General features: G+C 38.1%; 4 protein-coding genes across 6 annotated transcripts; 2 read left to right on the top strand and 2 right to left on the bottom strand.

Moving 5' to 3' along the window:
- Positions 1-826: 826 nt before the first annotated feature.
- On the bottom strand, positions 827-13,119 carry igfbp2a (insulin-like growth factor binding protein 2a). Its single transcript, XM_057337276.1, has 4 exons — positions 12,658-13,119; positions 3,885-4,054; positions 3,131-3,271; positions 827-1,635 (listed from the first exon to the last, which is right to left on the bottom strand). The coding sequence occupies exons 1-4, from the start codon at positions 13,019-13,021 to the stop codon at positions 1,477-1,479; spliced, it is 834 nt and encodes a 277-aa protein (XP_057193259.1). The 5' UTR covers positions 13,022-13,119; the 3' UTR covers positions 827-1,476.
- A 1,885-nt stretch (positions 13,120-15,004) lies between these two features.
- On the top strand, positions 15,005-39,587 carry stk11ip (serine/threonine kinase 11 interacting protein). The gene is made up of 26 exons (XM_057337271.1): positions 15,005-15,122; positions 19,422-19,489; positions 19,899-20,101; positions 20,185-20,259; positions 20,350-20,445; positions 20,535-20,642; positions 21,030-21,101; positions 21,219-21,348; positions 21,917-22,020; positions 22,128-22,217; positions 24,617-24,658; positions 24,983-25,153; positions 25,299-25,380; positions 25,510-25,938; positions 26,181-26,383; positions 26,480-26,590; positions 28,547-28,715; positions 29,547-29,716; positions 29,811-30,135; positions 31,151-31,248; positions 31,937-32,034; positions 34,396-34,574; positions 35,747-35,831; positions 36,035-36,120; positions 37,004-37,212; positions 38,790-39,587. Exons 2-26 carry the CDS (start codon positions 19,423-19,425, stop codon positions 38,916-38,918), a joined length of 3,531 nt encoding a protein of 1,176 aa, XP_057193254.1. The 5' UTR covers positions 15,005-15,122; position 19,422; the 3' UTR covers positions 38,919-39,587.
- A 1,735-nt stretch (positions 39,588-41,322) lies between these two features.
- Positions 41,323-49,132, top strand: LOC130556354 (gap junction gamma-1 protein-like). 3 transcript variants are annotated; one of them, XM_057337273.1, is made up of 4 exons: positions 41,323-41,493; positions 43,484-43,586; positions 44,865-46,053; positions 46,513-49,132. In XM_057337273.1, exons 3-4 carry the CDS (start codon positions 44,895-44,897, stop codon positions 46,524-46,526), a joined length of 1,173 nt encoding a protein of 390 aa, XP_057193256.1. In that variant the 5' UTR covers positions 41,323-41,493; positions 43,484-43,586; positions 44,865-44,894; the 3' UTR covers positions 46,527-49,132. The 3 variants fall into 3 exon arrangements, with proteins under 3 accessions (XP_057193256.1, XP_057193255.1, XP_057193257.1); XM_057337272.1 differs by lacking the exon at positions 43,484-43,586; XM_057337274.1 differs by lacking the exon at positions 43,484-43,586 and having other exon boundaries at positions 41,323-41,489.
- A 1,433-nt stretch (positions 49,133-50,565) lies between these two features.
- inha (inhibin subunit alpha) lies at positions 50,566-53,269 on the bottom strand. The gene is made up of 2 exons (XM_057338541.1): positions 52,975-53,269; positions 50,566-51,308 (listed from the first exon to the last, which is right to left on the bottom strand). Exons 1-2 carry the CDS (start codon positions 53,267-53,269, stop codon positions 50,566-50,568), a joined length of 1,038 nt encoding a protein of 345 aa, XP_057194524.1.
- Positions 53,270-69,609: the final 16,340 nt, after the last annotated feature.

A 69,609-nucleotide genomic window follows, 5' to 3' on the forward strand; every position in this document is an offset into this window, starting at 1 on the left:
GGAAACGCATCTGCTCGTGCGTGAGGTTTGTCTGAACAATGCCATGCCCTTCTCTCCACATAAAACACATGTGTCTGACATGACAGAGGTTAAAGCGTGTGAGCAGATCATCTACATGACAAGCCAGATTTTTATCTTTATGTACACAATAATAATCTTTTACATTGTAATCCATTTATTTTTATATTTGGCATGTTTGCGTGCTGCTGCGCTTCCCTCTGTGTAATAAGTAAAGTTAAAGCGCGTTGTATGTGGACCCGCCCAGAGGCACATTTTCTACTAATGACAAATAAAATGGCATTATTTGAGTTGGTCTATGGCGCAGTCTAATTTCAATTCCTCAAAATAGCAACGCGCCAACAATGCCCCTGAGCACACCTCTTTTTTAGACCAACACGCCCATGGGCGCACAAATGCATTTGCTATTTAAACAATGCGGTGCCGGACGGGAAAATGAGAACTGCATCGGGCGGAAACTAGCAAAAACACTTGCGCTGCGCCTTGCGCCGAGTCGCGCCAGGTGTACAATAGGGCCCCATGTCTCACTCTTCTGCAGGCAGGGGATGTACCGACCCGAACACAGAACTTACAGAGTGTGGTTGTAGTCGCTATGAGGCTGCTTGGGTAGTAAAGTGAGTAGAATCCGCCCAGTTAAGAGTTGTTCTATCACTGAAATAATTTTAGAGACATTATTTTAAGGTAAAAAAAACTACAAAGTGTTGCTTTAAGATTTCTAGTGTCTTGTTTCATACAGTATTACACTGTGGTGCTCACCTATTATAGTTGTTCTGATTTGTAGGTGTTACTTGCTCTTTAAAGAGGATCATTACTTTTTTACTGCAAATAAATCCAAAACCTTAATACTTGTTTATTGTAAGTATACATTTAAAACATGGTCCATAGGTAAGTAACAATGATTTATAGCTGAAACGTGAAGTGTGTATAAAAGTGCACAAAGTAAATCACAATATAACAGTTAGTGCATAGCTGTTACATGTATTGAGCAAATCTTCACTGTCCATGAGTTATATTTTCAGTTTCTTACTGTAACCACCAGATGTCAGTAGCTCCATGCAATTTGTACATCAGATGAATTTGTGTAAACACCCTGCTGTTTCTGATTGGTCCTAGTCCTTTGTGTATGCATTTGAATATCCCAAATGCATTCTCAGCAAATGAAATTAACAACATATGTTTGCCTACATAATTGCCAAAATAATTTTAAGACTACGATATACAGTTCGATTTACTTACACCCTCTAAATTATCTAAGGTAAGGCACTAGCTCACCAACTTGTCAGTACTTAAAGTGTAACAATGCTATTTTAAGTGTAGTTTCAAAGTATGGCTGATCTTCAAAAAGTATGAACACACAAGGTTAACGTGCTTAAAGAGTGTAAAACGCTGACTCCTCAGAGGTCATGGGTGAGGGTTGGTTGGGTTGAAGATCTAGAAAGGTGAAGGCTCAAGGCTTTGTTAGTTTTGAGGTTCCACAGGGGGATCCATCTCTAGGTCATCGAAGTACTGGTTGCAGTTGGGGTCGCCACGTATCAAAGGAGAAGTTGGAATTGGTCTTCCTGTGTGGGGATTCACGCACCAGCACTCACCACGATGTCCATTCACTGACATCTTACACTGGAAGACATGAACAAGACATATTTCTAAATGTCTAAATTTAATACTTTTAAGACTTAAAGGGATTTACTGGATTTGTTGGATTTTATTCTCAATTTATATATATACTGTATATATACAGCCGCGGAAAAAATTAAGAGATCATTCCAAATTTTAGTTTCAGATCAGCATTTCTAGAAGTATTGTGGCCATTCCAGTTCAGTGTCTGTTGAATTTAAACAAAATCAAACCACAGGAGTGACATATAGTCATGGTGCCACTGGGGCTAGAACAGCCTTAGCCAACGGGTTGGTTGCGTTGAGGTGTGATGCCACCGAGCTACCAGCAAAGTAAGTGTTGTTGAGGCTGCAGTCACTAATCTGGATGAGCTAATTGACACAGGAAGAGGGGTTTAGAGGACAGGTCCAGTGGAGGATGATCAAGAACTGGCCAGTGGTGCGGAAAGAAGAAGCCACTGGCTGTGGTTGAGGCGGATGGACACAGCATGGGCTGCCAAATTACCATGTAACAATGCGACACACACCCAGGTCCGATCAACCTGCGGTGGGCCTCCCTTGGCTGAGGGTGTCTTGTGGTAAAGGGCCGAAAAACCCAATGAGGCTGAGGTGCAACTCTGACGATTTGTCGCATTGTCGGGAAAGGGGATAATCAGCAGCACCTCACCAAAAGGCATCTTTCACCTAGGATAATGGATGTGATGAAAGTGGGACACACAACTCATGAGATGATTCTCTGATAATGGCAAGGAAAGGTAAGTATGCTATGTATTTCTATAATTATATATCCCCCAAACACAGAGGATGCCAACCCGACTAACCCAGTAAAACCTCGGATCTCCTTTCCTCTATTCATATTCTTGACTGCTCCCCCTGCATAGGGAAATGTCCTATTGGGCAATTCAACTGTGCTGAAATGGTGGGATAACACCTAGTCCTATTAAGCGAATCCAGCAAAAAATGGGAAAGACTTGAGAGCATGACAAGATAAAAATCAAGGTCATCACATAAAAAACGTTTATCTTTGGAACTTTTCCTAAATATGTACAAATATTACTGTTGTATTGCTTAAAAGTAAATATAAACTTGTTTTCTTTGCAGTATTTGAGGTCTGAAAAAATACAGAGCATCTTTTCTTTTCTTTTGACCTGTTTCTCCAGTTTTCATTTTCTGCAAATAAATTCAAATAGAAACAATCTTTTTATTTGAAATTTGGGAGAAATATTGTTAGTAGTTCACAGAATGAAACAAAATGGATTATTTTACCTAAACATACCTATAAATAGTACATTTTAAAATCAGAAAAACGGTCTCTTAATTTTTTCCACGGCTGTATATATAAAGTATAACATCATTATGACGAATTTGGCAGAAAGATAAAATTTAAATGTTAAAATGTAAACTTACCAAAAGTATTTTATATAAACTATCGAGAGAGACTAATATACCTAATATACCTCAAGCTTGTTACGTTATTTCTGATGTATCGAAAAGAATACCTGTTTCAAGTTGTACTGGCCTTTCTTGTCACAGTTGGGTATATGGATTGAATAAAGGTCTTCCAGAGGACCCCTGTTATCACTGAAGGGCATTTTTGAGATCCTTTCCAACACCTGGTCCAGCTCCTGCTGACACTGACTCTAAAATACATAAATAAATGTTCTTAAAGTTTTACTAAAAGCCTGTATAGCTGATACAATAACAATATAATTAATCATGAGACATTCATTATGCTATGAGACACACTAAACTGTTACACCTGATGCAGAAATGATTTCACAGGCAAATATGGAGTATGGAACACCATGTATGTTATATGGTTGCATTTAAAATCAAGTAAACAACTACAAATTGTATTTTTAGGTGAATTTTTTTTAGAATTGTAGCATTCAGCACTTTATTTAGTCAGGCACTTAGTTTAGTGTTCTTAGTAAAAGTTTTATTACGCAAATAATCGCTATGTATTAGTATGACCACTAGGGAGTGCTGTTTGACACAATTTGAAAGGTTACACTGTGACTGTACAAAAGGGGCAATAACAAAAGAACCTGTTATGAATGTTGTTAATGCATTCATGGAAATTATTGTTCAATTCATGCAGGATGCCTACTTCTATTGTTAACAACATTAAAAAAAACAATAAATGCAAATACAAATCTGTCTCTGCAACTCTTTGTGAGCTGGAATATGATGAAACCGAACCAAAAAGTGCAGAAGAATTTTATTGACTGAATTTAGATTTTCATCACCTACCAATTTTGCACGAAGCACTTTAGGGTCCTCCACTTTGTGGTACCTCATCTTGCTCTTCAGCTGCTGGTGGTGTTGTAGAACAGCACTCTCCTTCCATGGGCTATCTTTGGTGGGCTTCCTTACGGGAGGAATCTCAGTCAGACCAATGTCTAAAGGGTCCTGCACCTCACCTGATGATAAGACACAGACAAATATTAGTTTGTAGTCGACGCTTGTGAAAAGTAAATCAAACTAGTTACACCATTTGAGCTGTTATTTCTCTCTCCCTCTTATAGTGGAGCAATACAGACAAATAGAAAAGATCACAGGAGCTGTTGTTCCTCTCACAAGGAAGCCAGGCTGGTTTGTAGGGAATGAAAAAAGCACAAGAGGGGGCAAAGGAGAAAATGTTGCTCTAAGATCCTGTTTTGAAACACTTTCCCTTCGTTCTGCACCAATATAGACCACGTAGTTTAACATCCGTATAAACAAAAGACAACAATGCTTCTGATGCTAGTGCATCATGTACAGGAAGTGGTGAAAGGAAGCTATTGCAAATGTCAAATAGAATCCTATAAAATGTATTATCATATAGTACACTGTGACCAGTGCACCCTGTAGGGAAGCATTTTGTGAAGGATGCATTCTACTATGAAACCTGAGCAGTGTAATGTATTTACACTGTGGTACTTCAAGTCTCCCGTGTCTAATCTTTTTTCATCTGCATTACACAAAGAGGATGTGGTTTTTAATTATTTATAATCCTGTGGATTTTATTAGATTGGATTTGAGGGCACTAGGGTTCCCACTTCTCATGTATTTCAATAAACAGCATTTGCCGAAAAAATAAATAGTATTCAAGGAAACACTATTATAAATACTATTAAAAAATGTCTGTCAGACAAGTTTAAAAGCTTTGATTTTAAGTCATCATGTCATCTGTTTTAGCCATCTATTTAAAGGGATAGTTCACCCAAAAATGAAAATTATCACATTTACTCACCCTCTTGTCATTTCAAAGCTGTATGACTTTCTTTCTTATGTAAAACATAAAAGACAATATTTAGAAGAATGGTGGTAACCGAACAACGGCAGTACCCATTCACTTATACTGTTTGGACACAAAACCAATGCAAGTCAATGGGTAACATCAATGTTTATCAACATTCATGAAAATATCTTATTTTGTGTTCCGCAGGAAAAAGGTCATACAGGTTTTAAATGATGACCATATTTTCATTTTTTTAGGCGAACTATCCCTTTAAAAACCTCTGTTGACCAGTGTTGGGTAAGTTACCCTGAAAAAATAATTAATTACTAGTTACCAATTACATATTCAATAATGTAATAAGATTACTGTACAAATTACTCTCTACAAAAAGTATTTAATTACTTATTACTAATTACTTTCTATATCCTATATCAACCTTGATCAGTTAAGTGATTCAAGGATAGACATGAAATGACTCTTAATTCATTCAAATAAATCATATAAAACTACATAAAGTACTCTTATTAACTGACTATAAGTATTACAAATGTGAGAAAGATACATTAATGCATGCATTTTAAAGTTAGACTTTTAATTTTAATGTCAATTCCACTATTGTATACATTACACAGTATTTAGTTCAATTACATCCAAATTAACTGTAACTAAATTACAGAAAAAATAAGAGTAATCCCTTACTTATTTTTTAAGGGAAAAGTAGTTAAATTACAGTAACTAATTACTTAGTAACTAGTTACACCCAACACTGCTGTTGACATAAACGCTGGTATTGATGTATTTGTAATTTAGCATTGTTTGTTTTCTAGTTTCGATTCTTGGACTTTTACATCAACCTGCAAAGTTTACACTCCTAAACTGTTTCTGATTTGGTCCTAATCATTAAACGCAATAACCCCTCTAAAATCATAGCCAAGCTCTCAAAATATGCAGTACACGGCAACCACAAGCATGGCCGAACAGCAGGTTTGAACAAAAACAGTCTTCACTTCAGCAATGTTTTCAGGTCATCAGCACTTTTGAAGTTCTTCAAACCTCGCTGCTTAACCCTAAGTGGTGCCCTTTAGGGGTGGGGTGATCTCTTTGAAGCTAGTGTCTCAGCAGGTTCTGCATAAGTGGAATGAAATCAGGTGTGTGTGTGTGTGGAAGTCTATGGCGTTTTTACACGCCAGGGGTGAAACATTCCTGCTTCTCTTGCGAAACTTCAGACAAAGCCTGTCTTGGCATAAAGGAGGATAACCCCCACTAAGCAAAAGGGCACTGGTCCTGCACACTGTGGCCCTTCTTATCTAAACACTGCAGGGAGAGGAGTTAGGGCACTAGTCTACACCGCCTGTTGATCCGGCTGACTTTGCAAGAGGGATCAACGGCAGTTATGAGTCTGCTGGTGCCGTAGGCAAAATTTGAGATTAAATTATAAAATCTTATGAAAAGAAAAATAAATGCATCCAACTTTCAATAATACATAAACATCAATGAGCTTTTTTTTTTTTTAGCTTATTACGACAAAAGTTCACGTTTAAAATTTAAGCACCCTCTAGCGATTGTGATGAAAATGACCCCATATGCCGTTTTGTGCAGATAAAGACGCATTTATTTTTGCATTGCTAACCACTTGTCAACCACAAAAAAGAACACACGAGTAAAAGTACAGTCACATGTATTCATAAAATGAACAAAACAGTATAAACGTATTACAAACAAGTCGCGTTGCAAACCTTCTGAACTGAAGCCATACGATAACTTTATACATACGATAATACAAATCGATCGTTTGACCTCGGTACACTTGGAATATTTGTACTTTTTAAACATTTGAACTGTTTTGTATCTGTATCGTGTGTTTCACGTTATTTAATAAATGTGTTACGTTACTCGCTCAAAATGCCTGAACATGTGTGTAGGTGTAATGTAAATACTTATCACGACATTTTAAAATAAAAAATCACATGCTATTATTGCAAAATAATACCCCAAAATGCACATTTTATAATGACGGAAGGCGATAGTTTTGCCTGCAGCCGGGAGAGGCGCTAATTTAGTAAACGCTCGTGTTTGTCATATTTGAGGAAGGGACAAACGACATACGTACACAGTCGTATGGGTTGGAGGATATGTTGGGAATTGCCCAATTGATTTATTAAGTTTACATGAACAAACCTCCTCACAAGCATCGGTGCCCCATAGGCAGCCCACTGCTCTACTGTACACATGCGACTGCGTCATCATCACATTTGCTGTTGACACTACAATGACAGGCCTATTCACAGATACCAATGTGACTATATAGAGATTCACCCTCACACTGGTATCAGGACCACAAATGCTCTCTGAATGTCAGAAAAACCAAGGAGCTTGTGGTGGACTTCAGCGGACAGGAGAGAGCTTACTTTAGCCATCAATGGTACACCAATCTTTTGCATTGATTAGTGCAAAATGTGCTTTGACAGCAGTTTAGACATCAGTGTCATCTGACTGTGTCCTTGTGTTCGCAAAGCTACAACCTTATTAAGTTGTACCAGACTTTTTAGAAGTTCCCCAAGCACACACATGTAGTGGAAGGAACTGTTTTAATCTGTCCAAGTCCTTCAGGAAAAAATGAGGGTTTTCGCATCTACAAATGGCTATCCTTTGGCATAAAATGATCCACATGGAGAGCCAATCATCATTGTCAAGCCAAACCAATGAATGCACAATTAACATGATTCATTTTGGGAACTAGGAGACAGAGTGCTTTTATTAGGTTATTTCCATTACTTTTATATCTACCATGAGGATATAACAGCATGGATGCTCCAAATTCATGCTGGTTTGAATGGGTAAAGGAAGAACTCGCAGTCCTGAACAGTTTGTTGCCATAATGTCATGCCAGCAACCTTAATCACAACCACCTTATCTGGCATCATCCTGTGCAAACTCTCCACTGGAACCCTGGCATGGTAGTTTGCACTGATGGTGAATGGGAACTACACAGACCTTGTCTTAATAGAGAAGACAATGAACAAATGTTTCTGCTCTCCATCTGTTTAGGATCAAAAATACAATCTCTGTTCTACTGGCCACTGAAAGGACGGCGGTGGAAACAATACGATAGAGATCTTGTCTACTGGTTCAATGCTAATTCAGTATACTTTTTTAACATAGTTGTTAAAGTGATAGTTCACCCAAAAATGAAAATACTGTCATCATTTACTCAAACCTGTATGACTTTTTCGCTTCTACGGAACACATGAGAAGATATTCTGTATGCATCCATTGACTGTTGGTATCCATTGACTTGCATTGTTTTGGGTCCATACAATAGAAGTCAACGGGTAAAAGCAGTTTTTGATTACCAACATTCTTCAAAATATCTTCTGAACAAATAAGGGTTTATGACAAACTTTAACAAATCTGATTCTGTGAGGTTTTACAGTAGCATACAGCATATAATGGATCTGACCACATCTGCCCAAGCACTTGGCATGAGACAAAAACAAACATGTATTGAGTAGATGTTCACAAAGACTTCTTCTAATGTTTCATGTATTATGTACTGAACATAAGCAGCGATCTTGCTAACCATGTCATAACAACAAGAGATCAAGAGCACTTATTAGAGGCACATGGCTTTGATTTACAGCAAACAGACAAGACACCGCAAGGCTGACTAACAAGGTTCACCAAAGTAACATAATAAACGTTGTCTTCAAACCATGGGGACACTTACATTTTACCCTGATAGCTTGTATACGAAGTAACGTGTACAAAAAGGACCAAATCGGCAAATTCCAATGAGGTCCTTAGGATGAATGCCTGTAACACCCACCTCACACCATGTGCACTCGCCTCAATAACATTTCTCACATTGTTTGTGTTATCTCCAAGCTGCTGCAGGGAGCTGAAAAGTTTATTCTGGACCCTGACATGGTAAGATTCTTGGCATTCGAGTTGCCGAGTCGCCCTAAGGGGGTGGCAGCCGTACTCACTCTCGCCGAAAGCAGGGGGATTAGTTGGCTCTATTTTTGTCCAACGGGTACTGCTACCTCATCCCTGTAGGTACAGTCCGTAAGCCGTTGCTTTATTTACAGGCCCATCTGGGCTTTGTGAGGTCTACCTTTTTTGGATCACTATGAAAGGGGCGAGATAACAAGCATATCCCTATTGGTTTCCTTCTTGGTGAAGATCCTGTATAATAATTGGACAAACCATGCTTGTTATATCATGAAGCCTTTTATATTTAACTGAACACAGTAGATAGAGTTAGTCAAATTCAATGAAATGCACAAATCAGGTGAAGGAATAGAAGGATGTGACATGCACAATGTGAAAATTATGAATAAAGATTCATAGCTTGGACGCAGAGGCATAAAGAGTACCTGAAAACCATACTTGAGTAAAAGTACCTTGCAGTGAAAATACCTCCATTACAAGTTCCAAGTCACTCATTTCAAAACGACTTGAGTAAAAATCTTAGAGTATCTGATTTTAACAGTACTCGAGTATTTTACTCATACTGAATGTAGGCTCAAAGCAGCAAACGTAATTTATGGTTCTGCGTAGGACCTATGCCGTAGGTTATGGCGTAGGGTACGCACAGGGTACGTGGCTCTGCGTAGGCTACGCCGTAGGTTACGGCGTAGGTCCTACGCAGAAGTAAAAATCGCCCATAACAACACGTCAACTCAACGCGGACCCTACGCTGACCCTACGCGGACCGCAAGCGCTGTGATTGGTCGGTTTGGCAGCATCGTACTTCCTTCTACGCATTTCTGGCGTCTTCTTCTCTGGCGTCTTCTTCCGGCAAGTTCAGAGTCCACAAAAGAACAACATGGCGAGCATCGACATCTCTGGTTTCTAGCTTTTTGTTTAAGTGATTTAATTAAAAGTAACTGTTTTTCTACTTCGATCAGCTCCAACTCCGTTAAGATGCGATCAGCTTCCATCGCTTGCAAACACTAGCATACACACAAAACATCGGCGAAGAAGAGCAACCCGGGAAAACACAAAGAGCCAACTAGCGTTTCGGCAGTGTAATTGCAGTACGACGCATACTCTCAACGCAGAACCATACATGTTCACGACGGCGTCGTCTACGTACGTAGGCTATGCCGTAGGTTACGGCGTAGGTCCTACGCACGACTATAAGTTAAGCTTTAGTCCTCAACACTTGAAGACATGTCAGTGTAAAACAAGAAACAGTTGATCCGTGAGGAGAGCAATCGCACCAAATACCTCAAAATTGCAACAAATCAAGGTCGACACCATAGCCTACGTCTATTACAAACACCCAAGTCTCAGATAAGCTCAAGTGCTCATTAGCAAACCAATGTCCTTCAAAAGCTCTCTTCAGTAAAACGGATAAATAAAATAATGCAAAGTAAAATTACACAGCAAAATCGCCAGTTTTAAAAAAGGTCAAATTAACACTCACAGTGTATATATAATCCACACTCTCAAAGTGTGGATTATACAGTATATACACTGTGAGAGTTAATTTGACCTTTTTTAACACTGGCGATTTTGCTGTATACAAACGTGAAAGTCTTTTTGCACTGGTTTTGGCGTTATCGCCGGCTGCAGTCATGTCCTCTTCCCACATAAAACACCAGCGATGTCGACTACCTGATAATGCACCCGTATTCGCAGAAGAATATTAAATAAAGAAGCCATGTTGACAAGTTTCAGTAAGTAAGGGCAAAATGCACAAGATCTAGTTCCTTCAATGCCCTGTAAATGGCAACATTGATTCTTCTGTAGCAGAAATAAACTGCTGTGGAAAATGTTAGGTGCCATGCAAAATGTCATGTGTAATTGCATTAGCCATTACAAATGTAGTGGAGTAAAGAGTACATATACTTATTAAAAAATGTAGTCAAGTAGAATAAAAGTTGCTAATATCTTTAATACTCAGTACAACTACAAAGTAGCCAAAAAGAGAAAAGAAAGTACAGTAACTAATTACATTTACTACTTTACACCACTGCCTGGATGGAAATGCCATACTTTTTACACATCGTGTTTTAACAAGGCTGTATGTTTTTGTTTTAGATGCCTTGAATATGTTTTTACATATCAATTTCCTCGGTTCAAAAGCATTTCCTTGTTGTCGTTTCAATGTTTATTGATTCTGCAGTCTGCCACAGCCGTGAGTGAACAATTCACAGTCTGGACACAAGAACAACTGAAAATCAAATCTTCTTTTGTGTGTAATTGGAGAAATATTTTGTAAAAAGTGCAAAACACAGAACAGATGGCTCCTGAGAACGTACCAACCTAAACAACAGGTTATATGAGATCTTTCAACATCAGTGGCAACACTTTAGAAATTATGGCAAAAGAATAGAAGTTGGTGTGCTGTAAAAACATTGTGAAAATAGGATACAAAGAGCAGTGACAGACCACATCTGATAGCAATCACCCATTAGACTGATCAAATATCAAATCTGTAATAAGAAATTTCTTGACTTTTTTCCAGGAAACACAAAAGAAGTTTTTAAAGAAATAATTCACCTTCAGAATGAAAATTCTGTCATCATTTACTCACCCTGTTGTCATTTTAAACCTGTGCGAATTTACAAAAGAACAAACACAAAAGAAGATATTTTGAAAAATGTTGGTAACCCGTTGGTCCCCATTGACTTCTATTGTATGGACACAAAACCCATGCAAGTCAATGAGGACCGACTGTTTTCTGTTACCAACATCTTTTTAAAAATAACGAAAGTCACACAGGTTTGAAATGACAAGAGGGTGTGGACAGAATTTTCATTTTGAAGTTGAACTCTCCTATAAGAATGATAGTGGGTGTATTTTGTCCATGCACAATGAATGGGGACTAAGGTTTTTGGCCTAAAAATAATGTGAAGCACACTAATAAAATCACGACAATTCGGATAATACATGATAGATTCTTCTGAAGTATGTGTGGAAAATAGACTAAAAAGTTGTTATACTGAAAATCGTTCTTGTTAAAGAGCTGTTAACATGCATAAGAGTGAGACAATAATGAGACAATGTCAGTTTTTTCAAGAAAAAAATGATGTAGTGCATTAATTACAGTTCTTAAAAGGTTTCACTATACAATGTTAAATTATGCACTCCAGTGCTAAACCCAAAAATAACAATTCCTGTAATTACAAAAAGTGGGAACTCTTTTTCCAGAGCCCTCCACCCAACAGAAGCTCTCTTTGACACACACACACACAAACATAGGCTACACGATAAATTTACTGCAGGAAAGGGTCAAAGCACGAAGTCCATCGCGCTATCATTGTTATCATTCCATTCACCCACCAGTTTATTTTTTACCCAAACTCCTATTTTCTAAAATCTGAACTACCATGGGAGATGAAAAACTTCAGAAGACATTGGACTGCAGCACGTGCATATAATTAAAAGCTTAGAGGAATGTGGGAGAATGAGCAACTTGAATTATTTATCGATGAAGGCAACTAAATAAGAGGGTAATCGCACCATTGTTTGCATTATTTCTGCTTCTACTCTGCGTGATTAAAACATTTAAGCTTTAAAATGTTTAGCTCTTATGACATCTGTTCACATTCCATAATCACATCCATTTATTTCAGAATTGAGCGTGAAAAAACATAAAACACCTAATGGCCTAATTTCAGTATTTCACTGCAAAAGAAATATGCCAGTTTTGTTTAGGTATAGGCTATTAACAGCTAAAATAATCCATTGAAATTGGGCGAATTGTGCAAATGATTCATTCTGCAAATAATAAATTTCGTACATATCTATTCGGTTTACACATTATAAATGGTCAACCCTTAAATAACTTACCGCTGACTTCCCGTGGCTCGGCGCTTCCTGCGGGTTCATTGTCCACTTTACGTCCACATCTCCCGAGCCCTTGAATCAGCACCTCCAGCGGCAGATCCGAATCCGGCTTGGGATAACATCTCAAACCACTGGAGCATCTCGGTGTGTAGACGCCGCACAGCTCGCCCTCTTGGCGGGCGCACACCGGACAGCAGCCGCAGCCCGGCTCGCGCACGATCTCCGAGCACGTCTCCGTAAGCATTGGACAAGCCGCTTGGCGCTCCGCTGTGCAGCTCGCACAACGGAACACCATTTCTGAACGAGCGGCACCGGAAAAAGTCAATAGTGCCAGCAGCAAGCTGCAACTCACGTAGAACAGCATCATGACCACGAATCCGCAAATCGGAGTGGTTGTGCACGCAAACAGGTGAAGGCTAACTAGGGCTCTCTCTTATCAGCCCTCATATACCGCTGACATCATAGGCGATGACTGGCGCGCCGCTGTTTTGTCAAACAAAACCTCAAAGGAGCTGGAGTGCCAGTGCCTTGAGTTTGTCTTATGCACGGGGTCCTATCTCACACTTTTGGTCGACATGTTTTGTTTAATTAAAGAATGGTAGGATTTTAGATTTAGCTATTAAAGCAACCACAAAACACAATTTACAATAAATGTACTCTAAGTGGGTTTCACGTTAAAATGTAGCGCTCGACATATGTTACTTTTAACGGTGGCAACAACAGCATATGTGCAGGAGGCAGATGTGAACGACGTAATACTAGTGGTGCCTATGCCAAACATAGGCTATAGCAGGGTTTTTTTAATTGAATTTTAAGAATCGTCTAGTACTGGGTTCTATGAATGCGTTTTTAAAAGAGAACAAAGGTCTCTAAATGTGTAAACAAATGTACTGAGACGGATGATGTTTCGTTAATGTAAACGTTTGCTGGGTCAATGGTGAGGTAAACGTTTGTGCTGTCAATAAATTCCCCAAACTCTTCTACAAGTTACAGTATGCTTTTTATGGTTGGCGTCCCATTTTTTGCACAAAAGCTACAAACACCTCTGATTAAATTCTCCATTTTATAAATGTGTTTGAATTGCGGCTGGCAATAAAGTCATGCTTAAGAGAACTGAATTAAGCTGCAGGAGCACATGGAAAAATTGTGAGTGGATGAAGTTTAAGCTTAGGCTATTATAAAAGAGCCACACATTGTTTGCTACGCTGAGAGGAACACTGTTTAAAAACACATTGTTTTAGATGTGTATTATAAAGTGCATTAACCGCTACTGTAAACAGGGCAAAGAGTTTGTGGCAAGAGAAACTCTGGTGAAGAGGGAGAAAAACACACTCAACCCTTAAACAGGACTTCCTCCTGTGATAGGGTATACTTGCAATATATTTCAAATATACATGTAATCTATTTCGTTGCTTAATACAGAAAATGATGGTTTGTTGAATAAATTATTATATGAAGTAAAGTTTTAGTTAGAAAACGATTCAATTACTGTATCATTGTAACAATGATTACACAAAAGATAATGATGATTTAAAGTCCATACTAAATTATTGAAGTAATGCAGGCAGTTGTCAGTGAAACGTCCCCGACTACAGGCTGTAGGTAACAGTAACACATTACAGGCAATAAAAAAGAAGGCCTTTGCTGTGCTGTCGTAATCTTTCGTACAGCCCTTAATCTATATAAACTACAGGAGCCAAAAGCCACTAATGCTTACCGAAGAAAAAAAGCATAAATAACTGCTCCATGTGAGAAGATCTTTTTGTGGGTACCTTCTGATTTTATGCCATTTCTGCCAATACTGCCAATACTGATTTGGTAACGTTTTCCACACTGAGTAAATAAATAAATAAACATTGTGTTGATGTGTGTTTGTATGCACTTACAATGTTTTTCAGATAAGTACAAAATATCAAACCTTTTGTATTAGTGTGATTTAATTTAACCCCGTCCTGTGCAAAACTTCTTGACCATGTTTTTGCATTGAAAAATGTTCAAAGCTTTCAAATCAGTTCATCCACACTAGAGTATTGACAATCTGATAACATAATGGTATTTACAATATATGATGGTTTTGCAGAATTATGCTAAGCTAATTAACTTATTTTTTTGTGCTTAGTAAGGCCAAATTTAGGTGAGGTAAGTATGCAGGGACAAGCTCTTTTAAGTTGACCAGCTAAATCAGACAAATTTACTTTAGAAACGGAAAATAATTAAGTTTGCTCCATTATCAACGAGACATATTATTTCTACAATGCGCTACATGAACGCACGAGGGCGTGCTTAGTTACGTTTTTCACTTGTTTGGCGTCTTGAGGCCGCCGTATCTTTATTTTAAGAAACAAGATCATATGACGGCCACTCTGTCAACAAACGTGAATGGGACAGAAATGAGCAGATGCCATGAATTTTAATATCATTTATATCGTTTATTGTGCCTATGGATTGCATTTCTTCTGAAACATAAGGTATGTTTTAAGACATTTTATTTGAACATTCATTTTATGAGAACACTACTACTAATGGTGCTGGTTGCACCAGGAACAGTTGCTTGTGTTGTGTTACAAACAAAAAACTATGAGGCGCCGTATAGGGTTTAAATCAAACTGCGCTTATGAATACATATATAAAAGCGTGCATACACATATATACATTGCTCACATATACATGTATACTATTGGATGTTCAAGCAAACACATATGAAAAACATGTGCTCACTAATGTGAAATCCATACCAATACATCTTATGTTAGTTAAGCTTGCATGTACACTTTTTCGCGCATACATAACTCGATGCGTGCAAACACACCTATACAATACTCGCACATACATACAAACTCTGCGTACATACACATCTATAAAACATTCGCACATACATACAAACTCTGCGTACACACACATCTATAAAACACTCGCACAAACATACAAACTCTGCGCACATAGACATCTATAAAACACTCGCACATACATACAAAATATGACACGCTTTAGTTTGCATGCATAGTGATTTCATATGTGGATGTGCGTGCTTTTCAGTGTAAACGGAAGGCATTTCAGTGTAAACGGAAGTCGTCTTCATTTAGATCAACATGAATCTAAAAGCGATAATAGCCTTAACGTTTATTAGTGCTTTGCTTGCTTGTGCAAGTTGCAATGCAGATGATGTAGCCGATTTCTTTAATAGCGTTTTAAAGTGCCTAACACCGTGTCCACACCGGACGCGACAGGCGCGACGCAACATGGCAACCAGCATGTGCTTAATGGGTTTGTCGCTTAGCACGATTCGCCGGATCCAGCGTGGACAAAAATTGAAATTATAATGGGTTCATTTATCGCTTTGCCGCGGACTCCCGCCATTTAAAAATTAACGGTCATTTCGTTTTACCTCACACACTAACACATTAGTTTAGCGGTTTATTTATTTTATTTTTAATTCCCTATTTGAGAGTAAACTTATATTTTCGTGATTTTCGAGTTATTTGACATCTAAATCAACAGACCGTGATGTAATGAAACTCAGGGCTTTTGATTGTTATATCTGAAGACGGAGCCGCGCTATACTACACACAGTGTGGTTTTATTAGAAATGATATACTGCGCTGTTTAAATCTGCTTCTTCAGTAATGAAAACGGAATTAATAGGCTAAAAGAATAATCTAATGCATTGATTTCATCCTCCATATTGTGTGTGATGACTTATTTTACTTATTTTAATTAGATTAGACAAGCGATGGATAAAAATACAGCATGGATGTATTCATTACAGACGTGTAAGTGAGGCCAAACGGACCCGAGAAAAATATTTTAGGCTAACGTTCTGGGAATGTTTCTTTCCCAGAAAGTTTTCTTAAGGTTTGTTTTGGGTTATCTTTACAGAAATAAAATGTTAGTTTCATGGTTTCTATAACGTTAGAGTAACATTCCCTAACGTTAGTTTTTGGTTCCCAGAACGTTATGGGAACCATAACGGGAACCAGAAACTAACGTTCTATTAACGTAAAGAAAACTTTCCCGGAGAACCAAAAACAAACCTTAGAAAATAACGTTCTGGGAACCAAAAATTGTTAGCTGGGTTGCAACTTGCACAAGCAAGCAAAGCACTAATAAACGTTAAGGCTATTATCGCTTTTAGATTCATGTTGATCTAAATGAAGACGACTTCCGTTTACACTGAAATGCCTTCCGTTTACACTGAAAAGCACGCACATCCACATATGAAATCACTATGCATGCAAACTAAAGCGTGTCATATTTTGTATGTATGTGCGAGTGTTTTATAGATGTGTATGTACGCAGAGTTTGTATGTTTGTGCGAGTGTTTTATAGATATGTGTGTACGCAGAGTTTGTATGTATGTGTGAATGTTTTATAGATGTGTATGTACGCAGAGTTTATATGTATGTGCGAGTGTTTTATAGATGTGTATGTACGCAGAGTTTATATGTATGTGCGAGTGTTTTATAGATGTGTATGTACGCAGAGTTTATATGTATGTGCGAGTATTGTATAGGTGTGTTTGCACGCATCGAGTTTATGTATGCGCGAAAAAGTGTACATGCAAGCTTAACTAACATAAGATGTATTGGTATGGATTTCACATTAGTGCGCACATGTTTTTCATATGTGTTTGCTTGAACATCCAATAGTATACATGTATATGTGAGCAATGTATATATGTGTATGCACGCTTTTATATATGTATTCATAAGCGCAGTTTGATTTAAACCCTATACGGCGCCTCATACAAAACAGTGGTTTTACATTTAGTGAGTAACAGTTATGTGGTGATTGTCACGAGCAGTACGTTTATAAGCATTATGTGACAGTTTGTCTATAAACACAAATACAAGCAAAGCATAGTAGGCAATAAAGCTTAGCGCGTGTACTGTGAGGATGTTAAACTTGTGGAAACCCGCCCTCTTTTGAAGACTACAATAGTCTGTTGCATTTTTTATAAGAATCATTTCCCCTTTTGTAAACACATATATTATATATGTTGTGCTATATTTCTCTACTTATCCTTAACCTTTGCCAAGTAGTTTATGCACTTCTCACAACAGTAAGTAGTACAAACAGAACCACACCATGAATTACGTACAAAATCTTATAATCACTCGTTCATCGATATTTATGATAGTGCCATCATAATGTCCTTGTGTCATTGTTCAGGAACAAGACAGGCAAAATAATTCGCCATGTTTTCAGATTAATGCGTAAACTGTTATGTGTATTTCCTGGTGATATACCTACACTTTTAATGACAAATGCACCAAGATGCATATATAATATATTTCTATTTCATTTTCATATTTACTGGTCTATCAACAAATAACAGCACAATGTAAATCAGAGACCAAAAAGAAAAAGACAAGATTATTTACAGCAAAATGGGGAAAACTACAAAATTAGACAGGTAACACCTCTTTAGTCAGAACTGTACATCACACCTCTTCACATCCTGTACTGTTGGAATCTCTTTCCTTGTAATACTGCTGGAAAGTTTCTTTTAGAATGTCTTATCAGGCATCTGCTGTAAGATCCTCAAATGCTGCAGTCATCTGAGTATGAGGCATGATGATTATAGATCTCTTCAGCAGACATTATCAACGCTGGACAAACACTGCACAAACATTTGAACAAAATACAAACAAAACAGAACCTTTATAACCAAATCAAAATGTTAACGAATATTTTAAGATCTGAGTTTTAAAAATAACATCAATATAAATGAAACCGGATGTGCTTCTGGACCAGTGGTTACATCTTGCGGGGTAGTATAGACCTTTAACCTTATTGGTGAGTAGAACTTTTCGGTTGGGTTAAGGAATGCACCTTGCCTACTTGGAATCATTAACCATTGCCTGATGGTTTCAGAGCGATAGAAACTCGCAATACCCTATATTATTACAAGATTTGGTAAATCATCTTGAAACAGACCCCTCTCATCATTAGGGGCGATGATCTCCTTGTAGAGGGTGTGTTTCATGCCTGAAGGATCTGAGTGTCTTATAGAAAAAGCATTCATGGTTAGATCTGACTATAAAAGTCTAAAATGTAAAGAAAGTATGCATATCGACTAATGCGATGAACTAATGCCTAGATGTGGGAAAAGATAAGAAATTGCTTTTATGGTGTACACAAGTGACTACAAGTAGATTGAAACATTTCAAATGTGATCTGAGAAATGAAACAATGTTTCATTTTTAAAGAGTACATAACTAGGGATTTTTAAGGTTCTACTTTGGTTTATGGAGTGTGACAACAAGTTTATGCATAGAAGGTGTAAAAACTATTATTCCGTAATAATAGGCAGTTATTCTTACCTTACTTCTTGACTGACTCTCAAATAATTCGATCCGCGATTCATCCGTCTAATCCCCTCCTTTCCGCTAGCCTAGTCTGATGTGATTGGTCAGATGGTCTAGTCTGCTGTGATTGGTCTACCACGAATGAGGCTCTCGAGCTACAGTGTTTGGGGGAGAAGAGTGACGTTTTCGCGGGCAGTCCTAGCAAAATGTAGGCGGGGACTATATGTAGTGACGTAAATCCGCGACGGATCGCGAATCGGACTAGGGACGACTCGTTTGCATGATTCAGAGTCGACTCCCTTTTTTCCAAGCCAATAACTTTGTTATTCATTCACCTTCGGATTTACAACTTGGCAGACTGCTTACTTTCAAACACGCCAACATCACACACAGCATGAAATGTCATTTTCATGAACTCATGTTATGTACTCTTTAAACAATGTGGTTTATCATTTTCAGGATGTTATCCGCCCAGGCTTGTCAGTCAACGCTTGTGCACAGACTTGCCACATTACTGCGAAATAATGGTATGGTGCCAATATTTCAGTTCAACACATTATCATTTAGTTGTTTATTACAGTCCTTCGAGATATTCTATTGTTAAATTTCCTTTGTGATGATTTTGGTTCTTCAGTAAAAGCGGTGTGTTAATGCAGACGCCATATCTGCATGAACTTTCTGTAGCATGTTGTCTGGGAACCACCATTCCACCATAGTATTCCACTATACAATTGTTAGTAAAAACATATTTTATAACTAGATGCCAGGCTGGAAATATAAAACATTCTGAATATATCTTTTTCAGAAATTAAGCTTTTTTATTTTAATTGCTCATGGTCATGAAATAGACCCATTAGAATGGGTTTAACTTTTTAAATCTGCTAGTTAGTTTCTTTCATTGATTTAACAGTAAGATTCTTGTCGCTCTCTCTCAAGGTGATTCAGTGCTGGACGGTTCTAGTACTCTCACCCTGCAGGTGGGATGTTTACAGCACCTGACACGACTTTTCGAGCAGCACCTTCACTCACGCACTCATCAGCATGGTTTCCTGGCTCTGCCGTCCCACCCAGCAGACACCGCCTCCCTGCTGGAGGTCCAATTCCTTTTTGACATGCTGCAGAAGACAGTATCACTGAAGGTACAGCTCTACGATCACAGTTTACCTGTTTGATACAGTGAACTGTCTTTGCAATGAGCTAATCATGTTTTTCTGTTAAACAGCTTGTCAAGCCACCTGGTGTCAAGCTGCAGTCTGTTGTGAAAATCTTCCCCTTCAAGTCCCTCAAGCACTTAGAGGTATTTCAGAACAAGCTATTACCACAAATATTCTATCATTCAAAAGTTTAAAGTCGAAGATGCTAAAAGCTTTTTTTTTACTGTGTTCAGCTTAAGCGTATTCCCCCCCATTGTCTGGAGGGTCTGAGGGGTGTGTATTCTCATCTTGAAGTCCTAACTTGCTCAAAAAGTCTCAACTCACTAGAGGTACTTTTCATCTATAAGCACTGATGCAGTAATTTAACAGTAAAATCAAACGTGCGCATGTGCAAAAAATATGTTTGTTTGCGTAACAGGAGCTTCTCTCTCTGTGTGGAGGAGATCTCAGTCCTGCATTACCCTGGTTAGAACTTCATACCCTCAGTTTCAGTTACAATTCTATTTCCTGCCTCGACAAGTCACTAGTAAGACATCCTTTCAACTTTAAACTGGTGCTGTCAAATCGACCCATCTGTTCAAAAATAAATGTTTGTGTTTGTTTATATAATATATGTGTGTGGGGTATATATTTACTGTATATGTATATATAAATGCACACAAGTGCATGTGTATTTATAATAAAAATTGATCTGAATATATCTACATTTATATTTTAAAAAAAAGTACATTATGTATAAATGTACATTACTCATATTTCTTAATACATGCATGTTTATATGTGTATATATAAATTTACACCCCACACACATTATATGAACACAAACATCCATTTTTGAATCGATTAATTAATTGATTTAACTATTGATAATAGATATTGGAGTCAGCATGTAATGAATTTCTGACTGATTTAGAGTCTGATGAATGTCCTGAAGTGGCTGGATTTAAGCCACAACAAGATCCAAGACTGTGCTGAGTTCTTAAAGGTTGGCTGTCTGTGTACTTTATATTAGTCTTGACCTTTTATTTTAAAGCTTCATAATTATATTGTAGAGTAAATTAAATGCAAATAGATTTTTATTTCCCTTTCTGTTTTCATCAAGCCTCTTACTGAACTCGAGCATCTGAATTTGGCCTATAATAACCTCCAGAAAACACCAGTGCTGGGCCTGAGAGCCCAAGCCAAACTCACCACCTTGATCATTAGAAACAATGAATTGGAAACTATTAATGGTGAGTTTTATGACCATTCAACTTTATGCTTTCTATAGCCTGCAGAGTGTATTCTTGTGCTGAGCTTCAGTTGTAAAGTAAATCAGCTTATTTGCATAATTCTTTATTGTCTCTTTTATTAATACTTTGTTGTTTCTTTTTTCGGTTACATGTTTGTCACTCTTGATTGTTTAATGTTAAAATTTTACATGTATTAATTTTCATAAAATAATTTTAGTGCTTGAGTGTGCTGGTGACGTGCCATAGCGTTCATCAGACTGTGTGCATTTCTTTTATAAATATGTTAAGAGAAAGTATATAAAACTAATGTAGTGATAAATGTAGCGGACATATGAGAGCGTGACGTTTATTGGTGTATATCTGTAGCAGTTTGTCAAAGCAGTCACCACATTCACATTTTTTTAACACATTTTGCTGCCTTTTAAAACCTCAAAGCTCCTGATGCAAATGATGCAGCTCTAGCCTGTTGCTGTCAGATGTAACACTTGTAACATACTTGTTACATACATTGGCTAAGAAATAGTTTAATTAACTTTTTACTCATGAATGCATTTTTGATTAATTGCAGGAGTGGAACAGTTGTCATCTCTTCAATTTCTTGACTTGGCTTATAATCTTTTTATGGAGCATTCTCAGTTGGCACCTCTATCTCTCCTTCATAATCTTAATACAGTAAGATACTGAACACAGTGACTTGATCTGCGCTAAAAATGCAGTCTTTTCGATGATGACCAGTCAGCATGTCACGTTTTCAGACATTTGTAAATCTTCTTTTTCAGTTAAATTTGGAAGGAAACCCTTTGTATTTTCAGAAGACACACAGGACATCTACTGTCTGCCACCTCTCTCCACGAGCTAATTTGAAACAAGTAAGTCTTTGAAAGAAGTGAGAGCCTTTGAAGCAGGCCGGTATTAGGCAGGCTCGACTGGGGGAAATTATATATTCTGGTTGGGCAGATATACAGTGAGGGAAATAAGTATTTGATCCCCTGCTGATTTTGTAAGTTTGCCTACTTACAAACAAATGAAGGGTCTATAATTTTTATGGTGGGTTTATTTTAACTGATAGACACAGAATATTAAAAAAAATCAGGGGAAAAAAATGTTATATAAAGGTTATAAATTGATTTGCATTTCAGTCAGTGAAATAAGTATTTGATCCCCTACCAACTAGCAAGAATTCTGGCTCCACAGATTGGTTATGTGCCTATATGGACCACAGATTAGTCCTGTCACTTTAAGAAAGTACTCCTAAATCAGCTTGTTATGTATATAAAAGATGCCTGCCAACAGAATCTGTATCTTCCAGTTCAACCTCTCCAACACCATGGTCCAGACCAAATAGGTTTTAAAGGATGTCAGCGACAAGATTGGAGACCTGCACAAACCTTGAATAGGCTACAGACAGAAGCTTGGTGAGAAGGAGACAACTGTTGGTGTGATTATTTGGAAATAGAAGATATACAAAATAACTATCAAATGCCCTTGTTCTGGAGCTCCCTGCAATATTTCCCCAATGGGGTAAAGATGATCATGAGAAATGTTAAAGATCAGCCCAGAACTACACGGAAGAAGCCTGTTAATGATTTCAAGACAGTTGGGAACACAGTTAGCAAGCAAAACATTGGTAACACATTGGTAACACGCTATGCCACAGTAGACTGAAATCCTGAAGCACCCGCAAGGTCCTCCTGCCCAAGAAGGCCCGCCTGGCTCGTCTTAAGTTTGACAATGAACATCAAAATGATTCAGAAAAGGCTTTGGCGAAAGTGCTGGCACTGCTGTGAGACCAAAATGGACTCCTGTGTTTGGAGGGAGAGAAATGCTGACTATGAGCCCAAGAACATCATGTCTACAGAGAAGCACAGTGTTGGAAACATTCTGCTTTAGGGCTTTTTCTCTGCTACAGGTATACAGGATGACTTCACCGCATTGAGGGGCTGAGGGACGGGCCCATGTACCGTAAAATCTTGGACGAGAACCTCCTCCCCTTAACTAGGTCACTGAAGATGGGTCATGGATGAGCCTTTAACATGACAAAGACGCAAAACATATTGCCAAGACAACCAAATAGTGGCTTAAGGAGAAGCACATTAAATGTCCTAGCCAGTCTCTAGACCCTAGTCCTATAGAACCTCTGTGAAGGAGGCTAAAACTCCAATTTGCTGAGCGACAGCCAAGAAACCTTAAAGATTGACAGAGGAGTGGACTAAATGTATCCGGACACATGTGCAAACCTGGTGACCAACTATCAGAAATGTCTGACCTCTGTGCTTGCCAACAAGGGTTTCTCCACAAAGTACAAAGTTATGTTTTGCTTGGGGATCAAATACTTATTTCACTGACTGAAATGCAAATCAATTTATAACCTTTATATAACATTTTTTTCCCCTGATTTTTTTTAATATTCTGTGTCTATCAGTTAAAATAAACCCACCATAAAAATTATAGACCCCTCATTTGTTTGTAAGTAGGCAAACTTACAAAATCAGCAGGGGATCAAATACTTATTTCCCTCACTGTATATTCATAGTTTATTGTATGCATAATTTTTTTCATTTTTCTGTGAATAAACTGACAGATCATTTTTTAATTCTACAAATAAGTATTTAATAAAAAGTATTTAATTATTTTAATTGTCAGCTGTATATTTTTGGAGGGGCCCAAGATAAAGCAGGGGGGGCAATTCCCCCTATTCCCCCCCAGACCCAGCCCTGCTTTAAAGTCAGTTAGTCTAGTCCTCCTGACACAACAAAGCATAAGATGAACCAATGATAAACCAAATTGTTTTGGGACATATGTTTTCATATGTTTTACAAATGTACAATATGGTCAGAGTCTCTAAACTAGTTCAGTAAATTGGATGTTTTTTAAGAATCATCCAAATATCAGAGTATTGTGTTTTTAGTCCAATATTAAGTTTTTGTGTCTGGAATACACTACCCAACATATAAAATCGGAACAGAATTTAAAACACTACACTCCAAAGAATGGATGTGTTAAAACAACACATTTGTGTTCAGTTATGGAGAACACACAAAATATCATAAACACTTTTCTGCCTGGAATATGCAGACCTGCGCAGACTTTGTTCAGCTATTGTCGCAGCAAATCAGGGCAAAAAAAAATCTGCGTAAAAGTTGTGTAGTGTATTCCAGTGTTAGGTGCAGGTTTGCAGTCAAGCTTGCATGTAATTTTTGCTCTTCTGCTAATAATATTCGTTGAAAAATTGTATGCTGAACTTAATTAATTTCTGTCTGCATCTCAGCTCCAAATAGACGGCACCCCTCTGTCATCTTCTGAGCTGGCGGTGGGTATTAAATGTTTGTTATTGTGGCATCTAAAGTGTTCAGCCCTCTTTGTTTTACATTTGATTCATTCTTTATTGAGGTAGATAAATCTACTGTTATTATTCAGAAAAGCCTCAATATGGATGCAGACTGTAGCATCACAAAGTGATTTGATTTAAAAAAATCCAATATTAATATACATGAGAGATGTCATTCATTTTAAACATCTCTTCACCTTATTTGTTTATTTGTTTATTTGATACCTTATAGTCCCATTTAAAAAAGTCTGAGAAACTTATGCATGTTAGTTATCTCTTGCATTTCACTTATCACTTGTTTTTTAGGTCTTACCTAAATCTAGACAATTGGTTGGTCAGATTTCCTTCACTTCTCAACAACATGGTATGGCACCTGATCAGGGCGGTTTGGAAGTGTCCAGTGGAGGCGGAGACATGACTGACAGTGTGACTGCAAGCATGTCAGGAGTGACCCAAGGCCGAAAGAGAAAACACAAAGTAAGTTTGTTTCAGATTTTCAGTTTTGAAGGCTATCTGATCTGATGGTAAAATGTTTTATAGCATGTTTTGTAGTGATGTGAATTCGTCATAGTTAAATCAACAGTTAATTTTGGATGTAAAGTGGGTTTTTTTGCATTTGCAGAACAAAGTGAAAGTAAGGCGAGCCAGCATTTCAGAGCCTAGTGACACGGACCATGAGCTTACAGGACGGTCTGCTGTACAGGGTGGGTGCTGATTTTTTTTATGTTCCATAAAAGTTCTGTCAGAAATAAATAAAATGGTGTACTGTGGAAATCATGTACTGTATACTGTATGTAATTTGGGTGTCCCACACGTTGTTTGGTTCTTTGTAGATATCATCCTACCACATCAGAAGGACATTGAGAGAATGGACAGCTTTCGAGAACAGCTGGGAGAGGACTGGCTACGTTACCAGCATCACCTTGATGATACTCCAATCCACCCAGCTTTCCCAAAAGTAGACAAAGTTACCATTCAAGTGAATGCCAACTGCTGTACCCCACCAACTAACACACAGCCAACAAATCTGGAGTTTCTCCCCCCTCCACTGCTGTCCTCCGAACTGAAAGAGCAGGAGGACAATGAAGAGATGGAGAGCACAGACCTGCAGCCTGACACAGAGTCCACCCTGCAATGGACAGGCCAAAGTCCCCCGGACACCGAATCGACTCTGGAGACAAGTCTAGGAAACACTCAGACTCCAACTGAGGCCTGCACTGACCCTCAACCACCACAAGATCAGGAAGACGACGACAGGGGAGGTCTGTCTACTCCTTTCTAAGTATGTAGTATTGTGTTTTTTTTATGCTGTGATGCAATACATCAACATTGTGTTCAGGTACTGATATACATTTTCTTGTAAATGCCTCCAGTACTATTTAAAACAAGTTCGAGTGACTCGATGATGTGCATTAGTTGTAAACCAACCAATGTACCTAATCTAAGGTTTTATACAGTTTACACAGTATATAAGAATGGAAAGAATTGTCATTTTTTTCAACAGTGGATTTGTGTAGGCCGGTGCTGGTTGGGCTACTATTAGAAGATGTGGAGACAGATGAGAAAATGGTCTCTGAGCCGCTATTCCTGCGAGTGCGCCAGTGCCACCTGCTGGAGGTAGACATGCACCGGGGGTGTGTTAAAACACGAGTGGAGCTAGACAGCTTGCAAAAGGTCATGGCCACTCAGGTCACCTGCAACGTGAAGGTCAGATGACTTATTTTCTGTTCATAAGGAGCTGTAAGATGATTATTAACATTATGGAGCATCATTGTTTCAAGTCTATCTCTTTGACTATCTTAGAAGGAGAAGATGACTCACCCAGGCTTGGAGCTCCACTTCCGGTACATCAGTCGTGAGAGACAAAAACGTTGCTACATAATGCTGGATGACAAGCCACAGGAGGAATTAAAGGTCAGCAGGAATACTTATCATGTGACATTCAGGCAATGTTTCTAGACTTTTTCCTAATGCAGCAGTTTTTAAAGTATGGGTGGTGATGTGTTTTAATATAATTTCTTAACGTCCATTTTCTTAATAAATATACTTAGTTAAAATTTGTTCAGTCTAGTGCAGAATGGTGTAGTTGTGTTGTTGTTTTCTGTTCCGTAATATCATGTGTGATTGTGTGATCTATCTATCTATCTATCTATCTATCTATCTATCTATCTATCTATCTATCTATCTATCTATCTATCTATCTATCTATCTATCTATCTATCTATCTATCTATCTATCTATCTATCTATCTATCTATCTATCTATCTATCTATCTATCTATCTATCTATACAGTAGATAGATAGATAGTATATCTACTGTATATATATATCTAAATGTTGCAGAATAACTTTTTCAGTCTTCTGTCGTTCTCTTTGATGAACTTGTGCCATCTAAGGCTTTGGTGTCAGCTGAGTTGCACCTATATAGTGACAATGAATTAAAATGTTTGCCCAGTACATTTTGTGTTGAGGAGCCCACACTAACAGGACAAAGCTATTTCTTAGAATGCAGAATTTTTATAAAAATAGTTATTTTTCATTCACAGTCTTGCAAAACATACACTGAAAAAAATAACTTGTAGAATTTACTTAATAAAATCCTCGTAACAATTTGCACGAACTTTTTTAAAGTAAATTTGCTGCTATAATTCAAGTACGACTTACTAATCAGAATAAAGTACATTCTACTTATTAAATACATTACGTTTTTGTTAAAATATCAAGTAAATGTTACTTAAAGTAAACGAAAAAATTGCTCTGATCAAAATCATGTGTTTAATTCAAACTTCACAGATCACTTACTTTCATATTGAAATATACTTCTTTTTTACAACATAGATGGTCAAGTAAGAAGAGACTGGTGGTCTCTGTACTGGTATTAGCACAGTTACTGCACAATAAATGAAATAACACACTTCATGACAAATATTGTGCCGAAGCTCTCCTAAATCTCAAAGATAAATCAACACAAAACACGAACATAATTACGAAAAATACGAACATCTTTCTTTTAACTAAAAAACACTTAAGATGGCAATTAATCTCGAAAATGAATCTCCTAATGCAGTCAGACACAAAGCATGCTGGGAACTACGGATCAACTACCGAAGTATTTATATCTACAATTTTTTTTTATGTAGTCTCAACACAAAATAAATAAGTAAACTTAATTTGACCAATCTAAATGGGTTTAACATAATAAAATTTAGTTGGATTTACTTAATAATTTGTTCAATTAAAATTACTCAAACAAAATAATTAAAATCTAAACGACCAATATTAGTAGATTTTATTCAAGATTTTTACGTTATTTTAACAAATTTTTTCGGTTAAAAACAGGAACATAGTTATATTAAGTATATTTTAATCATTTCTTTTCATAAGATCTACTAAGGCAAAAAATCATTTTTTTCAGTGTATATTACATGTACACTAACAGGCATCACTAAATTAAATATATATCTTTCTCTGCAATCAGTAAAATGTACTTAGACTAGACTAAAGTATCACAGGATTCCTGTTATTGTAACCCTTACAAACATCTGTTATGGTAACCATTGTTTCTGTAAAAAACATAGTTACTGCAGTTGTTGTTTCTGCACTAAAACTTGCCATCTTGTAAATGGAAAATTATTTAAAGGTGATAACAGCAGTTCGGGAAAACACTCATTGCTAAATGTGTCATTTTTCTGTTGCTTTGCCTGCTGTGCTCGATTCAAGCAGCATGTGGGAATGAGAATTACTGAGTAGAAAATAAAGGCACATTTAATAAAACATGCAACCCACCACCTATGACTAAATATGACCAAATTGACATTGTAATCCTGTTGTTTGACTGGTTTTGCTTAATTCAGAATCCTGACTCCTCAGGTATTAGCCGAGGTTCTCTCGAAAGTCGCGGAGGAGAACAAGGAGCAGGCTTACGACGAAATGCCAGAGACGGTTCGGCTGCAGTGCCTGAAGTGTCACACAGAGTTCTGCCAGCCCGCCACTGAGTCAGAAGTCAGTTTGCACCACCTGGATGAACCAAGAAATGACAGTAAGGAGCTGTAAAGATAATGAGCAAGGAGATTTTTTTTGGCCTTAGGCGAATAGGCGGATCTTGCTCCAGGCTCAACATTTCAGGGAGCAGTACAAACATGTGCAACAACCCGCTCCCTATGGTTACAGAAATTGCTGCATTTCTGTGGTTACCTCCAGCAACCTTTGCAGTTTTTACGTAGCTCTCTGATGGGTTTCGGCCAGGTTAGCCAAAAATTAAGCATGAATCACTATTAGCGTGGGATCGTTTAGTTGGAACATGACAAAACCGGGTTTAAATGCACGATCAAAGAATACCATGAATAGTTGCCAGAAACTGGGTGTGGGGGATTTTGATACATTTTTATTGATGTGTGATTAATGTATCATATGATGCCTTTTCGGCATAACCCATTGAAGTTTCATTTTTTACTTTCATGTCATTTTGGCCTTTTAATCCGTTGGTTTGTTACTGAATTCATCCTTCTGCTCTGCAGCACTGAAAAGTGTTTTAAAACATGCTTTGACACGCAAGCTGGAGGTTCTGGGACATTTGTTCAGCTGCTTTTAGTCTGTTTGCTTGGTTTCCTGCCGATCATTTGGCCCAAACACATAGCTTGTTCTGCATGGGGGCAGAGATGAGTGAAGGTGTTTATTTTAAAAGCACTAGAGGGCTTCAAATAAACCAAGAGCAAAGAAAATATGTAAAACACTTGCTCTTATGAGGATTTTCTTTTTAGTTGTTATTTGACACATTTTTTTTAAACCTATATTGTATTAGATTGTCCCAAAAGCGTGCTTATTTCGTTGTCATATTTAGTATTATGATCATTTTCTTTTGAATCTACAGGTTGTACCTTTATTTGCTCCGAGTGCAAAAGCGATCATGTGGTTCAGTTGGCCATCCAATCAGCAGCTCTCTACACCAGTACACCAGTTCACTGTCCACTTGACCAGAATGGTGGGCAATACTTCATTTTTGATGATAAAGACACACCTGTCTGTCCTCGGCACATTGAGGTCTGTGTTTTTTCAAACTAGTAACTCTGTTTGATTTGAAATGTTCATGACTGATTTTATAACACATTATTCATTTATATCCTTATCCCTCCAGTTACTGGACCCAGGACAGACTGTACTATCCCATGGCAGCCCTCTCCATTTGACCCAGTCTTCAGGAGTCTCTGAAAGGGAGACGCAGGGAGATTCAGATTTCTTCTACACAGCTCAAAACCTCATGTCCAGTTCTTTGACCAATCAGAGTGAGGCATGGGCTGACCAGAGCACCTCTCTACCAATCAGCTTCAACGGAACTGATGGACTGGTACAGGGTACTTCAGAAGGGCCTAATGAGTGGGTGGCTGACAGATCTTGTCACAACAGCTGTCAGAAACATCAGGACCAACATTCGTCACAGCACACAGAAGGATCCAATCATGGTGAGTGGCCTACCTTGATTCTATGTGTTCTGACTGATACTGTATGTTCGTAAAAGAAAGCAATTCATATTTTGAGCTTATTTAGTGATCAGTGTCAATGTAAACAAACGTATCAGAGAGCTAAATTCAAATAACTTAGAATGTTGTTGATTCTCAGATTCTCGCATGTCTAGCTGTCATATTCAATCATCACGAGACAATCGAGAACCGATAAGATATTTACTGTATTTACGCTGTATCAGTTTCTAAATAAGCTCAAAATATTATTTGATTAATGGAACAAGGGAAGTCATATACATCTGGGATGGCATAAGGGTGAGTAAAATATGAGAAATTTTTCTTGTTTGCATGAAGTGTTAGGGATAGTTCACCCAAAAATGAAAGTTCTGTCATCATTTACTCACCCTCAGATTGTTCCAAACCTGTATACATTTCTTTTTTCTGCTAAACACAAAGGAAGATATTTGGAGGAATGTCAGTAACCAAACAGATCTCATCCCCCATTGACTCCCATAGTATTTATTTTTGTAAATGGGAGACGAGATCTATTTGGTAACTGACATTCTTCCAAATATCTCCCTTTGTGTTCAGCAGAACAAAGAAATTTATACAGTAAATGATGGCAGAATTTTCTCTTTAGGGGCCTCTTACAGCAATAAACTGTTTTCTCATGGATAAGGCTTGTTTGATAAAGATGGAGTTTATGTAGAATGTCATTTGAGGGAAAGGTGGTTTGGATAAAAATTGTAAAAGTGTTTATTTTTAATAAAGTAACTAATTGAAAGTCATTGTCCTTACAGTTCTTTGAAAATAAGCAAGTTTGAGGAGTTAACTTCTCCCCTCTACTTCTTTATAGAACACTAAGTTGTGTCAGAAAATGAAGCATGTCATGTTTGGTTTTGTGGTATTCTCCTGTTAATTCTGAAAGTTTAAATTCATGTTCATTTTTTGGGGGGTATGGTAGCCTCAACTTTTGTGTCACAGAGCATTTTGACTGTATCTCATTTCATTTCAGCTCTGTTTGACATGTCAGAGGCAGTGGACCATCGGCTTCAGCTTTTTCTGGATGTCGAAGTGTTTGAGGGAGAAGAGGAGCTTTGCTGCTTTTTAAAGGCAAGAGCACATGTTCTTGAACATTACCTGTGAAAAAATGAGATCCGTATTAAGAGGATGTCTACCTGGAAAAAGTCTAAAGCAGTGGTCCTCAAACTTGGTGCCCCAAGATGGAATATAGAAATTGAGCACACAGCAGAATAGTTGTTTTAATGCACTCCCCACCAGCTTTTTGTTCTGTTTGTTAAGTTAAAGTTTTGGTAAAGGGCTCAATTCAAAGACTCAAATTTAATGAACCTTTAATGAACCCCAGCAAACTTGAAATAAAGTGATAGTTCACCCCAAAATGAAAATTCTGTCATCATTTAACTCACCCTCTTGTGATTTCAAACCTTAATGACTTTCTACTGCAGAACACAAAAGAAGATATTTTGAAGTAAGTTGGTAACCGAACACCACTGGCCTCCATTCGCTTCCATTTTATGGACACAAAACCAATGCAAGTGAATCGGGGCCGGTTAACAACATTCTTCAAAATATCTTCTTTAGTGTTCTGCGGAAGAAAGAAAGTCATACAGGTTTGAAATGACAAGATGATGAGTAAATGATGACGTGATGGGTGAACTGTCACTTTAAAGATTTTTAAGTCATGATTCAAGTGTTTGAAGCAGTGCAATAGTGTTTAAGTTGCCATCTTTGAGATGACGGAATTGGTTTTATAAGCTTGTGTGTTTTTACCTGGTTTCAGATGTCCATCGTGAAGTTTGGAGATCCAGCAGAGTTCCAGTCTCTCATGGTTGTGTCTGATCAGTACATCTACATCTTAGAAATCACCTCAAAGTCCCAGTAAGTTCTTTGCTCAATTCTTTTAGTTAAAACAGGTTTTTAAATCATTATTGATCATGATCAGTTATTGGGTTTGATGTGTTAGCAGACTATTAGTGGTATAATCTCATGCATTCAGCACTCATATCATACATTATTTATATAAGCTAGTGCTAAATTGAACTGAGCAGACAAGCACATTTTTTGTGTTTTCACTTTAAAGGTCCCGTTGAACGTGCAGTTTCTGCCAATCTCATATTAATCTTCAGAACCTATATTGTAGTATTGCATGCTTCGTATCTTCGAAGAGTGTTTAGTTTGATCTCATTTATAAAAGATCGATACAGCTGTACGATTATTTACGGAAAAATATGACCTCATGGGGGTGTGCGGGGGAGGGTATGTTGAACTAAATCACGAGCACACAATACATCATCGCATTGATTCACTATAAGTTCGTGTTGTTAACATTATGCACGTATGGACTGATTGCCAACAAAACACAGACATATGACTTGGTTTCACTTACCGTGTGCGGTTCATGTCCAACATCTTTTAGCACTGGGACCGCTCCATCTATCAGTTTCAAACAATCTGCAAATCCAGCGTTATATCCACCGTTTATATACGGTTTTTCCTGCATAGAGAAATTGGAGGTGGCCGCCTCCGTCAAATGTCGTGCCGCCTCAGGCTCTCGCCAAAATTATGTTGCGAGTCTTCACAAGAAATGCTGCGTGCATTTAATAGACTGTCATTTGTAACTGCAGTTGCGATATTAGGCCACAGTCGTTATCAGCACACTAAGGCACTAAAACGAGTTGCAGAACAAGAGCCAGCCTGTGTTTCACGGCTGTTTGTTTTGCATCAAAGTACGTTTAATTTCTTGAAATTTATTAAATTAACATGATGTACATTATTGTAATGTCTTTTGCTGTGCAGTTGGATCGTTGAATCAGCGTATACTGTACACAGCGAGTTCGCCAGTATGAATGCACATTGCGTTCAGAACGACTCGCACACGAATGACTCATTTGAACCGATTCTTTTAAACTATTGAACTTTTCAGTCACTAGTGAATATAAGAGATCATTTAAAGTGAACCACAGAGAATGCAAGATGTGAATGAGCTTTGCTCATTTAGTAAGACTGGTTACTTCAGTTGGCTATTGTGGGCTGAAAAGTTAGTTGAAATGATAAAAAAGCTTCATTTGATTAAAAAAACATTTTTGTTTGGTTGAATAAAAGTAATGTTTTATATAACTTAATAATTGTCATTTTTATCTAATTTTATTAGAACTTTTAATATGTCAACCTCAAAGTCACTTTGGTTAAGCCACTTAAAGGTACGGTAGGCCTGACGCTACATGTGTGTGTACAAGATCAGGATGGCACCACCTCCGCCTCATTTTGAGCCAGGAAAAACCCTGTTATATAACATCCATCACTGAAATGCCGTGAACAAACAAACACACCTCATCTTCTCTCAGTATTGCAAGAGTAATGAGCTGCAGCTGCAGGCCCACAGTACAGCCAATCTTGATGGTAGGCTAGGACGATGTCTTCCTATCACTCGTTGGTTGACGCGTGGGCGGGCTATTTCTTTCGCCTTGCCGTGGGCATGCTTTTCCAGTAGAATTGCCCAATAAGGGACTAAGAAAAGTTGGAAATGGATTTTCATGTTTGAAAAAACTTTCCGAAACTTATACGAACCTTGGGGGGAGTGTATTGAGCGCAGTTGATGTTCAAGCATGAGAAGTTAGCACGTTTAACATTGTAAATAAGTCAGAATGCATGAAACACTGTTAAATCACCCCTTTACACGCATTTAAATGATAGTAAAATGGGTCCTAACAGAGATGAGAGCTCCTTCAATACTATCTGAAAAGCATCACGAGTTGAGACCTTCGGAAGATGGACGATAAAATGCCAAAATGGGGTTTAATAGATTGAATGAAATGAAAGCATTAACGTCACGCAGTGTTTTGAGACCCAACAAATTTTTATAAAAGACCAGATCGGTTCAGCATACCCAGGCGTGTTCCTTTTTAAAAATCCACTCACCTAATCCTGTGTAGTCTTAGATCATTTCATTTGCATTATACGTTTACTAAAATATCCTGTTCCTATCCCCGGTGTCAGGGTATATGTCAGAATAATCGGCAAGTCTCTAAACTCAAACCCTCATGCCACAGAACTTAAATGCAAATTCTTCTGCAAGAGGTTTGAGTAAAAAACCTAATTTGTGATTGGTGATCACCTCAAATATATTAAACTTTTTTAAATACACAGTTGTATGCAAACCCTGGGCTCATGATTCACTAACATGTTTTGTCTTTCTCTCCTAATCTCACATACATACACTGTCACTTATTTCTGTTGCAGAGGGCAACCCTCAGACTGGCTGCGGAAAAGAGAAAGCCATCGATTGTGTGAGCTCAGTTATTTGGAGGTTGGTCTTGGCTCTCAGAGCATCCACCTGGAGTTTGATGAGGGGGCAGCAGCATACACACTGCTGGTACGGAACAGTGCCCGATGCAAATGGTTTTTCAACAAGCTTACAGGCAAGTTCTGTAATTCTATAGAAGGTAATAAAGTATTCAATCAAAAGATACATTAGCCATAACACAATATATTTTTGTCAATATGTCCTACCTACTATTGCCTCTCAGAACTTTCATACATAAGGTCTTTTAGTCTTATGGGTTGCAAACATAATTATTTTACTCAAATGTTTTCACGTGGACCTGTGTTTTTCACATTCACTTGAAATGCTGCTTCTTTTATATGTTGGTTTGTGATGGTTTCAAGACTCGTCTGAAATCAATCTGTATGTTGTTATGTTTCACCACATACAGCGAGGATCATGTTTCGCAAAAGGATACAACAGGAGCAAAACAAACATTGACCTGAATTTGAAAAAAGAATGGAAAAATTCTCCAGGGAGAATTGCATAACTTGAACAATAAAATGAAAACTATTATGTTATGTTCTTCATCAGAGTCCCTAAAATAACTTCAAACATTAAGAAAAACTGTGTATAATGTTAGAATGCATTAAGATTTTTTCTATCATAATAATAAATTGTGACATAATAGTAAATAGTTCACCTAAAAATGAAAACTCTTTCATTATTTACTCACCCTCTTGTCATTTCATGTTCAGGGGCATTCTGGCCATCTGGCGTACCGGGCGTTTTTGCCGGTGGACCGCTAACTTATGGGGCCGGAACGGCGTGTTGGCCGCTTAGACGGATGTATTATAAATGCTAATGCACGCAACAATGCTAATGCAAAAGACATGTATGCATGCACCAGCCCAACACACCCCTCCTCCCCCCCCGTCGACAGATTCGGTGCAGGGCCGATGCGGGCCTAAAAATGCCAGGGCCGATTTTTCTTCTCAGTCCAGCCCTGTCCATGTTTATGAGGTCTGAATGAAAATGGCCACGTCTCATTGCCAGGTGTCATTCTTTGTGAACTTCTAGCACCTTGTGATAGGTGCTCGGCTGTCTCCATGAAAGCGAATTCATGACTCATTACCTTGTTGATCTTTTCTACTTTTTACTCTCTAAAGCACTTAATGAGATTCTCATTCATTTAATTATTATAAAGTCTTTAATTTGTTGGGCGGTCCAGTCAATACTGGGAATAATACTGCAAAACATAATGTAATGAGTAATCACATTAAGGTGGAGAAATTCTGCAAATCACTACAGCTCATTGCTTTTGTGCAGACATTGCAAGGGACTTGGCTCCAAAGTCTGACAGCAAATTGAAGGGCATCTCCACCACCCGGCTCAACCCACAGCATCACCTCTGGTATGTCTCGCATTTTTTCTCTTGCTCTCTCTCTCTTAGGATACGCAAGAACCAATGAGATTAGTTATCAATGTGCCGCTATATTTGATTGTTGTTATGGATATGCAACATACTCCCAGTGTATCAACCCAATTTTACAACCTTATTATTACTGCTGTTTGTCTTGTTTCTACATTGTATCCTCCTCTCTGTCTATCCTATAGGCATCTAGTCTGTGAGGAAGCCCAACCATGTGAGGAAGAAGACAGCCATCCTCCCTTCCGGTATCTCCTAGGATTCCTTCAACAAGGTAAGAGTTCATGGTTCTGAGATTGATATTACCCAAGATGGAGCCAGCCAGTGACTTCTGCATGTGAAATCTTGCCCATGACTGGAAATTGCACAGCATGTTTTGCTAGATTGACTAAACGAGTAAGACCTGATTCATTAGGACATACGTAGATGTATTAGACAGAATAAAGTGTGAGAACAGAGGTGGGACATTCACCTTCAGGAAATGCATGTTCTTTTCAGTTCCATCAAGTTCTGATTAAGCAAACTAAAGCGACTGTCATTTTCTTCAGTGATTCATAACAGCTTCCTTAGATGATTGTAAAAAAATACTGCTGCCCAGGTTTAGATGCACCTTTGCATGTATTAGTCTAAGGGCTTGCTTATGTTAGGGCAGTGGTTCTCAAACTGTTTTGTTGTAAGGCCCCTTTTGTTTAGAGTGCATTGCTTTGCGCTCCCCCCAAATAAAAACTAATAATCTTAAACTTAGAATTTTAATTAAACCAAAAGCATATTCAGTTATACAATGCTGGAACTTCAGTACTTTTGGTTGGTGGTCTTATTTTTCTCATGTTTGATTTGGTAAATGTTTTGACTATGGTAAATTTCTGTATTTTATAAAATGCCATACAATCTGTGACCCCCTCGATCCATCTTGGGGCCCCCAGTTTGAGAACCACTGTGTTAGGGTCTTTTTGTTATTATTAGACCAAAACTCCCCGAAAACAGATTTTTCTTGAGTGATCCAACTGTGAATGGCTGGTTCGACTTTTAAGAGCCTCAGCTGGCAGCCTGACGTGCCCCTTAGTTTTCCCTCAGTTTCTTGAGTTATGCCTTGTGTTTTAAATAAGTACTGGTATTAAAATGTATTTAACAAAGTAATGTTTTTTTGTTTTTCTCAGATAGCTCTTTGGCCTCTATTAGTGTACTTGTCACCAAGGAAATGCTCTTTCTCCTCGATGAAGACCACCAGTGGAGCAAAAGCCAACCAGAAGGACAAACAAATAGTGGACAGGTGACCGTTCAGGAAGCTCAGCCAATCAGCTGCGTCAGTTCCGTTCATCTGTTCTCGTCAGATCCGTGCCGACTGGACCTCAAACTTTATGATGAGGTGTGTGGATGCATCTTTCCAACACATGATCAGGGGTCTCAGATTTATTTTATCCTTAGAATGTGCACACGCACAAAAGGAAGATTTTGCGTACACACAAAATTTTTCAGATTTATAAAACCACGCATACGCCAGAACCTGCGCATAATTCGCTTTATAAATCCCTGACAGGAGAAGACCATGCGTATGTGTATCTCCTCCCCGATATAACCATATATGGATCTTGCAACGCCTAGTTTAACTATGCATAATGTAATCTGCATATCATTTCCATATGCATATTTCCATTCACGTGACGGTACGAGACATGTGCAAGATAAGAGCCAATGGACCTCTCCACAACCGCACCATTAATCATTGTTCTCGCTAGAAATGTTTGGTCACACTTCTGAACAGGGGGCAATTCCCGCTATTAACAAATCATTAACTAAGACTTTTTCCCCAATAAACTCTTAATTTGTTGCTTATTAATAGTTAGTAGTTTGGTAGTTGTTGGGTTAAGGTATTGGGTAGGATTAGGGATGTATAGTATGGTCATGCAGAATATGTGCTTTATGAGTACTAATAAACAGCCAATAACAGGCATGCTAATAACAACTAGTTAATAGTGAGAATTGCCCCCTATACTGAAGTGTTACCAAATGTTTTTACTTTGATTAAATATTTTTTTAGAACAAGAGTTCTGCAATTTAGTTTAAGAGGAATTATAATGCACCTTTTTTTTGCCAATTAAGCCTCTTTCAGTTATTCTCAAAGCTAAACTTCAGTTTACACATGCACAAATGAGGCACCCATACATCTTTAATATACAGTATATGTAATAATATATTTGAATAAGGACTTAGGACATCAATTTTCCAAAGTCGGACATCACTTGATCACTAGCTACTGTATAAAAGTACAAAAATTACTATAAAAGTACTATAAATATTACATATACAAAAAAACATAATCCAAAAAGAAACACTATTTGGATCTATTTTAATTTTAAAGCCTTGTTTCTTCAGCATGAAATGTAAGGCAGTGGAAGACACTTCACGTTGTTTTTTTGTGTTCTAGAGAAATATCTCCTAAAAAATCTCACATTACATCTAAAGAGTCTATTAGATTTAAATGGTCAGATTTACTAACAGCTTCCAAAGCATTAAACTGCTTCTGTCAGGATTTACTAAAGACACACAGTGACACACATTAGCACTGAATAGGTGTGGACACAGTTGTTTTTGCAGCTCACCTTATTATATACATTTCAAGGAGTTTCCTTTTCAGACCTAAAATTTATGGTCCTTATGGGAGAGTATGTCAATGATTCACGCTATGTGATTTACTAACATTTGCACTTACTCAATTTACTGGTATTTGCACCATTATTTAACGCCCCACAAAATCATGTGTTAAACCCGCTAATTTGCACTGCATGCTCTTGGTAGATTGCGTTGATCATTATCAAAATGAGATATTGCGCCTGTGATTTTAATGTGCGCCTTATCCACACCCATCAGTGCTTTTTTGAAATTGTGCTCTCATGCTGATTTGCCCCGTTTAGTAAATCTGGTTTCTTTTTTCGTTTTTGACAGATGGTCAAGACAGAAAAGACATGGTCTCTACATGCTGAAGATTCCAAGCTATTGCAAGACTTAGTGGACTGGATAAGAAATCAATGGGAAGCCATGTTTGGAGTTAAACTGGCAACTATCAAGCATTAGCCTTAGTGTGAGAGAAACACATCTACCTTACATCATGAAGATTCCTGCCTGGTCATGAACCTGCTTACAAACTGTGTCTGACTGTGTTTGTGTAAATGTGGTCGGTCTGTCTCCATTCTGTCCTCACAAGTTACTTGGTTATTTGTGCGAATGTCTAAAATGTTGTCTCCTTCAAGTAAGCTTCATGTAGTGACAATACTGTGCAGAGTGCCTTGTTGGTGTACACCAAGATACAGTCCGACATCTCTTCTTATATAACTATGCATGCACAGGCAATTGATATATTTAGGACTGTTTGAGGGATGAATGTGGGAATTAAGGTGTATTTTGATCTCAGGGTGAAAGCGTTTTCAGTTCTCCCAGAAAGGTTCCTAAAAATTATTGGTCCAGTTCATCCGGGATAATTATGGGTTTACTAGAGTGTCGGTGGTGTGCCAGGTTAGTTGCTAATACATGTCACTGACCTAAAATACCATCCCATTCCTTAATACTTTGTTCTTGAAAAACTTTAAATGGGTACACGTGATTCTTGGTGATGAACTTGGACTGTATAAAAATAATTATATTCCAGCACTGAGAGATGGTAAAAGGGAGTTATGGAATGCAGAATAATAATCAAGCAGATAACTGTGGAGACAAAATTGTTTAGAAGTTAAAACCACTGAGAGATGTTATGCACTTTTGTTCATAATTGCTTTAAAACTAAAGCTTGATTTTATTAGTACAAAGTGTTATAATTAAAAAGCATACGTTCATTCTAAATGTATTTATTTTTAATTTATTCGTCTTTGTAATAGTCTTACAGGGAATTACAAATGTGATATTTTTTGTAGAAATAATAAACATCTTATAACTTGTCACAATGAAACTGTTCCGAAGTTACTTCCGATACGGACCCATTAAAGAGCCAATAGCATGACACATGTCTGTTCTCTTCATATCTACAAAGGTTAATTTGCCATGTACATGATAAGAAATGTCCACCTTGTTATAAACAAATACTTATAGCTAGTAGACAAATAATACTATATGCTTGATAATTATTCTTGCTTTAACAGACAATGTGTCCTATAATCGTGTCTGATTGTTTATTTCTTTAAAAAAAGGTCTAAATTATAAGCCTGCTTTCCCAAGAACATAAATGTAACACCTGTTTTAAAAACTATATGAATGAAACGTTTGGAACTGAGTAAAATCTCAACATTGAAAATAAGGTTAATAATGTAAAAATATTTACACACTTTAAAATGACTAATAATGAAGAATACAATAAATCTGAATTAACAGTCCACCCGGTTACTATTGTATTAGAAGACAAGGTGGACCATGACAGAGTGGACATACTGAGGTAAATTTGCTGCAACATGGTCTGTAAATGTAATACAGTAAGGACAGTCTTTAAGTGTTGATATTTCTTCATTACGTTCCAGTAAGAGGACAGAACAAAAGCCAAGTTACAAATAATAACCATGTAAATATTCTATTTTACATCGCAACAGCTGGACTCACATAGACATAGGCCCATACTTTGCAATTCTGTGCTAAAACTTACATAAATGTGCAAAAGAATGGTACCCTAATTGCTGCACCATGTAGGGACACGATAAATATTACTGACATGGGATGCCACTGTTAATAATAATATTTTTAATTTACAGACTGTAAGTCCATAAAAAATATAACACCGCATTGTAGATTATTTTTCTCGGAAGTTAATAAGCATAAAATATAAATACAATAGTGCAGCAGACTGGGGCTATTTGCACACGAAAAAGCTATATTGAGTATTTTGGTAACTAGCCTATCTGTATAAGGTTTTGAGTCAAACGTTCAGTTACACACGTTTGTTTCCTCTAGTCTAGCATAATAAAACTATAAAATAATTCAGTTACATTCAGGCAGGGCTCAAATGAAAATTAACAGTTGATTCTAACGAAATGTTTAATTCTCAGGACAATGTTATAACGGTTATAAAGTTCGCATTGATATTCATAATGCGAACAATTTCAAGTTGAGGCAGGTTATGCGTCTAAATGTTAAAAATAAAGGTGCATTATTTTGGGCCACAAGGCTTTGATGTTGTCGTTTGTTCTCATTTACATTTCATCGTTTTCATGACACCATTTTTTGTTTTCATTGTTTCAGTGTAAAAAAGTGTTTCGGTCAAACGATTTTTCCCGTAATGAAAGTTACGGAATAACCGATAAATCAAATGACAGGGAAAATGTCTTGTAAATGTACAGCTAAACTGGTAATAGGCTTGCTTGTGTACCATGTCTGTAACAGATTACATAAAATAATCAGTTTAAGATATATCTATCCAGAGCACAGAATAGGAGAGGCGAAAAGAATGAGCTCATGTTTCAGGTTTAAAGGCCAGGTATGGGCGTCGACCACTGAAGGTGAACGCGCTGGATCTATGGATATCGGTTTCACGTGGTTTGAGCTCCAAAAAGTGAATGGGTTAATGAAAAAAGTGGGTCGTAATCTGTGACTGAACCACAAGTGTCGGAGATTTAATCAAGCATAAGCATCAACAGCTGAGGACTAGAGCAAAGTCACGTCTTAGAGGCAGGTATGTGAAGTAATTTCTTTGTTGTTTCTTGCCTTTTTCAAAGTCTAATGGAGCTGCGCCTCTACTGGAGGAACATGTGACTTTAAAGAGTTGTTTGACATCTTCAAAAATATTATCAAATGTTCTCAAATGATACAAAGTGTCTGCTTTTTGAAACTTGAGAAAGTTAAACGGGTATCTCGAATAACACGCTTCTGTTGCGAATGTGCGAATGCGGTTTAAAACACCATCTCTTAGAAACTTTTATAACGATGCATTTAATATTTTCTTAGAGTGAGCCCATGTGTTGTTATTATTTTTTCGAATGTCGGCAGGCTACTTGACATTTGTTATATGAAACTGAATTCACCATATTCGGACCATTCATTTTTAAAACAATCTTTTAGAAATAACAGAAAGGAAAATGAGAACATTAAAGCACTATTTATGAATGAATGGATTAATGAATGGATGAAAGGCTTGATTTCGAACATGTAAAAAATAAAACAGTTTCATCTAATAAACAAAACGAAAAGGAGTATAGGAAGAAGGAACAGCTTAGTCCTACCCCCTTCGCCACTACTCAATTATGATCATTAGGCCTATATTATCTTTGTAATTCTGTCACCATAAACCTATATTAATTTAAATTAACCTTTACTTTTTAAACGGTGTGTGAAAGTTGCTTGATGAGAAATGGTTAGTGTCGATCATTGAATGCCAATGAATATTAATAAAGCCAGAATATTTTTGCATTACAGTAGGTATAATATCTGAATGCTTCAGCTGAAATCTGAACGGAGTATCATGTCTCATCTCATCGTGTAGGATTGTAAGATCGTTTCATTCATATTTACATGCTTGTTCATGAATGATGATCCTTTTACATCCAAATGGAGAAAAGAACAGCTGTGGTCAGTGCTGAATTCCTGGTCAAAAACAGCTATTATGTTAACACACAGCCATTCCGGTGACGCTTTGCTGTTAGTGGAGTTTAAATGTGGCTTGTCAGAGCACATCCATAATTTTTCTACATTCCCAGACTGTGGAATGTTTTTTATGTTTTATACATATTTGATGAGGTGTTTTCTAAACCTCTGAAAGCATTGTCTTGACCACAGAATCTTAATCCTTGTTCTTCACATGTCATGACTTGTCATCCTTATCTGTGGAGCTGCAGCCCGAAGATGAGCATGCTGATATTGGCAGGCAACAAGAGTTTCTATCTCAATATGTAACAAACATGACTAGAATTAGTTTTGCATGTTTGGTTTGATAACATACAAAATGATGTCAAAGTAAATGCTATTATCTTATTGCAACAAAATGTATCTTTGATAAGTGTAAATCTTGTGCTAGTCCTGTAAACAGTCTGTGTTGCATTTTTCATAATATGCACAGGTTGCATAGTTTCTGTATAGCAGAGTAGAGCATTGTGTTGGCATTTTAAAACGCCATAGATGCAATCCTATAGAACACATACACTGATTGAATGCTCTGGGTTTTTTTTAAAAGCATGTGTCAAATGCATTAATGTAAAAGTAGCTTTACATTAAAAGCACCTCGGGAGGGTAAAGATGACAATAATGTCATCTAATAGCCTTAAAAAACGGTTTTATATTTTTCTTTGCCGACCTGTCTGTAGATTTGTGTTGTTCACAAGTCTGTAATTTAGAGTCCAAGAGTCTCAAGTCATTTATCTAAGGACAAGTCTCAACAAAGTGTGCCTTACAAGTGTCAGACTCAAGTTTTCCAGTTTGAAGGTTTTCAGTAGGACTTTCAAATGCCAACACTTCAAACATAGGCTCCATTAAGTTTGACTATTCACTATTTTGGGGTTGGCTGATATCTCTGAGATGAAACACTGCAGAATATGCACACGTGTATATGGACGTAAAAACTCAATAGTACCTCCTAGTGGCCAATTAAAGTTTTTTTTTATCCCAGTAAACTAAGACACTTGAGGTAGTTCAGGACTTGCGGCTCAAAAACACATTTGCTTTCATTATAGCATCTCCTGATCGAGTTTATCTTCACGTAGAGCAACAACTTGCTTCTATGGCTTACAGTTTGGGCCTTCATAATCAGTGGGACAGTAATCCTGAACAACATATGTAAGCAACAATTACAAAAGTATTTTACTCCTTTCACACAAAACTGCATTCGTTTGTTTTAATTCTGTTCTCGTCTTACCAAGAGTTGGGAAAAACAATGCACAGCAGTGGTTTAAGACACCTCGGATTTAGATTATTACCCACCTCAACTCAGAATTAATTTCTGGAAAGGCACTGTTTTAAAGTTCATAAAAACTTGTAAAGTTTTGATGCTACTAAATCATAGGTCTACCATTCATTTTGAATGTTGCTAAATACTTTTAATGTTACTAAATCCAGACTTTACTTCTGGTTTTGTGGTGGGAAATATCTCAAATCCGAGGTACCTTGAACGCAGCATTAAAGGGAAAGTTCATCCAAAAATGAAAATTCTGTCATCGTTTAATCACGCTCATGTAATTTCATACCTGTCTAATTTACTTTGTTCCGATGAACACAAAGAAAGATATTTGGAAGAATGGTAGTAATTTTCAGTTCAGGGACATCATTGACTACCATAGTAGGAATAATTAAATGGTTGTCAAAGGTGCCCCAGTATGGTTTGTTTTCCTAAATTCTTCAAAATATCTCATTATGTGTTCAACAGAACAACATACAACATTTATTTTCCTACTATGGTAGTGGATGATGCCCCAGAACTGAAAATTGCTAACATTCTTCCAAATATCTTTCTCTGTGTTCATCGGAACAAAGAAATGTATACAGGCTTGAAACAACCTGAGGGTGAGTGATGACAGATTTTTGGATGAACTATCCCTTTAATACCAGCCTCAGGGGAATTCGTAACTATTTTACAAGGTTGCTAATTCGCATGAATTCTTACGATGTGGCGCGAAAGCAAATTGTACTGAAACGTACGAATGAGATCGTATAAAAAATGAATTTGCCACCTCGTAAAATAGTCACAAATTGCCATGAGATTGTGTTGCAAATACCCAATGTAGTAGCCTACCAGACATTAATAGCTTGTTACATTGACACCTGCTGGTGTTCTTGCCAAATTAATTCTGTTCTGATTTTGATTAGATTGAATTAAAGCAATTGGCTTTAAATAATTAAAAGTATTAATCACAGGTATTAACAAAAACATGTTTATTATTATTATTATTATTATTTTTCTCCCCAATCATCAAATCTTTTGCCAGTGTTTGTTTGTAAAGTAAAGTAAATTCATGGCCAGCCATTTTAAGTTTCAGATCATGGTCCGTGGTTATTCTAAAGCTGTGTATTATACGGCTGTGCCTTTCTGATCCCACTACCTGTTTCTTACTTTTGCAGAACTGACAGGTCACTTGTGTTGGTGGCAACATGAGTTGGAACTTCCTGACACGCTTGCTAGATGAGATCTCCAAACATTCCACTTTTGTAGGGAAAATCTGGCTCACGCTTCTCATAATCTTCCGAATTGTTCTGACAGCAGTGGGCGGTGAGACCATCTACCAAGATGAACAGAACAAGTTTGTGTGCAATACTTTACAACCCGGTTGTGAGAACGTATGCTATGATGCTTTTGCCCCTCTGTCCCACATTCGATTCTGGGTTTTTCAAGTCATTATGATCACCACACCGTCTATTATGTACCTTGGCTTTGCCATGCACAAAATCGCTCAAATGGCCGATTATGAATACCGAACGCGTAAGCACAAGCGCAAGTGGCTGTCTGATGTCCATCGACGCTTAAATGGAGACTATGACGAAACTGATGAGATGGGAGAGGAAGTTCCCATGATCTTGGAGGAGACTGAGCCTTCTGAGAAGGAAAATAAAGTCAAGACTACCGATAAATCCAACCCTTCGGCCTCTAAACACGATGGCCGCCGGCGCATTAAAAAAGATGGCCTTATGAAGGTATATGTGCTGCATTTGCTCTCTCGAGTTGCCTTCGAGATAGCTTTTCTCTTCGGCCAGTACGTTCTGTATGGGTTTGAAGTGGCGCCGTCCTACATTTGCACTCGCAGTCCATGCCCACACACTGTGGATTGCTTTGTGTCACGACCCACTGAAAAGACCATCTTCCTGGTGATCATGTATGTTGTCAGTGTGCTCTGCCTGGTGCTGACGGTCCTGGAAATCATTCATCTGGGAATTGGTGGTTTGAGGGACACTCGCCTTCGTAGATCATCTCAGAGAGTCCAGAAACGTGCGCCATCTCAGTCCACAATCTGTCACCGCCTTGCCAGTGCCCCACCAGGATATCACACCGCCCTGAGGAAGGACACCTCTGGCAGGCCGAAGTCACCTGTTCCGGGAGACTCTGGACGGGAGTCATTGGCCGATAACAACACCAATCATGATATAGAGCGTCTACGAAGACACCTGAAAATTGCACAGCAACATCTGGACCAGGTCTATCACTCTGAGGAAGGCGGGGCTTCACATAGCAAAGGTCTGAAGTCAAACAGAATTGCTATTGAACAAAACCGAGTCAACCTAGCCAAGGAGGAGCATCTCAGCGATGGAGAGACAGGTTAGTTAGCATCTCTGTCTTCAGCATCATTTTGACTTGATTTGAAATCCGTTTTAAAGGGATAGTTCACCCCAAAATAAAACTTCTGTCATTCTTTACTCACTTTCGAGTTGTTCCAAATCTGTGTAAATTGTTCTGATGAACACAGAGAAAGATATGTGGACAAATGCTTATTACAAAACTGTTCTTGGACCCCATTGACTATCATAGTAGGAAAAAATGTTTGTACACAAATGAAGATATTTTCAAGAATGTAGGACAGCAAACAGTTCTGGGGCACTTTTGACTCATTTTTCCTACTATGGTAGTCAATGGGGTCCAAGAACTGTTTGGTTGCAAGCATTTCAAACAAAGAAATTTATACAGGCTTGGAACAACTAGAGAGTGAGTAATTCATGACAAAATTTTGGGTGAACTATCCCTTTAACTGATTTACTCATTGCTTTTCTCTTTTTTTAGAGGTTCATGCCTGAAGCACATTTTCCCATTCATCTGGCTCTCCATTAGACAGATCTACCCCATGATGGGAAGCGTGTATTGGAGGGCAGTCATTGACGCAAGATTGTGTGTTTGTGTTCATGCGTGCATGATAATGCATATTAGAACGTGTTACATACAGTATTAAAAACATGATCAACAGCATTTATTGCAGTGAGTCCAAGAAACTGCCATTTTTCATGACAAGAATTGTAGCACCTTAGAGGGAAAGCTCACCCAAAACTGAAACATCAGTCATCATTTATTCTTCCTCTTGTTATTTTAAACCTGTCTGACTTTTTTTTGCCAAATATTTTGAAGAATATTGATATCTGAACAATGGCGGTATCCATTGATTTCTAGTGCAAGTGAATGGAAACCGTTGTTGGCACCGAGTATTATACTATATAAGTTTTCATGGTTCATTATTGACTTAAAACCATAAATATATACAGTACTCTGCAAAAATCTTAGGAATGTTAGTATTTTCACCCTAATATTTACATTTGGAGGTAAGTTTCTTCTAGTGTCTAGTGAGACATTGCCGCAGTTCTTCTGGATTTTCCTTTTTCTAGTAATAACAGATATACTTGATGATGGTGGGACCGGATCTCATGTGGAGCACCAGCTACTAGCACACTTCTCATGCGTAACGGACTGGATTATTAGAAATAATGGCAAAAGTAATGTTTAAAAATGTAAACTGGTATTTACTACTGACACACTACAGAAAAAGATGAAAATACTAAAGTGCCCAAGACTTTTGCACAGGGCTGTGCAAGTCTAAAAATATATATTGTCTTTCTTCTCCCATCGTGATAAATGATTCTGAGGAAGGTAAGGTTCAGTTACATTTTTACTTCAGCAGTCATTCAGATTTCTCAGCATGGTTACCTAACCTTGCTGATAGAATATCTGTGGTGATGTGAGGGCTCATGAATGAGTGGATTTGGTCAAGTCATAAACAAAAACAAGTAAAAATGTATTAAACTAACAGAAGAGCTGAACTGGAGAAATGTCTATAACCATCTGGACAAAATGAGCAACACAAACCTCATTCTTCATAAATGGATCAGTTGTTCTGATTTTATTTTTACATAATTTGACACTATCAATGCTTGATTCTTAAAGTCTGGTTTCAAAGACACAACATCTAATAAATGTAATGAACAACATAAATCTAATATCATATTTTGTGTAAACAAGTGAGCACAATACATTGAGACACGGACCAGACATGGAAATTTTAACTGGAAGTAAACTGTGTTTAAGTCATTCTTAAAGGGATACTTCACCCAAAAATGAAAATTCGGTCACCATTTACTCACCTTCGAGTTGTTACAAATCTATCTAAATTTCTTTGTTCTGATGAAAACAGAGAAAGATATTTGGAAGAATGCTTATAATCAGACAGATTTTGCCCCCCATTGACTATATCATAGAACACAAAAGAAGACATTTTGGAGAATGTAGGACAGCAAACAGTTCTGGGACACTTTTGACTACTATTTTATTTTTTCCTACTATGGTAGTCAATGGGGGGCAAAATCTGTCTGTTATAAGCATTCTCCCAAATATCTTTCTTTGTGTTCATCAGAACAAAGAAATTTAGACAGATTTTGGAACTGGAAGGGGAGTAAAATGACAAAATTTTCATTTTTGGGTGAAATATCCCTTTAATGCAAGTTGTCACATTTGTATTGGGCAGTTGTGACATATTTAAACATTATATAAATATATATATAAATATATATAATATATAAGTAATTCAACTTATTGAAATATCTTTTGGCCAAAACAATGGGTTATTTTTATATTTATCTTGTATTGTAATTTAACTGTTTTTTAAGTCTTTTTAACCAGGCAGTAACATTTGCCATGATTAGAAGATTTGATATTGGCATGTCCAATATTATGTAAGGTTTATTAATCAACATATGGAGAATGAGTCCTTGGTCTGAAAAACAGAATTGTGTTTATATTATTAAATGCTGTTTGCCCTTGACATTCAATGTTGGGGAGGGGGAGAATTTGATGGAAGTAAATACATTTTGTTCACTAAGTAGCAAAAGCAACAGCAACAAAAATATTATTGTGTTTTGTTATTATATGTATTGAAGATACTGTATTGTTGCTTATTGCTTTTTTTAATATTGTCCTTATTTTTATAAGGTTTACACAAAAAAAGCAATAGGCTTTACACTCATGTAAGGCTTATTTAATATTGTTGACTGCTATATGACACCTTTTTATCAATTACTTTGGATAAACACTAAATGGTGTTTGGTTAAAAATTGTTACAGATCATTTAAAATCCTCCAGTCATATCATTGGATTACCAGATTTTAACTTTACATGTAGCAAAAAAGAAAATGATGGCATGTGTCCATGTTGGAATAACAGCTAAATATTACTCATGTGATATAAATTCGAAGGAAACCACTGTCATACTGACCAGTAAAACACTAAAAATTAAATAAATGTACCTTAAATAGTATTTTCTGATTGTGTGATGTCTGACTACAACCCGAATTCCGGAAAAGTTGGGACGTTTTTTAAATTTGAATAAAATGAAAACTAAAGGAATTTCAAATCACATGAGCCAATATTTTATTCACAATAGAACATAGATAACATAGCAAATGTTTAAACTGAGAAATTTTACACTTTTATCCACTAAACTAGCTCATTTAAAGTTTGATGCCTGCTACAGGTCTCAAAAAAGTTGGCACGGGGGCAACAAATGGCTAAAAAAGCAAGCAGTTTTGAAAAGATTCAGCTGGGAGAACATCTAGTGACTAAGTTCATTGATATCAGTTCTATAACATGATTAGCTATAAAAGGGATGTCTTAGAGAAGCAGAGTCTCTCAGAAGTAAAGATGGGCAGAGGCTCTCCAATCTGTGATAGACTGTGTAAAAAGATTGTGGAATACTTTAAAAACAATGTTCCTCAACGTCAAATTGCAAAGGCTTTGCAAATCTCATCATCTACAGTGCATAACATCATCAAAAGATTCAGAGAAACTGGAGAAATCTCTGTGCGTAAGGGACAAGGCCGGAGACCTTTATTGGATGCCCGTGGTCTTCGGGCCCTCAGATGACATTGCATCACTCATCGGCATGATTATGTCAATGACATTACTAAATGGGCCCAGAAATACTTCCAGAAACCACTGTCGGTAAACACAATCCACTGTGCCATCAGCAGATGCCAACTAAAGCTCTATCATGCAAAAAGGAAACCATATGTGAACATGGTCCAGAAGCGCTGTCTTGTCCTGTGGGCCGAGGCTCATTTAAAATGGACTATTTCAAAGTGGAATAGTGTTTTATGGTCAGAAGAGTCCAAATTTGACATTCTTGTTGGAAATCACGGACGCCGTGGCCTCCGGGCTAAAGAGGAGGGAGACCTTCCAGCGTGTTATCAGCATTCAGTTCAAAAGCCAGCATCTCTGATGGTATGGGGGTGCATAAGTGCATACGGTATGGGCAGCTTGCATGTTTTGGAAGGCTCTGTGAATGCTGAAAGGTATATAAAGGTTTTAGAGCAACATATGCTTCCCTCCAAATGACGTCTATTTCAGGGAAGGCCTTGTATACTTCAGCAGGACAATGCAAAACCACATACTGCAGCTATTACAACAGCATGGCTTCGTCGTAGAAGAGTCCGGGTACTGAATTGGTAAAGGTTCTAGGTATTAGCCGTCAGTTTGAAATTACAGGTGTAATATTTTTCTGTTTTACTGCAAACACACTATATTTGAGATGTCTAATAAGATCGGTCACAAACATGATACCTGCACTAAAGCACTAAAATGAGCTTTTATTTTTTTGAATAACAAAGTTTAAATGTTAATAAAGGTTAACATTTGAAAACATAAAGACATTATTTCCATGAAAAGCATGACTGCAAATAGATGTTATCTGTTATTATATTCTCATATCTACACATAACCTGCTATAATAATCTAAAACTAGTGCCTTGTTTTAATCTTACTCCAACATCTGTTTTAAAGCTAAGCATAACCAGAATATTAAACGCAGTGGCATTCCTCTGGTATGATGTTTGGCAAAGTCTCGTACTTGAAAGAGAATCCCCCGTCTGAGGTAGTGGTGAAACGCAGTGACTTCATACTCTCCGGAACAGGAGCACAACACTGCTTGATGCCAAGTAGGGTGGTTATGCGCTCGGTGCTGGAACAGTTGCCATGGCAATAGTAGAAGGTAAAAGCCTTAGGATGAACGATCCAGTTTTCCCATCCCAGGTCTTCGAAGGCAATTTCTGTCTCTGCTCTTCTGCAGTCTGCGGTAGTGTCCACAGAAGCAGGTCTCATGAGGTTTTCGATAGCAGATGGTGACCAGGGGATCTTTGGGGCTCTACGGGAGCGATCTGGGCCGCTCGGCTGGACGCGGAGATGGAGAAATGGAGTTTTATCTTCTTCTGAACCGTAGCAGCTGCAGGCTGGGCAGCGGACCTGCAGCATGAAGGGGCCGCCAGCCATGGCATTGTGGAGATGGCGATCCAACTTATAGGTGGTCCAGCCATCAGGACAACGTTTAAAGGGGTTTTCAGATGCTCTGAGCAGTTCCTGTTTAGGGGTGAGAATGAAGAGAGGGGCAGAGACATTGCTGGAAGCGATGGCCTCACCTGCATAGAACCAGAAGTGGGCAGAAGTGATGGTGGAGTCCTGGCTGTCCAGAGAAGGCTGAAAATAAAACGTAAATGGACCGGTAGCAACAGCAGACGAGTGGTCGGGCATTTCTAAGCATGTAGACTCTGGAAAAAAAAGAACAGAAATGTATTCAATAACAACACTGTAATTTAAACTTAAACTTTTAAGTACAATCAACTTGGCTTTACACATTATTTTACACATCAAAATAAGTTAAGCAATTTCAACTTTTCAAATGCTATTTTTAGTATTTTTAGGTTATATCACTAGCTCACCCCAAAATGGAAATTCTGTCATCAATTAGTCACCCTCATGTCATTTTAAACCTATAAACCCGTTCTGCAGAACACAACATTATTTTATCTGCATTGTTCAAAATATCTTCTTTTGTGTTCTGTTGAAAAGTCATACGGGTTAAAAATGACAAGAGAGTGTGTAAATAATTACAGAATTTTCATTTTTGGGTAAACTATGATTTTAATTTCAGGTTATATCAACTTACCAATGGCCAAAACTTAAAATATCATGGTGAAATGAGGGATGAAGCCAAGTTGATTGTACTTAAAAATTTATATCAGCAAATAACTTTTGTGGTGGATAAAAAAGAAAAGGGAATGTGCGTCAACTGGAATGGTGATGACCCTTGTACAATAATCCCAGAAATCTTCTTTTGTAATTTTTTTGTTGCAATGGTAAAAAATGTTGACACATGCAGTTTAACTTTTGCAACTCCTGTTAGCTGTCCCCTTTTTCTATTATGTAATCAATTTATACATAACATCTTTACCTTGAATATAAAAAAAAATATTCATAAAAAAAGTAAAATTCTAGATTTTAAATATATTTTTTGTAAAGTAAAATTTTCAGGTTTTCTTGATTTTTACACCTGGCAAGCATTGACTGTTTTTAAAGGCCAGTGTATGAAATTTAGCGGCATCCACCCTCCCCCCTTTTCGAAGCACTAGGGTGGCTGCACAGAACAAAGATGTTGTAACGTTTCCGCTTCTTTGCCGAAGGAGATAACATATTTACGAAAAGTTTGTCTGTTTAGGGCTACGGTACAAACAACATGGCGAATTCCATGCAAGGGGACCCGTGCTGTCATGGTTCTGCCTCACCTAGTCTTGGATTTCCTGGTCCTGAGGCAGAGCCATGACAAAGTCTTTGGTTATGTGTGGAGAGAAACATATTATTGTCCTTTTGACAATAATATGCGTTCTCTCCAGTGTCTCGTCATTGGCCCCGCCCCTCTCGTTTCCTGTATTGTCTTCCGGCCATGTTTGATTACTCTCACCTGCCCTGTGTCGTTATCCTTCGTTTGTCTTCCCTATTTAATGCCGTCATGTTTCTTTGTCTTGTGCTCTTGGATTACGTACGTTGTATGCCTGTGCCTTGTGATACCACCTTGTTCGTCGTGTTCGTAAGTTTATATTCTGCCTGTTTTCGTGTTCCTGTACATTGTTCCTGTTCCCGTCTGTTTATTATCCCTGCCTGGTTTTAGTTTAGTCCTGTCAGTCTTTTTCCCCATTGAGGGAGTTTTATTTTTGTGTTATTAAAGTATTGTTTTGTGACCCCTTACTGCTGCCTGCGCTTGGGTTCTTCCACCACGATTCGTGACACGTGCTGTATGTAACGCTTCACTAAGGTCTTTATACACCTCTGAAGACATAGTTATTATATTTCATTTCTGTCAATAGATCCTTTAAAAAATTATACACAGCACCTTTAGGTTTTCTACATGGTTTTACAGTAACAGAGTACAGGACTCACCTGAGCTTGGAAACAAAATTAACTGCAAGGACTCTTGACGGTGTCTCTTTTCCACTTGGGTTTCCCTGGTCCTTCGTGGAAGCACGCGGTGCACAGCTCTGTCCATCATCTGCCTGGGTTGCAGCTGCAGCACTGGCGAAGGAGGCTCATCTATTCCCAAACCTTCCAAAATCTGTCTTTTCAACCAGTCAAGCACTAAATCTCTCGGCAATTCATCTCCTTGACAGGCCTGTCCCAATGAAGATAGCATCAGGGCACAAGCAAATAAAGACAAACACCTGGTGCAGGTCCACATCCTCAAAGGGGTTTCAATCAAATAATAAGACTATGTCAGAGAGCTATAGAAACAAACCAAATAATTTGTAGATTCTCAAAGAATTCTACATTCACTTTTTGAGCAATAGTGAAGCTCAGCTTAAGTGACGCCTCTCTTGTAGGTCTGTGTCATGGAAGACGCAAAAACTTTTACACAATTTTGTTACAATCCACCAAATGGCAAGCAATGTTTGGGTTCATGCTATCAGTGTAGACGGCAGAGAACAGACTTTAGAGATTAAAGCTTCCCTGTTCCTCTGACCTTGGAAGGGAATTGTTACAATATAACATAGAATTCCTTTGTCTGAAGACAGAGTGTTTTTCAAAAAGATTTACTTGCTGAATGAGACCACTTTTCAGACTTTAATGTATATTTTAATTACTGGAATAGTTGTATTAACTGGAATATTTTCTGACAATTCACAGTGCCAGCCACCAAACCCTAATCATTCTCATTGTTCTCTGTGAAAATTTGGATGCATGGCTGGCCCAAGCGAATATCTGTCTGGTGGTTTGCCAGAATGTGCATAGTGACTCTAATGCTTGTAATAAAAAAATCTAACTTGAATCATGTTACTGACATATGAGACATACAACAACACAAATGGGTTTATTATACGTTTTCCTTCCTCTCCCAGCAGGTGGGGCAAACCTACAAGGATTCAAATCACAAATGAGATCATTCTCACTGCACAGCAAAGAGTTTTTTTTATTTTTTAACAGATTAAGAGTCTGTAGGCACATAAATCGAGAGGTCCATGTTCCATTATATTTCATGTACTGTATGGATTTAAAATATCAGGTTCTAGCAGGCTGCTATCTTTAACAGTGATACACAAAAACAGTGTTGCTAGTTGAATACAAGCCCACTGGTATGATTTACGAGAATGGTGTCCTAAATCAAACAGTTACATTTATACTTATATGTTTTTCAAGAGTTTTGCAAGTCACCAAAGTATTGAAAAATGTGTCCTGGTGAAAAATGTAAAACTGTAACCCTGCTTCTACAGTAGTTTTTTTTCAAATTGCTTAGACACCAAAAGTGATACTTGAGACCAGCTTAGTGAAACTATTCACTGATGTAACTAATCTTCTGACCAAGTTTGCAAAACTGAAAGCACATTCTCTTCTTTACACTTATTGAAATTGTATATATTTTTTTCCAGAACTCTAAACACAGGTCTTTGCATCAAACACAACATTTAAAAATAACAGCACGTGTGTTTCATTGGGAATAGTAGTAGCGAAACCTCAGGGCCCTTTTTACTATCGTAAAAAACAATATTTAAAAACTTTAAAATATTGTTTTCAATAAAAGTTGGCCGATTTCCCATAGATATGTATATTTGACTTCCTGGTTCGATGCATACTCTATCCACATGAGATTTCAAAGTCTCACAAAAGTAATTCAAAATCACAGAGCAGTCGCAGTTCTGTGATGTCATACGCTGTCTGTGCAGCCTGCGTATGCTGCAAGAAGTCGAACGCGTGCGTACGAGGGGGGCCTTCAATGAAGCTACAGCTAGACAGAACAATAGTAAATCAATGAGAGAGATTAATTTTGAGTCACAGTAAAACGGACCAATCATATCATCTTTCTAAACAGGCGTGCTTTGTTTTTTTATAACTTTAAGGCGTTTTCCGCCATCTGGGGGGTTGTTCACCAGCAGTCTCGTAAAGCGGAAAAAGCACCAGAACTTGGTTTGCCAACCGTCATAAGAAAGAAATGCGAAAAACGTCATTCAAAACAACATGTGGATAAACTTTGTTATCAAGTCTGGGAAAAAAAGCGAAAAGCTGATAAACGTTGTTCAAAACAACAAGAGGAAGGCTTTGATATCAAGTAATTTGATCGTCAAATTGTAAGTTATTTATGATTTATTGGCTGCCGTGCCTCAATTCATTCTGGTTGCTGATGTGCACAGTTGTGTATGTTGCTTAGCATTATTTGAGACGAGTGATTTTGACTGTGGTCAGTCTTAAATTTACCAGAGATTACTATGCATATTTGTTGTTATTCTACATAACAGTGGGGACATTCTACCAGAAACGTACATTATCTGTCCTTGAACTGTTACAGTGAATATTTCATCCAAAAAGTATTTCATGGCTTCCGGTTCCGGCGACAGAGGGAATGGCAGCATAGTCCACTGTCCCCCGACAATATAATTAATTATCCCACTAAACAAGAAAAAAAGTGCCATAAAACAATTTATTAAAGTGGGACAACGATGGAAACAAGAGAGAAGAGTAGGAAAACAAATGCAGAGATCCTTGAAACCGAAAGCAAACAACAGAGTGGCGCGACATGTGTTAGCACAAAAACAAGATGCTAATTGCCAGCAAGATGCTAATCGCCAGCAGCCTCATCCGGATAACTAGCAGGTCAATCTGGAGCGAATACTGGAGGAAATCTAAAATTTTCGACAGTTGGATGAAATCAAGGGTGAATTACACAAGGCAAACCAAAGAATCGGCCACGCGGAGAATCGTATCGAAGAAATTGAAACGCGAATGCAAAACGTAGAAGAGACTATGCAAAAAATGATAAAACTTCAGTCCCAGTTGGAAAGTAAACCAATCGATCAAGAATGCAGGTCAAGGAGAGATAATATAAGGATATACAACGTGCCAGAGAATGTGGAGAAAGACTCAATGACAGACTACGTTGAACATCTACTGCGTGAGATCTTGGACTTCCCCCAGGACACGGACCTGTATCTGGAGAGAGCTCATCGGGCACTGGTACCCAAACCTGGGTCGAATGCAAAACCTAGATCGATTGTGGTGAAATTTCTCCGGTACAAAATGAAGGAAGAAGTGATTAGGAGAGTGTGGAAGAAAAAAGATATCACAACATAAGTTGTGAATCAGCAAAAAATCTACTTCGATCATGATTACCCTCCCGTGGTCCTCCAGAAAAGAAAGGAATACTCTGAGAAAAGTGCTCAAAGAGAAAAGGATTCGATTCCAAACACCCTAACGTTACCCGGCTAGACTATGTGTGTTCTACGAGAACGGGACCCTCATTTTCCACACCGCTGAAGACTATCAAGATATGGGAAAGAGAGGGTTTAATGTGAAGAAAACACCGCCAACGGAGTCCTTAATGGAGAAACTTAAACGCACATCTTGGGAGACTGTACCACAACAAAAGACAAGAAGCAAAACAGCTGTAAAACCGACGGATGTCATGGAACGACTGCAGGTATATAGAAGATGAGACTACTAATGCCCTCAAATATTAAAAAAGGTATAACGTTACTTAGAACTTTCGTATAAGTAGTTAACTGTTAGAATACTCTGAAATTGATCTCTCTACTTGTACTACTGAACGATAAAGCATGTCGGACATGTGAGTTACGTCTCTTTACTCTACATGTAAAGACGTTGAACTGGGGGTCCCCAATCACTTTTGTGGAAGAGAAGGCTCTACCCCCATGTCAATCGCCATCACTAAACTGTTACAGGGTCGTTAGTTTGTGACCCCTATCTTGAAAGCACCATACGTTTATAAGGTTCTTGATGTTAGTTTTCTGGGTTCTATGTTGCCCCATTTTGTTCGACCAGGAGTTGTGCCTTCAATATTTTCTACAGTACAATGTTACATTGAACGGACATGGTAAATAATGACATAAAAGTAATCTCCTTTAATGTGAACGGCTTACTTAACCCAATTAAGAGTAATGTAAAATGAAAAAAGAAAATGCCCATATAGTATATTTACAAGAGACACATCTGAATAAGTCAGAGCATGAAAAATTAAAGAGTATGGTATTTTCTCAAATCTATTATTCATCATATCATACAGGACATAGAAGAGGAGTTATTATTTTAATATCCCACAAGGTAATTTTTGAAAAGAAACATGAATACACTGATAAAGAGGGTCAGTTTATATTTGTACATGGATTGTTGAATGGTACACCTATTAGTTTATTTAATATATATGCTCCACCCGGTAGTAAAATTAATTTTTTTCAAAATATTTTTCAAACTATAACCTTAACTCTTCCAATACAAATCAATCTCTCCTAAATCCATTCATTGCAAAATAAATACAATGATGAATGACATCGGTATAATTGATGTATGAAGAGCCAAATACTAAAGATTATACACATTACTCACCCCAACACTTAGTTTATACCAGGATAGGTTATTTCTTTATGTTTAATAAAGATCGAACCGAAGTTAGTAGTTGCAACATTGGAACAATAGACATTAGTGATCATGCCCCAATTTATTGAACTGTAATGCTGAATAACAAGCCCAAAGAGACCCTATGGAAACTAAATCTGAATCTACTTAATGAATCCTCCGTTAAAATGTGTATAAAAAACGAAATTCAATATTATCTAGAAAATAATGATAGTGAAGAGGTCACACCTACCATACTGTGGGACGCCGCAAAAGCAGTATTAAGGGGCAAAATTATAGCATTAGCCTCACTCCAAAAGAAAATATGACAGCAAGAGTGACCAAGCTACAGCAGCAATTAAAAACCTTAGAAAGGGAACATAAAGATAATCAAACCCCAAAAATATTACAACAAATTAAAAAAGTAAGAAATGAAATAAATATGCGGCACACCAAAGAAATAGAGAAAAAAAATCCTATTCACCATGGATATTATGAAAATGGATCGAAGTTTATGAAAGTACTGGCATGGAAATTAAAAAAACAACAAACAGATCAAACAATATATAAAATCAAGGACCCTACAAGCAATATTATCCAAACTAAACAAGAAAATATACAAGATGTTTTTGAATAGTTCTATAAGAAACTATACTCAAAAATGCCTGAAGATAAAAGCCAGGAAATCGATAGTTTTTTTTAGATACCTTACAATTACCCACCCTTACTGATGAACAGAATAAAACATTGATAGCTGAGGTAACAGAAGATGAAGTGAAAGAGGCCATTAGTAGATTAAAATCTAATAAATCCCTGGGACCGGATAGATTTCCTGGGGAATGGTATAAAATATTCCAAAAAGAACTGACACCTATTTTAGTCTGTGCCTTTAACTGGGTTTAAAAAAATTCTATAACCTCTCTATCTTGGAAAGAGGCAGTAATATCCAGCATACCAAAAGAAGGCAAAGACAAATTAGAATGTGGATCGTACAGACCCTTATCGATCCTCAATGTTGACTATAGATTATTTACATCAATTATGTCCAGAAGAATGGAAGTTCCTTCCTGTTTTAATAAATCAAGATCAAGCAGGTTTTATTCGTCAGCGTCAGACGCAAGATAACATCAGACGTACATTCCATGTTGTGAACCATATCAGAAGAAATAAAATAAAAGCAATGATACTGTGACAGTCACGGCTCCGCTGTCAACCACGCCCCCTGCATCAGCGCCACCATCACGCTACACACGTTCCCGCTCACCTGATTATTAATGACACTCACCTGCACCTCATTAAGTTGGACACTATATCTGTTCCCTTGTTCCCTGTATTCGGCGTCTGGTCTAGTTGTATGTTGTGCACGTCTTCTAGTCGAACACGTAACTCCTAGTATTTAGTATTCTGTGGATGTTTTTGTATTTTTGTATTTACACTTCGTGATTGGATTTACCCTCGTACCTGTTTTGTGGATTACCCTTGTTTTTGTGGATTACTCGTTTGTTCCTGTTTTTTCACCTGTGGCTTTATTAAACACGTCATCACTTATCACCTGTGGCATCTATCTTCGTTAATGTACTGTTACAGAAGACCAGACCACAAAATAATGATGACCACTCCCCAGAGCTCTTCCTCCCAAGCCACCCCGATCCCTTCACTGAGCTGGTTACCCTCCTACGCCAACAACTCACCCCTGCTTCGTCTGCTGCAATGTCACCGTCCATCGCCAGTCCCACGGCCATGCCTGGACGCTTCTCCGGATCGGTGGAGGAATGCAGCAGCTTTATTCTACAGTGTTGGTTGTATCTGGAGATGCACCCTCAGCAATTCACCTCTGAAAAGGCAAAGGTGGCTTTCATCATCTCACTTCTGAGCAGTAAGGCAAAGTATATGGTCTGTTGGAAGTCCTCTAACCACCTCTCTAAAACTGTTCCTTGATCATTTTCGTGAGGTGTTTGGCCAATCTGTGAACTTTCTTTCCATCAATGATCAACTTCTACGGCTAATACAGGGCAAGTCATCTGTGGCAGACTATGCTTTGCAATTTCGTACTCTGGCAGCGTCCAGTGGCTGGAATGAGCCTGGACTCATTGCTGGGTTTCGTCAAGGGTTGGAGAGCTCTGTTCATTCGCAGATTGCCATACGTGATGACACAATGGGATTGGAAAGTCTCATTCAACGTGCGGTACGCATTGCGCAACGTTTCTCTGCCTGCACCCCTCACAGAGCTGCTGCATCTCCTTCACCGGTTCAGCGTACTGGCACCAAGAACCCTCCAGAACCCGAACCCATGCAAGTTGACCAATTCCGCATCTCTCGGGAGGAGAGAGCTTGTCGCATGGCGAATAAACTGTGCCTGTTTTGTGCTGAATCTGGTCACCTCCTGGTTGGCTGTCCCCTTCATCCTCCTCAACCCTCGGTGAGTACGGTTCAAGCCACAACTATTATAGATCAACTAGCATTAACCAATGTAGTAGTGATCGCACCCTGTTGTTCCCTGCCAGCGAAGTCTCTCATAGACTCCGGAGCTGCTGGAAACTTCATCTCTCATCAATTACTCACCTCCCTAGGAATGTCTAAAAGAAGGAATCAACACAGACTCAGAATTCACGACATCCTCGGAAATCCGCTGGGTCGAGGCAGGATATGTTTTCACTCACCTCCTATCACCGTGCAGATGTCATTTTGTGTTTCCACTGCAGACATTGTCCTGGGACGCCCCTTTTTACAGAAATACTCCCCCACCGTGGATTGGAGGACCGGTGTGGTCCGTTCATGGGGAGTCAACTGTGTGTCGTCTTGCATCGACTCTGAAGTTCCCCAGGATGAGTCCCCTTCTACCATGGAGATGAACTCTACTGCGGTAGAAGGCCCAGAGCCTTTCGGACAGGCTATCATCCCTCACGAGTACCGGGCGTTCCAGGACGTCTTTTCGAAATGGCTCACCACAGAACTTCCGCCCCACCGGCCGTGGGACTGTGCCATAGAGTTGCTACCTGGTGCCATCATGCCCAAAGGACACATCTATCCCCTGTCTATTGCGGAACAGAAAGCCATAGAGGAGTATGTCACTGAGGCGATGCAGCAAGGTTTCATCCAACCATCAACGTCCCCAGCTGCTTCCAGTTTCTTTTTCATGGGCAAGAAGGACGGGGGTTTGAGACCGTGTATCGACTATCGTACTCTGAACACGCATACCAAGAGGTTTGCGTATCCTCTTCCTCTGGTCCCGGTAGAAGCGCTGGAACAACTTCGTCATACCACCATCTTCAGTAAATTAGACCTTCGAAGTGCCTATAACCTCATACGAGTCAAAACTGGAGATGAGTGGAAGACGGCTTTCATAACACCCACAGGCCACTACGAGTACAAGGTCATGCCATTCGGACTAGTCAATGACCCTGCCATATTCCAAAACCTCATGAATGAAATTTTCTGAGATCTCCTGGGAAAGTTTGTTATAGTGTACATCGACGACATTCTCATCTTTTCCCGCAGTTACAATGAGCATGTTCAACAGGTAACTGACATCCTCAAGAGACTACGTATGCATCACCTGTATCTGAAACTGGAGAAGTGTCAGTTCCATCGCACCACAATTCACTTACTGGGGTATGTGATTTCCCACAACACCGTCAGGATGGACCAAAGGAAGGTGGCATCTGTGCAAGATTGGCCACAACCCGGTACAGTGAAACAACTTCAGCGCTTTCTAGGGTTTGCCAACTTCTATCGATGCTTCATTGCGAACTTCAGCACCATAGCCACTCCTCTTACGTCAATGATAGATAAACGGTCCAAATCCCTGTCCTGGAAACCAGAAGCCATCCACGCCTTGCAGGAACTTAAGGAAGCCTTTTGTTCAGCACCCACACTCTGCATCCCGGACCCCGATTTACCTTTTATAGTGGAAGTCAATGCCTCTTCCACTGGAGTGGGTGCTGTACTGTCCTAACGGCAAGGGGATCCCCACGACTGCATCCCTGTGTACTTCTCCCGCAAGCTATCCTCGGCAGAGCAGAACTACGACATCGGAAACAGGGAATTGCTGGCTATAAAGCTGGCGATTCAGGAATGGAGACACTGGCTGGAAGGAGCAAGATTTCCCTTCACTGTGATCACAGACCATCGTAACCTAGAGTATTTGAAGGAAGCTAAACGTCTAAACTCACGCTAGGCTAGATGGGCTCTATTCTTCACCCAGTTCAGTTTTGTGGTCACTTATCACCCAGGAGCTCAAAATGGCAAAGCAGATGCCCTTTCCCGGCAACATTATCTGTTACCTGACACCTACACCACCAGTCCCATCCTGTCTCCCAAGTTTTCATCAATCCCATCATCTCGAAAGCCGATGAAGAAATTGCTGGCTTCCGTGGTTCTGCTCTGCCGGGAGGTCCCGAGGGTAAGACCTTCGTGCCAGCTGAACTACACACCGCCCTCGTGGACTCGGCTCATTCTGTTCCGGGATCAGGCCATCCAGGTAGTCAACTCACCCTCTCACTCTTGGCAGCCCGTTCCCAATCATCAGGCAAATCAATCTAGTCACCTACCGTCTGCAGCTCCCCTCACATTACAGGATCTCCCCTTCCTTCCACGTATCCCTACTGAAACCCTTCACTAATCCTGTTCCTCTTGTTCCCACCGAGCCTGGTGTAGCGGTGGATCCTCCTCCTCCACCCTCGGATCCGTCCCAACAAGTCTATAGGGTGGAGTCCATTCTCGACTCCAGACGGTGAGGCGGTCGTCTCGAGTATCTCATAGACTGCGAGGGGTACGGACCAGAGGAACAGTGCAGGTCAGTACAAGATGACATACTCGATCCTCAGCTTCTCTCGGACTTCCACGCAGCCCATCCTGAATGTCCTGCTCCTCGTCCTCGCCGTCCTGTGGAGTCCGCTGTAGCGGACAGTGGAGGGGGTACTGTGACAGTCACAGCTCCGCTGTCAACCACGCCCCCTGCATCAGCTCACCTGATTATTAATGACACTCACCTGCACCTCATTAAATTGGACACTATATATTTTCCCTTGTTCCCTGTATTCGGCATCTGGTGTAGTTGTATGTTGTGCACGTCTTCTAGTCGAACCTGTAACTCCTAGTATTTAGTATTCCGTGGATGTTTTTGTATTTTTGTATTTACACTTTGTGATTGTATTTACCCTTGTACCTGTTTTGTGGATTACCCTTGTTGTTGTGGATTACTCGTTTGTTCCGGTTTTCACCTGTGGCTTTATTAAATACCTCATCACTTATCACCTGTGGCATCGTTCTTTGTTAAAGTACTGTTACAGATTTTAAGTTTAGATGCTGAAAAAGCCTTCGATTCAGTTAGTTGGATCTATCTCTGTAGTTTTAAATAAATTTGACTTTCATGAAAATATAATAAAATCCATACAAGCCCTTTACAATATAATAAAAACCATACAACCATACAACTTTACAGTACACCTTTAGCTAAAGTAAAGATTAATGGCTACTTATAAAAATCATTTGAATTGGAAAGAGGTATGAGGCAAGGATGCCCATGGTCCCCTCAGCTATTTACAATCTATTTGGAGCCCTTAGCCCAATGCATAAGACAAGATCATTCAAGGTATTACTATAAAAGGAATGGAACACAAAATATTAGAGATGCACCGATTGCAATTTTCTTTGCCGTTTCCGATTTTATTATAAGTGAAACCTGCCGATTCCGATTTTTGCCGATTTCGATTTTCTATCCACAAACTATAATTGACAGTATACTGTATATAAAACCATATTAACTTTTCTTCAATGCACTTTTTTTTCATTACATAAATGTTTGAACACTACAATTTCCCCAAATTTCCCTAAATGCAGTTCTCCAAGCTGCATTAAATTACAGAATCTTCTCTTTCCCGAACAACTCTTAAATTGAAGAACTCTGTGACTGAAAAGAAGTACAAATAATAAAATATAACTAAACATGTCACTTAATTTACCTTTTTCATTTTTGTACTCATCTCACAAAAGTCTAAGATAACAATAAAATACTTCAACTTTATTCTTGTCTTTTTCTGTTTATGAAACTAACATTGCTTTATTTCATTTCTGAAATGTAAAATAAATGGTCTTTATCTTGAGTCTGTAGGATTAAAAGAAGTGGGTTGATTTTTGCTGCAACTTCAATAAAAAAGTCAAAAATCTTATGAGTGAATTCTACTCTAAAGATGTATTTGCAGTTTTTTGTGTTAGTAAAGAACTCAATCAGATATATATCACATATATTGGTTGATTTATTCATTTTTTTATATTTTGGATTTTTAAAAACAAGTAGAAGTCATGTTACCTAGGTGAAATTACCACAGTTTTAACGTAAGACAAGGAATCAGGTTGAATGGAATTTATGTTTGTTTTACACAGAGTGAACGACTTCAACATGAGTTTAGCATGTGTCAGAGTTTAGCATCACTGTTAGCATACACACCCCGCGTAGACGGAGCAGCGAGAGATGAACTACAGTGCACGTTTTTGTCTGTACAGTAGCCTACATGATGCGCGTGCACGCGCGTACAGTCAGCGGACATGAGAGATGCGCGTCAGTCAGCAGAGACTCGCGGTCCGGTGGACCCACATGCGAGTATAAGCGAGCCGTGAAAGACAGGCTGTGCGCACGAACGTTTATATGGAATGATACTGCGGACTATATTAAAAAGGAATTGCAAACTGCATTTGCAAATGCGTTTTCTATTTGTTCGTGTCAAAATTGTGACATAATTCAAACGCAATTGCAAACCGTTTGCATTTGCATTTACGCGAACGTACAATGTCTGCCAAATTTCAAAAGGAAAAGCAAAGTCTATTTGCAAATGAATTACCTATGTCTTACGAGTTACGACCCTGCCGAATTTAAATCGCAATAGCAATTCCCCATATGCTATTTCACTTCCTCTGGCGTCGCGTATTAAGCCTGCCAAAACTCAAATGAAATCGCAAATTCCTTTGCATTTGAGTTTCCTCTGACTTGTACAGAAACCTGTCAATCAATGGCGGGGGTGGGCTTATTCAACGGGGTGTGTTTGAATCGGGAAGTGACATCCTTCACCGTCGACTGGAACTTAAGTAGATACATACATGTGATAAAGCTAAACACATTAGGAGTGAAGTTACAACTGCACTCACAATCGGCGTTGAAAACAGTGCAGTTTTCCGTTTTTTTGTTTGGAAATAACTCGCGCTGGAACTCTGGGCTCAGAGCTGCATCACTTAGCATGTGAAACTTCGGTGCAGGATGGATAATCATCACCTTCTGCAACATTCCTCTAAACATGTTTGTTTATGATATTCGTTTTCACAGTACTCCGAGGACATGACATTTCTTGACAACACTGTGACCGTATTTTGCATCATGATTAATACGTGTTGTAAACCATAACAAAACATGTTCACTTTGTATGAATAAACAGCATCCTGCATTATCATTGTTATTCATTATGCATATAACAAGTTAATAATAAATTACAAAAGTACGTGAATTCTACATCTCTTTATTTGTGTATCATAACATAGTGAGACAAAGACAAACTTGTGCTCCAGTGTTTTAGTGAGTTTGCTGGACACAGAAGTAGCTGTCATCTACAAATTACTGGATGGAGTTGTTGCTGTATTTAAAATGTAATTTCCGAACAGCCTTTTCAACAACATGTGCAGTAAATGAGCCCATCAGGTGATGCACCAACCTGAGAAATTCAAGTAATTATGATGAATCCACACGGCTTCAATATGACTTATATTGGTAACTCATTGAAATCACCAGACCACCGTTTGTGTTCATGAAAATCTTTAATGTTTGTGTTAGTGACTCTTTTTGATCATTTTGGCATAAAAAATCAAACATGTACTACATCTGGTTAAGGGTTAAACTTTAAAACCAGGAATAAGAAAAGTAAATATTACAGAAAAAGTGAATATCTTCAATTTGTTTAGTTCTACACTGTTTTATTTAATAAATGTTTAGTTTCAGATGATATCTCAAGATCTACAAGGAAAGTACTATCCCTTAAAACATGTATTGAATATACTTTTATTTTCTGACACAACCAACTGAACGTATTGAAAATAATAGCAAGATAAGTCCCCTCTGCAAGTGTTTTATGTACCACCGTATTTTTCTGTATGTGTAAAATGCTTTTTATTTTTTTTACAGACCGATCTGACAGATTGTGTGCTGGATTGTGCATTACACATAAGTGGTAAAATGTAGTTACATTTAAGAATATCTTTTGTCATGACACAGGGTGAGACATGGACAGAGGACCCAAGTGCAGACAACGGGTAAGGGGTTAACAAGACATTTTAATAATAAAACAAAACCCCACGAGGGTGTAACATAATAAAACAAGGGAAGATCACGACATGACTGTACTAAGACTAACTACACTGAAACTAGATGGAGATAACAAACAAGGACTACAATTTATTAAACTAGACTTGACAGGGAACAAGAACTCACCAGACAGATAACACAATGAACCAGCACAGGACAGAGAACAAAGGCAAGGGGAATTAAATAAGGGACCAAATCAAGAGGGGACAGGTGTGGGGCATGAACTAATAATGAGCACTAACGAGGAAACAAGAGGGCAGGAACAATGACCAGACCTGGAGAGAGTATGGAGAGCCATAATGGTCAAAATTACCTCCCTCCACATGAAACATGAGGTTCTGTCATGGCTCTGCCTCATCTTGTCATGTTTTTCTTGGTCTTGTGGCAGAACCATGACAATCTTTTACATGTAAAAATTTAGACTTAAAATTCTAACAAATGTACAAATAAACTAAAAATGGCTATAGCATGCAGGAAAATGGGGAACTTATGCAGACATTGTGTCTTGTGAAACGCTGTAAATGGTGTTTGAAATGTTTAATAAACATAGATAGATGTGCTCTGGTTTCAGCTTTTAGAAAGTTCTTCATTTAAAAGATTGAATGTTAGCTCTAGTTTTTAGCCTAGTTTTATCTTATTTAGACAAATGTTTTGGTCTTTTCATCTTCTTTTCTTGATTGCTCTATATGTACTGGCAAAACATACATATCAGTAGCATTTTAATTGACCTACACCTTATGTCTTTCAGTGGTGTAGACCTGCATCAACAAATGCTACAGTAACTCCATGTGCATTACCCTACCGAAATCTTACATGTTACTTGATGTAAGGATGGGTTTAGTCATATAGATACACTATTAACATCTCTATAAACCAGTGCTTCAGTAAATGAATCAGTTGATAAATAGCTAATTACTTGAAGGATGAATATACGTTTTGTGTTACCATGTTGTCCGATTATATAGATATGCATTAGGAAAAGAGTATGTGATTTAATCCTAATACTATACCCTCAAATACACAACATGTACGCAACGTGGATCTCTCACTATCAACAGTTTTGCTCAAAACTTTTTGACATACAATCATACCTGTTTTACTACACGAGTTTGTATCCTCACCATGTGAATGTCACGCACATTTGTACATATCTTAAGTTGTTCTCCTTTTGTAAACCTTTTGTATAGTTTCAACATTTGTGTTTAGTCAGTACAAAGTTGTCAGGCTTTACACTTACGTTTTTTAGAAGTTGTTTTGTTTGTGACTGTTTTGTGAATATTTACAAATGACATGTGCCTTTTGTTTAGAGTAATCTGATGTGATGTGTCAGTTACGTTTGTTAGCTTAATTACGTTTTTACTATTTAGGCATTTCAACTGCTAGCCAGTAAATCTAGGACAGCTTTTTCATTTTCTGACATAAGCTACAGAAAGTGATAACACAGACATGGTAAGGCTACGGATTTGTATTTATTTTATTATGTAAAGTTTCTCATTTTTACTTTTTTTCATAATGTTTTCATAAGTTTTTTTTTCATAAGCTTTATTTTCTTACTTTACCACTTCTTAGTTATAATTAGTTGCATGGTTACTTCCGTTTTTTGTTATACTTGTTCAGATGACCTTTGTTTTAAATAGGCCTAGTTCTAAAAATCTAATTCTTAAGTTTTGACCTGTTCATTGTTTTGAGTTCTTGTTCAATTGTCTCATTTCCCTCATTGATTTATCCAAAATGTCTCACTTTAATGCTGGTAAGATCAGCTGTTGTCTCATAGTTCGAGCCATGTTTTAGGGTTGATGTATGATTGCTTTAATAAAAACAAACATCCAAAACCTTCTTCATCTTAATGTCTCCCTTTATTGTATTACACATCTAGTATTTTTGCTATTGTGTATGTATGTTTATTCTTACACATTGTCAATTGTCAATATTTGGCACAAACTATGCATGCAGTCCCTATGAGCTAAATATGAGGTCTCTATGCTGTAGATCAGTTGTATTTTACTAAACAAAGCATCTATTCACAGCTTGAATCCTGAAACAGAACTAGTTATACCATAAAATTGCTGTTTCATTAATCAAGCAACAACAAATTTTGATTTGTTTCACCGATCTGACAGATTGTGTGCTGGATTGTGCATTACACATAAGTGGTAAAATGTAGTTACATTTAAGAATATCGTTTACATGTAAAAATTTAGACTTAAAATTCTAACAAACGGAAGTAACCATGATGTGATGTGTCAGTTACGTTTGTTAGCTTCATTACATGTTTTTACTATAACTAGCGAATGAAACCGATGGCCGGCTGTCCTGTCCAGTCCTAGGTTTTGTGTGGAGAGAGACATATTATTGTTATCATGACATAATATGCGCCCTCTCCAGTCTCGTCTTTGGCCCCGCCCCTCTCGTTAGCTTCCCTTCAGTGTTTCAAAACAAATACTTTTGAAGATACTATAAACAAAAATAAAAAATAAGCTTGTTACTGTAATGAAAAAATATTGTCCTGTCTCAATTCTCTCCTCATCATCTTTGTCCTACTTTCTACATACAAATAAGTTTGAAGTGTTTTCACACACTTGGTGTCTGTGAGTGCAGATTTTTTTATATCAGTATTTTACCAATGAAACACAAGTGCTGTTATTTTTAAATGTTGTGTCTAATGTAAAGACCCATGTTTAGAGTTTTGCAAAAAAAGTTTGTTATACAATTTCAAACTGTGCTTGCAGTTTTGCAAACTTGGTCTGAAGATTAGTTACATCAGTTTTACTAAGCTGGTCTCAAGCATCACTTTTAGGGTGTGTTCACATATGCCATGTTTGGTTAGATTAAAACGAACTCTGGTGCGATTGCTCTGTTAGTGCAGTTTATTTGTGTAAGTGTGAACGCTGCCACCCGAACCCTGGTGCACTGCGCACCTAACAAGCGGACCGAGACTGCTGAAAAAATGGGTCTCGGTCACTTTCAGACCAACTCTGGCATGGTTCGATTGAAATATGAACGCAGCACGAACCAAAGGCATCGAACCGAACCAAAAACAAAGTGTGATAACAATATACGACCCGAAAATCAAGTGATTTGGTAATAGGAAAGGAGTATTTATTAGATCTGTGCTTGTGGAGAAGTTCCTGGCACAGTTTTGACTGCACCGCGAGCAGTGTTGGGCAAGTTACTCTGGAAATGTAATTAAATTACGGATTACTCCTTTTAAAAGTAATCAAGTTACTGGTCTGATTACTTTATTTAAAAAGTAATTAGTTACACTACTCGTTGCATTACTCGTTACATTACTACCCCCAACCCCTCAAAAACACAAAATAACCTCTTTAGCCTTCTCAAGACTAAACTTTATGTGTGAAGTGCATACTCTATTTCGTCTTTAATTATTTTAATACATTCTTTCTGCTTATTCCATATTAAAGCCTGTCATAAATAATAATAAATTAAACTCTGTGACATTTTAACTTAAAACATTTTTTCATATGTTAACTAGTATTTCTAAACCTGCATACTCCATAATATCAAAAGTCTCTCCTTAGTTTCTTATAACTTGTATATATTAACTAGTGCTTCTGCATATTTCTATGATGATTTCTTCGTCATTTAACAAATATAACAGCGTTAGAGCAGCAAAAACTAGTCTGACAAAACATAACATGTTGCTAATAGCAGCCTGGCACTCGACAGTAGAAGTTGATTCATTGCTCTCCGTGCCCGGTGACGTTACTTTCTCCAGATGTTTAACCGGGCTGCCCTACTGCCCTTTCAGGTTGTTTTTCGCGGGAGAGAGGGTTTTGCTTACCTCCACATGACCGACAACGCACAACGCTCTT

Source organism: Triplophysa rosa, linkage group LG7 (assembly GCF_024868665.1).
Source record: "Triplophysa rosa linkage group LG7, Trosa_1v2, whole genome shotgun sequence".
In the NCBI taxonomy this organism is placed as follows: domain Eukaryota; kingdom Metazoa; phylum Chordata; class Actinopteri; order Cypriniformes; family Nemacheilidae; genus Triplophysa; species Triplophysa rosa.

Bases quoted from the DNA above. Each gene is read 5' to 3' on its own strand.
- igfbp2a (XM_057337276.1), bottom strand. From the start codon at position 13,021: ATGATGCTGTTCTACGTGAGTTGCAGCTTGCTGCTGGCACTATTGACT. The intron at 3,272-3,884 runs GTAGGTGATGAA...TATGTATTTTAG, and splicing joins AAGTGCTTCGTGCAAAATTG to AGTCAGTGTCAGCAGGAGCT. The intron at 1,636-3,130 runs GTATTCTTTTCG...CATGTCTTCCAG, and splicing joins GCCAGTACAACTTGAAACAG to TGTAAGATGTCAGTGAATGG.
- stk11ip (XM_057337271.1), top strand. From the start codon at position 19,423: ATGTTATCCGCCCAGGCTTGTCAGTCAACGCTTGTGCACAGACTTGCC. The intron at 22,218-24,616 runs GTAAGTCTTTGA...TCTGCATCTCAG, and splicing joins CACGAGCTAATTTGAAACAA to CTCCAAATAGACGGCACCCC. The intron at 25,939-26,180 runs GTCTGTCTACTC...TTTTTTCAACAG, and splicing joins GGAAGACGACGACAGGGGAG to TGGATTTGTGTAGGCCGGTG.
- LOC130556354 (XM_057337273.1), top strand. From the start codon at position 44,895: ATGAGTTGGAACTTCCTGACACGCTTGCTAGATGAGATCTCCAAACAT.
- inha (XM_057338541.1), bottom strand. From the start codon at position 53,269: ATGTGGACCTGCACCAGGTGTTTGTCTTTATTTGCTTGTGCCCTGATG. The intron at 51,309-52,974 runs GTGAGTCCTGTA...TTTTTTTTCCAG, and splicing joins AATTTTGTTTCCAAGCTCAG to AGTCTACATGCTTAGAAATG.